Source organism: Phascolarctos cinereus, unplaced genomic scaffold (genome assembly GCF_003287225.1).
Source record: "Phascolarctos cinereus isolate Bilbo 61053 unplaced genomic scaffold, phaCin_HiC Scaffold_9;HRSCAF=440, whole genome shotgun sequence".
In the NCBI taxonomy this organism is placed as follows: Eukaryota; Metazoa; Chordata; class Mammalia; order Diprotodontia; family Phascolarctidae; genus Phascolarctos; species Phascolarctos cinereus.
The window spans coordinates 159895473-159967561 of NW_027556402.1; the positions used below are offsets into that span (position 1 = coordinate 159895473).

Below are 72089 nucleotides of genomic sequence, written 5' to 3' on the forward strand. Positions count from 1 at the left end.
TAGTTCTGGTTACCACTCTAGTCCGCTGGCTATTTCCAACTCAGCCCCTCCTTGTAGAACCTGGAAATGTCGACACAATTTAAGTCATATCGCAGGATTCCTTTGGGCCCAGAACAGAGTTCCAGCTTTTCATTTCTTTCAATCTTCTAGTCCATTATCATGGAAAGAACAATGGACTTGGAGTCAGAAGACCAGTATTCTAGTCCTGAATCCTCTACTTAGTAGTGGAATGAGGCTTGTAAAAATAGGGATGGTACTGTTCATGCTAACCTGACAGAGTTGTAGAACTTGAAGCAATGGTTGGAAGTTGGAGAAAGGCGAATTTTGACTCAATGTTAATTTAATCCAGTTTGATAAGCATTTACCAAAAACAACTAATATTTATGTAATGCTATAAAATTTGCATAGCACTTTATATACACTATCTCATTTGATTTTTACAAAAACCCTGTAAGGTATATGCTATTATTATCGTCATTTAACAGATGAGGAAACTGAGGCTGAGAGTTTACTGTCACACAGCTTCTAAATAACTGAAGCAGGATTTGAACTCAAATCTTCCTGACTGCAAGTCTAGAACTCTATCCACTGTGTCACATAGCCATATCTATGAAGTACCTACCTTGGGCAAGGTACTGTGATAGGCACTGAATACATAAAGACAAAACAAAACAAAACAAAAAATCCCTACTCTTAAGGAGCTTAAGCTTACACTTATATCAAAGATGTGGGGGAGGTATGTATGTGCTGACCAATGTTTAGAAAAAAAAATTCTTAATAATTATAGCTTTCTAAATGTTGTCCAAAAGCTGCAGGAGACAGAATTCCTCTCAAGAGGTTGTCAATCATGAACTAGATGACCATTCTTCAGTGATGCTTTATATTTGAATGGATTTTTTTCCTCAGTTACAGCTTGGATTAAACAGCCCTCCGAGGTTCCTTCCAGCTCTGCAATTCCATGTTTGGGGATTTTGTTAAAATCTTGTCAAATGACAACTCTGAACATGAGCCTAACCTGAGGCATCCTCTGAAACCGTTACTTCCCATATGACTCAATTTTGCTTTAACTAATTTGCCTACATAAAAATATCTAATGGATAGGGTTATATGAAGAATATCTAACAAAAATGATTTCTAAGAGACAAAAATGACTTGTACCTGGAGTATTTTAACAGTTTTTTAAAAAGATGATGGCTAAATTTGCCATTTACCTTTATTTAATTGTACAGCAAACCTGTAGCAAATGTGTGCAAATGTTAGTGTTACTCTAATTCTGTTTATTGTTACCTAAAATAGTTACAGTGGAAAGTGGAGCATCTCTCCTCATGAGAGCTCAGTGTCATACCCTGGGAGAATTTGGTTAGAAAGTAGGCTACAAAGGTTATTAGAAGGCAGTTTGCTCTCTCTCCCTCTCTTCCTGTGTTTGTAGTGTAATCAAAAACTATGATTCTGCCAGGTCTGTAACCACAGCTATTTTTACAGTTGGCCATTCGAATATATTTGGGAATACGCTGCTATGTCACATGAGGCCACATAGAAAAGACTTTGTCTTTCTATCAAGAATATTTTAATCAGTATTTAACTTTAATAATATTCTAGCTAATATATAGAATCTTCAAAAATTGCTTCCTACTTTTTATCTTGAAATAATAATAATGATAATAAAAATGGCAGAATGGCATAATGGTAGAGGACTAACCTTGGTGCTTCCAAGACCTGGGTTCTTATTTGCTTCGTATATATCCTCTATTATTTATCTGTGAACATGTTCTATTCCTCTTGTGCAGTCCTGCTGTATAGACGGGGCCACTGGCCGCTTGTGGGTCACGAAAGAACTTCGGGGCAGCCTCCAAAAAAAAGTTCCCACCACACACTCTCCTGTTTGTCACATGGCCCACGGCAGCCAACCCCTGTCTCTAGTCTAGCCCGCCACGTGACCCGCAGCAACCAAACATAGTTCGGCTGCCCCTAGTCTACTCTATCTGGGGAATCTGCTGCTCAGTTGTTCAGGTCGGCTCTTGTAGGACGGCAGTTCCGGCAGAATAGTCATGGTCTTCCTTTTTGTACGTGTATCGCCAGTGCCTTATACAGTGCCTGGCCAATAGTAGATATAAAATAAATATTTGTTGACTAATTGATTGATAATCAGACCTTCAAATATATTAACAGCATGGACATGGACTGGCCAGGTCACTCTTTAAAACTGTAAGTTACAGATGGGTTGATAATCTGTATTAGGGAGTTTCTATATAGGAGTTTCTTCACACTGAGGGACTGTGATTATAGGGCTGTATAAATAATAATGATAATAACTGACATTTTATAGTTGCTTTTGGTTTCCTCTCACCAAACTTGTGAGGTATTAGTTTTTTTTTCTCAACAGTTTCCTCTCAATAAACCTGGGAGGAATTGCAGAGTCATAGAATTTCAGACTTAGAAGGAAACTTACAGGCTTCTAATCCACATTATGCTAGGATAAAAAATTTTCCTATTGTAAAACAACCCAGAAGCAATTATTTAGTCTTTGAAGATTTGGAGTAGTAAAGGGTGGGGGTGGGGAGGGGATAGGGATGGAGCCACTACCTCCTGAAGTAACCCTCTTCACTTTCAATAACTCTAATTATTACTTTATTATTATTAAATTTATTATTTATATTATTTATTATTTTTCTTACAATGACGTGGACATCAACAATTCACTAAATGTTTGTTAAACACTTACTAAATGCAAGGCGCAGTGTAAAGTACTAGGGACATATAGATACTTTTGAAACACTTGTTGCAATCACTGAGCTTAAATTCTACTGAGGGTATAAGACACAGGTATAGACAACACCTGGGTTCTTGATTTTGCTAGTTCATACTAGTTACTGCCTTTAGGTAAGTCATTTAACCTTTCTGGGCCTTGATTTTCCTCACTATAAAAGTAAAGGAGTTGAACTATATGACCTCTAAGGTTTCTTTTTTCTTTTTTTTTTTTTTGGCTAGGCAATAGGGTTAAGTGACTTGCCCAGCGTCACACTGCTAGTAAGTGTTATGTTTCTGAAGCAGGATTTAAACTCAGTTCCTCCTGAATCCAGGGCCAGGGCCCTATCCACTGTGCCACCTAGCTGCCCCCTGCCTAAGGTTTCTTCCAGCTCTTTTTATTATCGTATAACAATAAGTATGATTCAGAGAAGGAAATGAAAGAAGCAAATGCGAAATCAGATGTGTTGTAGAAATAAGTGAGAGAGAAATACCACACTTGGAGTTAAGTGCATGGAGAAGGTGGTGCCTGAGTGTTGAAGTGAACTGAACCTTGAACAAAGATGAGGATTGTGAATGGCAGGGAGGAGAAGGGAGTGTATTCACAGTTTGGGAGATAGCTTATGCTGGTGGGTAGAGAAGTCCTGTCAAGTGGAGGAAGCTAGCAGTGCAATTTAACTCAGCTTGTGGAAGAAAGTAATGTGAAATAATACTAGAGCGGTAAATTTGAGCTAGATTGAACAAGTTTTGAATGTTAGACTTGAAAGTTAGTATTTTATCCTAAAGTCCATGGGAGGTACTGATGATTTTTTTGTGCAGGGAAGTGGCAAGGTCAGACTTAGGAACATAATTTTGCCAGCTGTGTGAAGAATGGATCAGAAAGGAGAGAGATTAGAAGCAGGCAGACCAGTTAGGAGGCTGATACACTTTAAACCAGATTGTAGTGAAGAGGGACTGAACTGGGGTGTTGCTAATGTGCATGGAAAGGAAGGGATAGATATAAAAGACATTATGGAAGCAAAATGAATTAATTAGGTAAGGGAGAAGAAAAAATCCAGGGATAATTTTTTTTAAGTTTACAAACCTGATGAATGAGAGAATGAATGATAATGATGCTCACCACCATAGGTGCTTTTAGAAGAGTAGGAGTGGTGAGGAATTAAGATTATTGGTTCTGTTTTAGATATGTTAAATTTGAAGATTTTAGGAGATTTGAAGGGGTTAATGCTTAGCAACAAATTAGAGGTGTAGAACTGAGGGATTGCTTAAGAAAGGATATCTACAGTAGTCATGGGTGTAGTGATGATAACTGTACTCTTGGAGGGAGATAAGACCACCAGTGGAGACAGTATATGTAGAGGAGAAGTTGGCCCTGGATAGAGCCTTATGGCACCCTTATGGGGTAGCATAAACTCCTTGAAGGAGTTTGTCTTTGTATCTCTAGTGCCTAGCATTGTGCCTTGTATATAGAAGTTGGTTAATAAATAATTGTTGAATTGGACTGCTGCATGGCAGGGAACCCTGAGAGAGGCATGTCATGGAAGCTGAAGAAGAAGAGAGCATTCATGAGGCGGAGTGTTCATGAGGAAGGGTATCTTAGGGTAGTTAGGAGAATAGCTATTAAAAATGGCTCTCATGGTCAAGAAAGAATTAGTTGCTGAAGTAAAAATAATGAGATCCTTGTGAGGAAGTGACTACTCCATCTTAGAATTCTGGACAAAAGTATCAGCAGTATGTAACATAGTAAGCTCTTCAGGAGGAGCTCTCAAAGTTGAGACATCTAGGTAGTACAGTGGATAGGAGGTTGAACTTGGGATGAGGAAAACCTGAGTTTGAATTCTAGTTCAGGTGCCCCTAACTGAGTGACCAGCTAGTTGTATGTCACTCTCTGTCTCAGTTTCCTCATTAATGAGAGAAATAATTATTATACTATTATATTAATAATCAATTATTAAATTGGGATCCAGGCTTTTTCTCCTTCTATTTCTTCATTAAGGCTCAGCTCCTGTTAAAGTTCTCTGAAGGACAAGACTGACTGATGAGATTACTCCTTGCTCTTGAGGAACATGCTTATCAATCTTGGGTAGACCCCACCCAACCAAGAAACCTAATTTCTGTTTAGAATGTAAACAGAATCCAGTCTGGGTGAGCCCTTGCCCTGAAGGAAGAAATCCCTGCCCTTGTTCCCCTCCATTAGAGTTTAGGGTGATCCAGTTTATGGAGGAGAAGACCAGCCAGAGATCTGGATGGAGATGGATTCCCTTGCCCAGATTGTTAGAGGCTGCTGAGTCTCATGATCAAGTCATGTTCTTAGCAGGAGGGACTAAAGACTTTTAGCCCACCTCCTCAGTAAACATCCACCAGTCAGGGTTGTTTTGAATTGTCAAGGGGATTCTCTTTCAGAAGTGTTATTTAAGGCTTTCAGGGTCTCCATGTGGGGTCTTTGGTCACCAAGAGAAACTACTGAACATCAATTTATTGATTATTAGCTAGCCTAATTAATAAGTTGTTAATTACCCAGAAACTTTCTCTCTCAAGGTTTTCTCATTAGTTACATCTATGAAGTGGGAATGATAATAGAACTTGCCTCACAGAATTTTTGTGAGCAACAAAGAAGTTAACCTATATAAAATACTTTCCAAACCTTGAAGTGCTATGTAAATGCTAGCTATTATCACTGCTATTTAAGGTATCATCTTCCTCTCATCTCCTTATATGTAGTTTGGCAGTATGGTAGCTATGGCACGGGTAACTAGGTAGTGCAGTGGATAGAGTGCTGGGCCTGAAGACAGAAGAATAAGTCTTCTTGAGATTAAATCTGGTCTCAGACACTTACTAGCTATGTAACCCTGGGCGAGTCACTTAACCCTGTTTGCCTCAGTTTCCTCATCTGTAAAAATGAGTTAGAGAAGGAAATGGCAAATCACTCCAGTATCTTTGCCAAGAAAATGACCCTAAATGTGGTCATGAAGAGTCAAGCATGACTGAAACAATTGTACAATAACAACAGCTGTAGCATAGGGTAGCTGTAGAATTGTCCATCGTTGGGATCATGGCTAGGATAAAAAAAAACTCCAGAAATAATATAAATTGTGGGAAAGTGAGATTTTCTTGCCCCTAAAATTACCTGCATTTTGATAAACATCACATTGTTAAATAGTATGGTTGATCTGAATAATTAACTGTAAGAAAATACAAGTATGACATAAATTGCCTACAGAATGGACCATTTCTCTCCTTTATATGTAATAACTTCCTCCTTTAAAATCCGTTCCAGTGCTTCATCATGGTACGGATGTAACCCTGGGTTCTTGAAGGTTGTGCCAGTTGAGTTTTCTGACAGGCTCTACCAAGGTAGATAGGTTTTGATTATGGTCCTGAAGACCCACAGTGCCTAATGAAGACCACTGACTGAGGTGTGAAAGTTTATGACCTGTATGGGTGAAAAGTGTGCCCACAGTGAAATCTTGCAGTGTAAATTGCCTTTAGAGACAAACAGAAAAACATCCATATATGATTCTTGGTTCAGAGAAATTGTAGATTTCTAACCTGTATTTCAACTAATATTGATACTTCTCCACTAAGAGAGAGAAATTAAGTCATTCAATAGATTATTTTCTGTAGTTTATCTTGTCCTTCCAAGATGAATATCATTAGCATTAATGGCTTATGTAATGTGAAGCAGTAGATTGCTCTCAAAATGGAATACAAGGGGTCATTTTTAGCGGTCTGCTGCAGTAGGATGGCCACATATCTGAAGCAGAGCCTAAAAGATAAAGTTCAAAGGAATGGGAGAAATCCATGCAGATATAATTCAAACGTTTACATGCAGATATAATTCAAACGTTTATAACTTTTACTGGATGAAGTTCTTTAAACAAAATGAAAGATTTGCTTGACCATTCTTTCAGGATTCAGCAGGATCCCCAGTATTGGGTAATTGTGTACTGGTGGTTCAAGTTAGACTGAACTTTTTTTTTTTTAGTGCTTGAGTTGAAAGAAAAATCACATAAATATCAATGATAATAGACTGTACTGAGAAAATGGAACTGTTAGAGTGTAAAATAATATTTTTCCACCTTAATTGCTATAATAAATGTAATTAATCTTCTATACCATTGGTTCAATGAATCATTTCTTTTCCTGACCCAGTGTTTCAATTTAATAATATGATTAGTGGTAAATAGGATTAATAGTGTAAATAGGATTAATAGGCACAGTAAATCCAAATATTTAGATTCAGTACTGTGGCCTTTAGCTATGATTTTTTGGAAACATTGTTTTTTTCAGACAAGTCCTCCATATTACTCTATTTCTATGGCTGATAGGTTTTTAATTTTTGTACAAGTTTTTATCTGTTTCTGAGAATTGTGCATGGTTCTACTGCCAAATGGTGTCTGAATTTTTTCCTTGTGAGTGATTCAAATAGAGGTCAATATTATACTATTCATTTAGAAACCATTTTATGAATTTCAGTTGGAAATTTCATGCTTTTGGAGATAATTCATAAGCTACTGGTGAAGGGTTTGATGATGGCAGTAGTGAATCAGGCCATCAAATGTGCCCACCTGGCACCAATGCCAGCACAAAATTGACCATGCTTCATTCTTCACAAAATGAAATAGCCTAAGAATTCACGGAAAGGTGAAAGAAGACAAAGAAATAGCAATAGAAATACTCCAGCTAGCTTTGAGTGTCTCTGAATTGGCTCACCCAGAAAAGGACAGCTATGTTTTTTTAATTACTGTTGAAAAAAAATTTGAAATGTCCCCACAGGCTTTTAAAGGAGATTGCTATAGATGGTGGAATTCCCATTTCTTAATTTGTTAATATTTGTGTTACCCAACCTGTGCTTGAAGAGGAATCTCTTCTACATCATCTCCAAGCAGGTGGGCATCCAGCCTCTGTGTGGTGGTGGGGACTCACTATCTCTGGGACAGCTCATTTTGTATTTTTGAATAGCTCTAAGAACAGGAAGTTTTTCTGGATATCAAGCTAGAATTTCCTTCTCCTTAACTTCTTTGCCAGCAGTTCTGCCCTTTGGAGAATCCTCAATTTGCAGTCCCATGTTATAGATTTTTCCTTGCCGCTATCTTGCAGTCAAAGCAAATTTAATCCTACTTCCTAAAGATTCTAAGACAATATTTGTTGTATATATTACAAAGTCAGTGCCCTGTTGGTAAAATTCAGTAAGACAGCCTTATCTAGGAAGGGCATAAATAATACTGAAACTTTGGGAAACAGGACCTATGAGGAAAGAGAAAATAATGAACATGGTCACTGTGAGGCACAATTATAAATATGAAACTTTGGCTTTAGTTCTTCTTTACCTTCTCTTACAATGCTAGATATCCTTGTGCTTTCCTGTGCCTAAAGCACCCAGTATTATAGAATTATCTCAGACATGTTGCTTCATCGATGCTTACCTATTCTGTGTCCAGTCCTCTCAGGAGACTGCTCTTCCCTTAAAAAAACAAAACAAAAGGAAAACAAAAAACAAACAAAAAAATAGAAAAATTAATTTGTGCTAATATGTTCCTTTTGTGTCTTTTAGCTAAAAATTTTAATACCATCTTTTTGTTTATAAATACATAAATCAGTAAGTAAATAAATGAACCTTAGTCCAGAGGGCTAAGGATTTTTCTTTTTTTGATGGAAGGGAGTAGTGAGAGATCTGTGCTCAGGTTGTCACTATAGCACCCTTCAAATTACGTCAATCAATCAAGCATTTATAGTAAGTGCTTCTTATGTGTCTGACATTGTGCTGGGCACTGGGACAAAATCAAAGATGAAACAATGCCTGCCTGTATGGAACTTATCTTCGATGTACATGTAGGACTTGTGATGAAAATGGTTTTATTTATACTACAGAAATGGTGCTTGAAATACATATAAGAATGGATGAGCAGAAAATTTCCTTTTCAACTGACAGAGAGCAAGTCATAGTTGCAGAAATTAAAGATAGAAAGAAGAAGCACTACCTGAAAAAAAGATATGATGGAACATTGGACTGTGTTACCAAAAGAAGTTTTGAGGCTTCAGCATCTGTAGGTTAGAGGCAGAAGGTATGACTAGAGCCCGGAATAACAGGTAAGAAATTTGGTCAGTCACTCAGTCAGTAAGCAGGCACTCTGCTAAGTGAAATTCTTGTGATAGGACACAAGAAGTGTGGTATAGTTGGAGAAATGCTCAGCTTGGAGCAAGATAACCTGGTTTTGAATCTGAGCTCTTCCACTTACTGTCTGTGGGTCTTTGGACAAATCATTCAAGCTCTCCAGGACTCCATTTCCTCATCTTTGAAATGAGAGGTTTGGGCTAAATGACCTAGGTGGGCTCTTCCAACTCTACCACTATGAACCTATTATTCTATGACCAAAGTCAGGCAAGAGTTCAGGAAACTAGATGCTTAAACTGTCTTTTGAGTGTGTACAAAAAATTTGTCAACAATGTGATTTGTTCAACCCAACGAGCTAATGGCTCCTTGAGAAGAGCAAAGCAAATTGTTCCTTAATTTTTTTTTCTTTGAACTTATTTAAAAAAATATCTACATGGTTTCCTGACCCTTTCTCCTGTCCCAGTCCCTTTCTCTACAGCAGTCTCTAGGAAGATGTTATTTGGTTTATTACCTGCTGTTTGGCATTTCTGAAAACACCTTTCATAAAATCTCAGGGCTATTTGTAGTCCTAGAATATACCCAGTTTTCCTTCACACCAGGCTCAATTATGTCTCAGCTTGTGGCCCTTGTCATGTTGGAAATGATAATCCTGATCTCTTCATGTCTTGTTTACTAAGGTTTAGCCCAGTCCCTGCCATATAGTAGGCACCTAATAAATGCTTGTTTACTTGTTAACTTGATCTCTTAAGTTCTTTTTCAACTCCTTTCCAAGTTTGCCCCTTCTAATCTTTTCTTAACCAATAAGTGAGTTTGGTAAGAATGTTATGATAAATAAACAAAGATTTTCAATTACACAAACATTTCCATTTCATGTCTTGGAGGAAGCCATCAAGCAAAAATTTGACAGTAATAAATGGCTAACTGAACAAACCACTTTACACAGACCAAGGAAACAGTGGTGTGATGGAAAGAGACCTAGATTCAAATCCCAGCTCTCTGCCTTCAGACAAATCCCTCTTTATGTAGTTGAAGCCAGAGGACCTAACTTTGCTTTGCTCAGCTGACTGAGCTTGGGCAAATCACTCCCTCTCTCTGGGTCTCAGTTTCTTCACCTGTCTCATGAGGCAGCTCATTTAGATGATCTCTCAGGGCCTCTTACCTTTAATAATCAATGAATCTAATTACAGGTTTCCTTAGCAGCCCTTTGTGCACGCAGTGGAAATCTGTGCTTTGTTGAAACAGTAACACAATGGAGTAAGTATTGTTAGGCTGTACAATATAGCTTGGCAGTAGATGGCACACAGTCTGCCAACTCATTCTTTCCCTGCTCTAAAACACGTCATTTAAATTTTCTTTTCCATAGTCATGCTTCTAATTAGCTTTGGAATGATTCTGTGGTTTAGATGAAAGTCTGCCTCCTCCCTTCACTGATTCCTGTGGGACTGGTTGTTCATTTACAAAAAAACCCGACAACATTTTGCATTTTTATGGTCCTATGCAATGGACCATGGAGAGGCAGCAGATGTTGCTCTAGTTCTTCCACCCCCTCATTGCAATGTGAATAATCTTGGAACTCCTCGCAAACTTCCAGCTCATGTGGCAGTACTTTGCTAGCATTGACAAAGAATGGGCCCTTAACATGGCATGTGAAGAAATATTTTGAATGATAAAAATTTAATGGTGAAAATAGCTTAGTTATCTATATTATTGTAAGAAACACATAATGCTTGACAATATGTTGGATATACTTAACCAGCAACTCATAGAAGCTTTCTCCTGTTCCCCAAGCTGACTTCAATACTGACTTTCAGATTATTCTCTCATTGTCTCTCTGCTATTCTGATTGCTGCTCTATTGTCCCCTGGGCAGTCACTACCGATATTGGTAACAGTAGTTAATTCACACAGGTGCTCAGAAATATTTACTGAGATTTGCTCTTGGCCCTGCAGAAGCCTGCTTTCACTGTTCTGCATTCCAGGGGAGATCCTGTGTCATAGTATTGACTCCTTATAGCTTTGAAGTGACTTCCATAATTTCCTCTCCCCCTTGATTTTTCTATTCTTATCATATAGTCTGCCCTTCTATTCACTGCTCCTTGTGAATCAATATACTATCATAATAGCACTTTTGTTCCCGTTGTTCCCCTACTTGGAATGAATGCCCTTCCACCTCTTCTTTACTTATGTAAAGGCTATCCCTTATTTCAGAAACACCTGTGTTCCCCCTGAAGCCTTCATTGATTACCTCAGGCCTTTGAAAGCATCAGTCTAGTACAGAACATTGCACATAGTCAGTGCTTAACAAGTACTTGCTGAATTTAATTTAATTATAACATTTCTATTACATTACTGTTACTTAGTTGACATTTAAATGCTGGCTTTTATTGATGTTTTTCATACGTGTGCATGCACACACACACATACACACACACATATGCCTACATGTGCTAAGTAGTTTGTAAACCCTTGGAGGGCAGGATCTGGGCCTTGTACCTCTTTGTATGTCCAGTATATCATGCCCTTCATATACATTATACTCCAGAAAGAGTATTCAGTACCACTCTCTAAATTCTGCTGAGCTACTGCATATGGGGACTGATTAAAATTGAGTTGAAAGTGTTCTTTCCCTTCTTGGATTTTCTTAGTGCACTTCCTGCTTTGGGTAAGGTGTGTTACCACATGATTCATCACATATGACTGCATGTTCTCTTTAGAAAGAAAAGTCCTCAGAATTCTCTATGAGTTTCATCAGTTGATGATGTTACCTAGGAAGCTGCATGAGTCAAGTCACCAAACATTTATTAATCACACGCTATGTGCCATGTAAGATGCTAAGTGCTTAGTATACAAAGAAAAGCAAAAACATTTCCTGCTCTTAGGGAGATCATTATTTAATAGGGGAGACAACATGTAAATAATTATATATAAACAACATATATACAGCACAAATTGGAAATAACCACAGAGAGAAGGAACTGGCATTGAGGGGACCAGCAGAAAGGGCTTCTTGCAAGAGGTGGGATTTTAGCCAAGACTTAAAGGAAGCCACGGAAGCCAGTAGGGGAAGGTGAGGAGGGAATGAATTTGAGAGACAGCGGATGTTTAATAAATGCTTACTAAATTGAATCTAGAATTACAGAAACACAGAATTCAATGATAATAAAGGAACTTCAGAAATCAAAAGAGATAATATATGTAAAGTACTTTACAAACTTTAAAGCAATCAATCAATAAGTATTAAGTACCTACTGTGTGCAAGGCATTGTGTTAAGTGCTGGGGATATAAAAAGAGAAAAAAAACCCAGTACCTGTCCTAGGAGCTTATAATCTCAGCACTATAGAAATGTTAGTTATTAGCCACCATTTAGTCCAACTGTTACCTGAAGAGTAAAGGGAAAGGATCAAGCATTTATTAAGGACCTACTTTGTGCCAGGCACTGTGCTAAGTGTTTTACAAATATCTGAAGCATGACTATCATTTATAGCCTCCTTTACAAGCAGTATGGTGCAGTGGAAAGGGCCCTGACTTTGGGGTTGGAAGGCATAGATTCAGTTCCTGCTTCTGTCACTTATTACCTAGTTATTAGAAAGGTCTTTTCTATATTGAGCCAAAATTTGTCTCACTGTTACTTCCAATCCATTCATTCTCATTCTGTTATGGGACTACACAGAACACATCTAATGATTCTTCCATGGAAAACACTTTAAATATTTAAATAGAGGGATAACAGATCACTTTGATTTCCTCAGTCTTATTTACTCCATTCTAAATATTTCCACTTCCTTCCATCGTTCTTCATATAATTTCAAGGCCTCTCATCATCTAGTCCTTCCTTATTCTAATTCATCAGGGTCCCTCACATATGCATGTGTTGCCACCAGAAATTAGAGTAAACTAGCTATTAGTGATGAAATTGCTCTCTGGAAAAACGGAGTTATTTTTGGTTCCTCATTTTGCTCTCAATGTGTGTTCTGTTGTGGAGCTGGGAGCAGGGAAGGCTACCGATATTTTATCTTATTCACAGACAGAATTCAAGGCTTACTTTTTGACCCCTCATATATCTAGCTAAATTCTACGAATACTAAAGAGGAGAAATAATTCCTACTCCTTTCCCCCAACATATATGCACACCCTTCCTTTTTAGCTACTAAGGTGAAAAGACACTGGTTTACTTAAATTGAATGAGAATAATATTGTCTTTGCTAGATTTGTTCTTGTCCCTTGAGAACAGAAATAAAGGAGCTTCAGACCCCCTGCTGTTGGACAAAAGTCTTTTTAACCTAGTCTGGGACCATTTCTAATCAGTAGGCAGCATTCCTAGCTGGAGTTCTAATTAGGAATAGTTATATCTAGGGAAATTTTAGTTAGTGGAAATAGGACAGTCCACCCCAATAAGGTGCAGTTTTGCCCGGAGAAGAAACATTGTAGCTTTCATGGCACACCCCACCCTAACCATTGGAAAGGATGGGGTGGGGGAAGGAAGCAGCAGAGAGAGAGAATATATTGGTAGAGAGAAAGTGACCCTCCAAAAAGAGATGGAGATCTAGGAGGTGGTGTTGTCCAGGCACAAGATCAGTGGAGGACCATCAGTCATAGGACCAGTGGGCCAGAGGACTGTTACAAAGAGGAAGAGTACAGCTGTACAAGGGTATCCTGAAGGAAAAACCCTGTATTGCCCCACCTTAGTTATAATTCTGCATCTACGTAACCCAAAATTGCCAGTTCCTTGGTTCCTACTCAAGCACGTAGATCTGTTCTCCTGTGGATACAAAGATGGCACAAGTATTTCCTTTGCTGATCTCCAGTGAATTGGCATAGAGGGAGGGGCATGCTAACTCATAAAACAAGTCACTTTGGGGAAGGAGCTCAGATAGTGTCAGACGGCAGTTCCCCAGATCACACAGCCCTGCAGAAGCGCCCAGCTTAAGGAATCATGCAGTATTACTGCTGAGCAATAACCTCTCTGCAAGGTAGAGAACAGAAGAGCCCAGCATATCATCAGTGCCTGAATAGTTGATGAGCAGGGAGTGTTGCTGATTAGAGCCTGCTCCAGCTGTACTTCTTGTGTGGCAGCCCAGGGTAGAAGCCCTGCCTCTCCCATGCACCTGGGTCCTTCCTTACTTTCTCTCTGGATCCACCGTGATAGCCCAGCTTTGCTGCCTGTGGTTCTCTTGTGGGTGGAGATTCAAGCAAGTGCCTCGGGGTTTGTTTACTTCCTATTAGGCATCTGTGTCCTGGAGCACCCAGCTTTCTCTTGTCAGCCACAGTGATGACGAAGTGCTTACAAGCAGCGGTGTCCTCCTTCCCTGTCTCTTGCCAATTCTGGGGATCTCTAAAGCTCTACCTTAGCTGTTTCCTCTTAGGGAAATGAAGATATTAGAGGTAGCATGTGAACCTTTTGGTGCAAGAGTGATGTAGAAATTAGGAAGAGGAGCAAAAGTGAAAGAGCTAAAAGGTAGATGGAAGAAGGGCAGCATAATACTGAATTTTAGTATTAATTTTAATTTTAATATCCTCATTGGCAACATGATTTTTTTTCATTATTATTATTTGCTACACATGCCAAATATATATAGAATTCCATTTTCTTTACTGTACAACCTGGATTTTAGAAAACCAGGGGACAAACCTGAACCAGTTTAGATGTCACAGTGGGTAGCATGTTGGACCTGGAATAAGGATGACTAGCATTAAAATCAGGCACCAGATATGGTCCTGGGCAAGCCATTTAACCTCTGTATGCCTTAGTTTCATTATCTGTAAAATGGAAATAATAAAAATACCTACCTCCCCAGGTTTATTGTGAAAATAAAATTGGAAATTTATAAAACACTTTGAAAACTTTAATGTGCTGTAGAAATGCTAGCTATTGTTATTCTCCAGTATTCTGAGAGTAAGGAAGAAGGGTAGAGCAGGCAGAAGATCACTAGATGGAAGTAAGTGGACTATGGATTCTGATTCTGGTTCTGTTACTTATTTCTGTGTGATGCTGGATAAGTCACTTCTTTGGGCTTCAGTTTCATTATCTATAAAATGGAGGAGATGGACTAGATCATGGGTTCTTAATCTGGAGCAAACAGATTGGGTCTGTGGGTAATTTATAGGACATACGTGAACTTGGATGGGGAAAAAATCTTTATTTTCACTAACATCTAAATGAAATTTAGAATTTTTTTTCAATTATTTAAAAACATAATTCTAAGAAGGGTTTATAGGTTTCACCAGACTGCCAGAAGGGGTCCATGTTACACAACATAGGCGATATAACCTCTAAAGTTCCTTCCACAGAGGACTTAAACTGCTGTTTATTATTCAGTCATTTCAGTCGCCTCCAACTCTTCATGACCCCTTTTGGAGTTTTCTTGGCGAAGATGCTGGAGTGGTTTGTCACTTCCTTCTCCAGCTCATTTTACAGATGAGGAAACAGAGGCAAACACGGTTAAGTGACTTGTTCAGGATCACACAGCTAGTGTCTGAGGTCAGATTTGAACCTAGGTCTTCCTGACTCCAGGCCTTAGGTGCCCTAATCTTCTATAATTATTTATAAAGCCCTTTCATGGTTTGTTAGTCCCAAAGTATTTACTATCTCTATCCTAAAGTGGGAGTCAGGGAAGGCAGCCAGAGGATTTTAATCTTGATCAGGAAGAAAAGTTGAGTCTGGAAAGGGGACCTGTATGGAGTCATGGAGTTTGAAGAGGGTGTTTTGGTGATCATGTGAATTTCAAAGAGGAGAGGGTCCTAGATGCTAGCTTTAACATAAGTAAGCTAAAGAAAGCAGTTGCACAGATGAACACAGATCTGCTTATTACAACTGGCTAGAAAATTTCCTCCAGGCAGACCAATCAAGAAAAAGAAAACAGAACAAAAGAGAGAGGCAGCTTTTGAGGCCAGAGCACTGAAACCTTGAGGAGAGTGAAGGAATTGACTTTAAGCTCAGGAAGAAACTTGGTTCAGTGAAAGATGACTAAATTTGGAGGTAAAGAACCGAGTTTGTATACCCACATTTACTTTGTGTGACTTTGGGTAAGTCGCAACTTCTCTAGCTTCCATTACATTTCCTCATTTGTAAAATCGAGTGTGTTGAGTTGGGTGTCTCTGAGTGTGGTGGTGATAGTGTTAGGGGGTGTCCTTATTATAGGGTCCTTTGGAAGTTTATTGAAATCTGTGTACCCCTTCTCAAAATTTTTGGGTTTGTGTTTTTAATTGAAGGAACTGCTAAATTTCAGTTAGAAGTGAGTGAAAATAAAAATGCATTTTTTCCTATCCAAGTTCATAGACCCCTGAAATTTGTCAATGAGTCCTAGTTTAAGACGTTCTAATCTTAAGCTACAAATCTGTGATGCAGTGTTGCTCATGGGAAGAAATCTTTGAGAATTAGGTGAGAGGAAGGGCTTTCTTATTCATGGAACTGAGGACAAGAATAATACTTCACCAGTTTTATGGCTAGATAGTATAGGGGCAGGGGAAGCAGTCATTCTGTAGACTTGGAGGCTCACACCCAGAGATATAGTTGAGGTGACAGTGAGATACCTATATTTTTGTTAAATCAAATAGATTTGCCAGAAACTGAGGAATGACCTAAAATCCAGCCCATAAAGGACTAAGCAAGCTGTCCCTGGACAGAGAAAGGAGAGAGAGAAGAGAGAGAGAGAGAGAGAGAGAGAGAGAGAGAGAGAGAGAGAGAGAGAGAGAGAGAGAGAGAGAGAAATTTAAAGAACAGTATGGTATATCACTAATATAGACTTCTGTCCCATAAATGATTTTATGGAGAAAATAATCAACCAAGAAGCTATTGAAAATGAATCAGGTTACTAGGAAATAAAATCTCTGCCATTTCTAGGAGCTAAGTGATGTTTCCCACGTTAATTTCCCAAGTGAGTTAATAGATCAGAAATTCCCTCTACCTGATGATCACAAAATGAGTGTCCCCACTGTCATTTCTTTTTTCAAAAAATATTTTTTTTTCTAATTCATCTGAGTAAGATTGTCTAGCAGTAATGTCACCAACCTGTTGTCTCCTCTGTTCCCCAACTTTTGTTTGACCAACAAGCCCAAGACTTGGTTCGCTTGTGCCTCCCACTTCTGCCACCACCTTTTCTGGGTGACTCTGGTCGATAAGAGATCATACAGACCTTCCCTTTTTCTTCCTTGCCCTGAAAATGGGCACACTTGTATTTTTGTTAAAGGTTTTATTGCTAATTACTACAGATGGATTAGAATAACAATTGGGAGAGAATTTGCAAAGTTTTTCATGATCACACCAGTTAATTCTGGCTCTAGTAATAGCATTTTCTGCTTATAAATGAGCAGCCAGATACAGGATCAGTATGAGGCAATATTGTAAAGGAGTGAAATTTATCTTTGACATACTCTAACTTCCTCCTCCAAAGCCAGCCTTCGATCTCTATAATACTTCCATTTCATGGGCCCAGTGCCCCAAAATGGAATCTTGGATGCCGAAGATCTCTTTTTGTGGGAATGGAAGGAACAGATACTCAGATATTTCAACAGGTAGTTCTCTAGTTTATGCTATGGACTTAATTCTCCAATTTCACCCTGTTAACATTTACTTTTGGTTGCCTCATTCTTCCCACCTAAAAGCTTACTTGTCAATTGGAAAGGGATCTGGGAAATGAATTCATACTAATGTGTCAATGGAAACTTAGCTTATTGTGCTATCACATACCACAAGGCTCTTGAAGAGTATCAGTGCTTTAATTTTCTATTTTTCTAGACTTTTTTTGTCTTTGTTTCCTTTATTTTTTTTTACAACATGTACTATCCTTACTCAGAGAGCAATCCCTTACAACAACAAATGAAAAAGAAAAAAACTGTTAAGTAAAACTAACCAGTTCCAATATTATCTGCAGAGTTCTACACATCTAGTCCCATACCCTGTAAAAAAGGAGCTATGTTTAATTTATTAACTTTAAGGAGTTAATTATGTATAGAGAAACTACATGTTATAGTGGATAAAAAGTCACCAAGACCAGCACTCACATCCTGTCTCTGATGCATGTATTAGCTGTGTGACCCTTTAACCTGTCAGTAACTCACACAGTTGTCTAAGAATCTTAGACTCTAAGACTGTAAGTTAAGGAGGAGTCGTAGATTTGCATCAGTAGAGGCAGTTTCCATGTCTAGATTTCTCTAAAGTCAAGTTAATGAACATTCATTAAATGCTTATTTTGTGCCAGGCATAGTACTAAGCTCTAGGGATACAGAGAAAAGCAAAAACATAGTCCCTGCCCTCAAGGCGCTTACATTCTAATGGGAAATACAATATTTAAACAGCTACATAGCTGTAAGTTAGGTACTAGGTAGATGTAAGTCACTCTGAGAGGAGAAGGCTTGAGCAGCTAGGAGGACCAGGAAAAACCATCTGGAGTAGGTAGGTCTTGAGCTGAGTCTTATAAGAAGTAGGAAGTCAGGAAAACTAAGAAGCAGAAGTGAGGTAGTAGGATATTCTGAATGTGGAGAACAAGTAATGCAAAGACATAAAAAGGAGGTGGAATGTTGTCTTTGGTGAACTGTAAAGAGGCTATTGTTGCTGCCATATAAAATATGTGGAGGAGATTGAAGTGTAAGAAGACTGGAGAGGTATGAAAGGGGCAGGTTATGAAGAGCTTTAAATTTAAATCAAAAGAGTTTATATTTGATCTTAGAGCTAATATGGAACCATTGGAGTTCATGGTAGTGTGTGTGTGTGTGTGTGTGTGTGTGTGTGTATGTGTGAGATATGGCAATATATATGCTTTACCTTTATAGCTGAGTGGAGGAGAGTTGGAGAAGGGAGAGATTTGAAAGGACACCAGTTAGAAGGTTGCTGCAGTCATCTGGGTAGAGGTAATGAGGGTTTGATTTTTGTTGTTGTGTGAGTGGAGGGGATAGGTGTATAGGAAAGATGTTATAAAAGTAGTGCTTGGCATGGTACCTGGCACATAGTAGACAATAAATATTGATTGAGTGATAGATTATTGATCGACTGAGATCACAGAATTGGGCAACAGATTAGATATGTGGGGTCAATGAGAGTGAGAAGTCAAAAATGAAACCCAGATAGTGAGGATGATTGTGCCTTCAGTAGAAATAGGAAAACTGGAAAAATGGAAGAGGTTTTTTTTGGAAAAATAATGAGTTCTGTTTTGGACCTGTTGAGTTTGAGATGCCTGTGGGACATCCATTTTGAGATGTCTAAAAGGTAGCTGGTGACATGGGACTGGGGTTCAAGAAAGATGAAGGCTAGGTATATAGCCCTGGGGATCATTTGTAGAGAGATAATAAACCCTTGGAGAAAGATGAGATTTCCAAGCTAGATAGCGTAGACAAAGAAGAAATACCAGAAAAAAGAGATTGAGAAAGGTACTGTTGGACAGATAGAAAGAGACCCTGGAGAGAGCAGTGTCAAAAACAAAGCAAAACAAAACTAAAAATAAATAACAACCTAATGAAGAGAGAGTATTCAGGAGGAGAAAACGATGAATGTTTCAGAGACAAAATCACAGATCTAGGCAAAAATGTTTTGAGTAAGGAGGTTTCAGATACTATTATGGCAAGCTGGAGGAGGGAGTAATTTTGAGAGGGAAGTGCTTTCCATATCATTTCATTACCTATAAGATCATGGCTAGACAGATTATTCAAAAGTGTTCAAGATTATTACAAATAGAACTCCTCTGATGTGCCTCCCTGTATTACAGGAAGAATTCTGATTTTGGATGACTAAGAATTTAAAAACAAGAATTATATCTTATTTGTCTTTGATTTTTACCTAGCACGTAGTACATCACTCTACACATGATACTTAAATAAGTATTGGATAAGTCAGTAAAGGAATGAGTTTCCAGAAATGAATATTTTCTTCAGTGCTTATACAAAGATTCAATCTACCCATAGTAAGTTATGGTGAGCATTTAAGATAATCTTATTAACATAGTTCTCTCCCCTGTGACTCCAAGAAGCTGTAGTATGCACAGTGACCACGCCTCAGTAAAACCGTCTTGCAGATGGGCTAAACCAGGCTGAGGATAACCACTAGACCTCAGAACTGTTGGTGAGTTAGGGGGATATCCGACCCAAGGATGTAAAGACTTCCCTGGTTGAATGTGTGGGTGAGAACAGTTTGTTCCAACAGCTATGAAGGCAGCTGAAGCAGGTTCTATGGGGCACTTAGAGCTTGATCAGACAAAGACATGCATCCCCAGCCATCTCCAGTCATCCTGACCTTTGAATTGCCAATGGACTTTGATGGCTTTGGAAGACAGAGTGAGGCTGATGACTGTACAGCTGTGCCTCAAATCCAGTTATTCACATGCACCTCAAGACACCACCCCATGGTGTCAGTGGTCCTCTTTGAAATGAAGAACAAATAAATCAACATATTTTGATATCAGGTAGATTGTATTTTTAGGACACAAAGGTTATGATTTTTCCTTAATCCCTTTGTGCAAATTTGATATTATGGTTTCGTGATAGATTACTTATGATTTTTCCTGCTAAAGCTTTAACATCAGCTATAGAGAAGCATATGTCTATAGATTTCCAGAAGGAATATTCCATCATTGAATAGCTGAAAGCATTGATTTCAGAGGTATCTAGGCCTTTTTTTCCCTCAAAAAGAAGTCAAATAAAACAAAATAACAGTAACAACAAAACTAAAACTCCCAAGGCCCATTTTTAAAAAACAAATGCTTGAAGGACAGTAGTAGGTGCTACTCATTTGTGCTAGAAAACACTAAATTTTGGAAGCTAAATACCTTTCTTATTATACTTGCTTAATGTTTTCTCACATAATGATAATCAGGAAAGTATGAAAAAAGTGATGTAGCTTGAAAGTTGAGATTGAGAAGCAATTATAGGGAGAGGAAATATTTTTTTTCTTACCACATCAGTGAATTTAGCAAGCTATTACATTTTAGCTTGTATATGGGAACATGTGGGTATTTGTGTTGTTTATAAGTTTTACTTATTTTTTTGTTTCTGTGACTTTTAAGCAAAAAAATTGCTTATGAGTGTATCTTCCAGTGTCTAAGTTCAAATCCCGATGGCATGCCTTGTAATTGTACTATGAAGTGCTAGGATGATGACAAGAAGTGACATATCAGATGCAAATTGTTTCAATCCATCTGCATAAAACATTATTCTGTCCTGAGAATTTGAGGTTTTAATCTCCACCTTACTAAAGCATATTTCCTAGAGAATGGGTAGGCTCCGTCACTATATAGATACCAGTCACTGAATAATGTCTATTTTATTGCCAGGGGGATAACTTGCCAGCATTAACAGTGCTAAAAATGAGAATGGCATGGTTCAACTACAAGTAGAGTCTGTTAAATTGTATACATGGATATCTAATAAATGGTAAACAAAACCATGTGGTTTTAGGGAAAGCTAGAGTATACATCCAGGGAAACATAGCAGAGAAGATATCAAAGATCCTCAGAGAAAATCCAGATGCACAGGTATAGGACAGGGGAAGAGAATCACCTGTTGGCACATATGCCACATCCTACCTTCATTTTTTTCTACAGTTAGAGGAAAGTGTGGGATGGTGTCCTCTAAACATCTTTGTCCTTGATTATTACACACTTACTCCATTTCACACAGCTCCAAATCAAGGTGTTTTTTTTTTTAAGTAAATGAGTGTTCTCTGGACCTTCCCAGGATGTCTGAAATGGTAGGCAGAGACTGATTTTTGTAGATAAATTAGTTGAGGCCCTGATAGTCATTGAATCCAGTTCTTTCCTTTCAGGTTACAGAGAAACAGTGTAATCTCTACTAGCAATAGGGTTTATCAGATGAATTCCTTCTGAAGGAAAGTATTACTTCATCCATGTCTTCATCCACATAGTGGGAGGTCCCAGATATGAAATTAATCAGTTATAATTCCAGGGAATTCTCTCTGTGGGCTCTTCCTTAGACATGAACCTTCTTAGGTCTACCCCAGGTTTGATCCATGTTGTGGGTAGGGCTCAGCGTCCAGGTCTATTCACACACTTGTCCTGGGTAAGTCATTTTAACTGTTTGCCTCAGTTTCCTCAACTGTAAAACAGGGATAATAACAACACCTTCCTTTCAGAGATGTTGGAAAGAATCAAATGAAATAATATTTGTGAAGGATCTACCGTAGTGCCTGGCTCATGATGGGTATTATACAAATGCTTATTCTGTCCTCCCTTCCAAGTGAGAGATGATGAAAGCCTGATCTAGCCCAGTGACAATGTTTGTAGAAAAAGGAAGATGAATTACAAAGATGTAAATCTGGACATCAATTGAATGCACGGACAAGAGAGTTAGAGAGTATTTCCGGGGTTTCAGCCTGAGTGACAAGGAACCTGGTGGTTTCCTCAACATGACAAAGCAGAAAAGAAGAGTATTTTGTTTGGATTTTCAAAATAGGCCCTTAGGAATGAAGAGGTAGATTTTTAGAACCAGTGTTGCCTCAAAAAGCAGAGCTGGGCCTACCTTAGAAAGACCTTTACCTCATAGCTTTTACCAGAAAGCTGAGTCCTTATGGGAGCACAATACTGTGTCACCACAGTACACCAGATAGTCAGAGAAAGGACAAAGGGAAACAAATATCTCTTCCAATTGCTGTCCTTTAGGTTGCTGTACCAAGAAAGAGACATGAAGCACTACCTCAGCCAAGGATGCTGCTCAGGACTCCCAAACAATGAAGCACATTTCCCACACTGAAGAGGCTATTCTAGATTTAACTCTCATTTAGTGAATGGACCTGCCTAATTACTGGTCCTAGTAACAATCTTTATTCTTCCTTAAATATTCCTGGTCATTGGATCCCTATATTACCTTTCATGGATGGTAAGACCTTGTTCCCCTTAAAAACAGTTTGGTGTTGTCCGTTGTTTAGTGCTGAGCAAGACAGTTTCTGGACTCCTATAAAACTGATGGCCATGGTGCTGATAGGAGGGCTGGTGTAAAGTGGAGAAAATATTGAGTTCAATTTGGGGCATGCTGATTTAGAGGTGCTGGTGAAATATCTAGTCAGAACTGTTTAGCATGCAGGCAGAATTGTGAGAATGATACTTAGGTGAGATGTTGGAGCTGGATAAATAAATTTTGGAGGCAAACAAAAGTGATAGTTGAAGCCAAGGGCTTGGAAGAAATTACCAATGGAGATAGTTCAGAGAGAGAAGCGAAAGGGAGAAAGATTAGAACTCTGGAGATGTGAGATCAGAAAACTCTAGGTGTATTATATTCTAGGCCTACTATTTTGTTGTTCTTTTAGAAGCTTAGAGTTAGTGCAGAGGGCTCTGGATATGTTAGATATTTTCGCTGTATAGATTCTGAGAAAGCTCTGAAAATCTTGTGTCATTTTTGTTAAACTGTTACCCATTAATATTTTGCCTTCTTCCAAATAGTCCAGTGGCTCCAAAAGAACTTGCCTTCATGGTGAGGCCTCAGCATATCATCTTTAAATATGCCCATTAATTTCATCAATAGTTCAATAGAAAAGTCAAGGAATAAAGCTTTTGTTTTATGTCAACAAAATGAACTGATGATTTCAAGTAAAAGTTGTTTTGGATTTTTTGCAACAACTGGTAAGAGTTGCATTGGGAGATGGGTACTTTCATAATTTCCATCCAACTAAGAGCAAAAGGTATAGGGTGATACTGACCAATGTGCCACAGTCTAGGAGCTAAACATTTCATTTCTCAGGTGCAGAAACGAGAATATTTAAAGGTTATTTTTCTAAGATGGCAATACCAAGAAATAATTGGTAACAAAAGAGAGATGTTTAAAAAATATTAACCTGTTTTTATGAAGCATGGAGGATACGGTATTAAGAGGTTCTCAGACACCTGGGAAAATGGAAATGTATGTCTTTCATAACTCTTATTAACTAGAGACTGACAAAGCAAAGTAATAACTGCTCTGGTAGCCTTAATGTGATTGGGGCTTGGGCTAAATCACTTGTTTTGTTCCTTTTGTATTGAACTCCAAGCAAGATTAATATTTTAATATACTACAGTTCCAGCACACCAAGTTTTCTGATTTAAAGCTTATGAATCCTTTTCCAGTTAGATACCAAATCTCTCAGGAAATCTGGATTCCATCAAGCTCGTTTTAGGGAACAGAAGGCTTTTCAGCAGTGCAGTTGGCATAGAAATGACAGGCTGCCTGAGTTGGCGATTCGGTTTTTTCTAGAAAGTATAGTTAGGGTGGAATCTGTTCTCAGTAGATAAGATAGAAATATCATTATTCACTTTACTAAAGGACACACAGTGAAACATAGACAGCAGAGTGGCAACAGTGTAAAGAAGAGGAAGTGAATGAGACTGAGAAGAGAAAGAAGTCCTGGGAAGGATTTTTTGGGGATTAAATTGCTCTTGTATTGGTCAGGGGGCATGTCTGGGGTGGAATTTATAGTTAGGACCTCAGTCCAGTCATGCTATGAGGTAAGTTGCATTTATAAGATTATAAATTTAGAGCTGGAAGGAGCCTTGGAAGTTATTAAATTCAGCCTCTTCATTTTCCAGATGAGGAAACTGAGGCCTAGAGAGATTAAGTGATTTGTCCAGGACCACGCAGCTAGTAACTGTATGGGGAAAGGATTCAAACCCAGGTCTTATTGACTCCAAGTTCATTATTTTATGCACTACTCTAGGACCCAAGATTTGGACCTGGAAAGACCTTAGATATCATCCATTCCATTGCCCTCAATGCATATTTAGAAAGTAAGTCCCAGAGAAATAAGTTATAGACTAACTTTATTTCTTTTTTCTTACAGGGTTATTAGACTCCAAGATCTAGTTTATGTAGATGTTAGCAACATATTTGACAAAATCTCTCAAGCTATTCTTATAAACAAACTTGAGATACATGGACTAGAAAATAATATAGTTAGATTTAGAATGGATTGAGTGATCAAATCCGAAAAGTATTTATTGATGGTTCAATTTGGAAAATCTCGAATGCAATATCCCAGGGATCTGTTCTGCTTTACTTTGTATTCTTCCTATGTAGCATGTTATCATTACGGAAATATTCAAGCACCAGTACCTCCCCTTATCTTTATATGGACAGAGAATATAATAAAAGACCATGAGCATTTTAATATGAAGGAAATAATTTGTTCAATTTCCTCTGTCAGAGACTATATATTCTGAATGGGCAAGAAAACTCTTCTATTTGTCTCTCATTTTTTTCTCCTAGAGTCAAGGCAATAGGATACAATTGGCTATATATAGGATACAATTGCTAATCTAAATAATTACTTAATCTCATATGACTTAAAATACATGGGGTTGAGTGGTATTGATAAAATGTTGCTTTGCTCCCTCCTAATGTACAATACTTGGAGGAATCTAGGAAGGCTTCAACATATTTAAACTATACTTTGAAGGATAAATAAGATTTTAACAGGTAAAGATAAGGAGAAAGGTTATTATAGGCAAAGGAATATATATAACCATTTTGGAGAATAATTTGGAATTATGATCCAGCTATATCACTGTTAGGGATATACACAAAAGAAATCAAAGAAATAGGAAAAGGTCTTGTAAGTACAAAAATATTTATAGCAGTCTTTTGTGTTTGGCAAAAAGCTTGAAACTAAAAGGGTGCCTATCAACTGAGTAATGGCTGAATTGGAAAGACATATATAAACTGATGCAAAATGAAGTAAGCAGAATTGGAAGAACGATTGAAACTAAACAATTTTGAAGAGTTTTATAAGGAGATGAAGAATGAAATGTGCAGAACCAGGAGACCAAGTATATAAAAACATCAACATCGTAAGGACAAATAACTTTGAAAACTGTAAGAGCTCTGATTGATGCAATGACCGTCCACGACTCTGGAAGAATGATAATGAAACATGCTATCCGCCTCCTGACAGAGAGGTGATAGATTTAGAATTTACACACACACACACACACACACACACACACACACACACACACACACACACACACACACACACACACCCGAGAAAGAGGGAGAGCACTAATGATTGTTTTTGCTTGGCTATACATGTTTGTTACAAGAAATTAATTTTTCTTTTCTTTTTTTTCTAACGGGGTCAACAGTGAGAGGAAGAGAAAACACATTTCTGATAATTTCAATAATGAAATATTAAAAAAAGAACCCAGAGGAATCAAGATGAACAAAGCACAGAGACAGAAAGCATAAGGGTTGTTTTTGGAACTGTAAGTAGTAGAGTCATTAAGTTTTATGAACCACTCCTGCTTCACTATTAGTCGTTGCACCTGGGACTGATGTGTTAGCTAGAATTAGTGGAAAGCTATTTTAGGGCACAGTATAGTTCCAAGAGCAGTTGGAGAACTAAGAAAAGGGTAACCTGGTTCATTGATCCCACATCTAAGTAATTCAGGATCATTCAACTCTCCTTCTTATGGGTTAAGCTCTGGAACCAATGTAGCTTCTTTTTTCAGGGGAAATATACCCCCACATCCATAGTCTGGGCATTTTAGTATCAAGTCAGTCTTTTATATTCTAGTTTCCTATTAAATTGATCTTTGTCTGGTTTCCTCATACCTGATTTATTCTTTGATCCCTAGTGTGATACCTTAAGTAGTGCACCCTACCCTTAAGTTCCAGTGACTAGGTTCCATTTACCCATTGTTTCTGATGATGGCCAACAATCCTCTTATATCTTGGTCTGTCATAAGAGTTCTTAACCATTTTTTGTGCTATGGAGTTTGTCTGGTAAAGCTTATGTATGCCTTCTTAGAATAATGTTTTTAAATGCACAAAATGAAATACATAGGATTACAAAGGAAACCAATTATGTTGAAATAAATATCAAAAACATTAAAAAAAAAACAAGTTCATAGACTCCAGGTTAAAGCCCATGGATTTCTGCGCTGGCTATGCTTTCTGGAACTTTCATCCATGACCACTGTAAGACGTCTCTGGTGGTGACAACCTGTCTTCCTTGACTTCTATTCCCTATTGCTAGACTCCCTTGCCAGGACATACCACCCATCTGCCAAAACATTAACCAGTTTGCATATCAGAACTTTGTACATCCTGCTGAGACCTCCCAGTGGGTTTATGTCATCTTCAGATATTGGTTGTCCTCATCCTGCTGCTTACTATGTGCTGGTTTTGACATGCAGTCAGAATCAGTTGATAAGCTTCACTCATTTCTTTTCTATGCACCTGTTACTTACAAAACATCTTGCCTTTTTTCAAATCAGTAAGTACCTAATGAAAGTGAATTCTACCTTTAAGTTTTGCACAGATAGGTTGTCTATTCTTTATGAGGGGCATTGTAAGTTAGTGCAAAGGACTCTGAATTATGGGTTTGAATGCTAGCTCCCCCAACTGTTATCTTAGGCAATTCACTCAACTCTTTAGTTTTGAGTTTCTCATATACAAATTAAGAATATTACCTTTCTTACCTAATTCACAGAGATATTATGAGAATTAAATAAGATAATGTATCCATTATGTTATATAAGTATAAGATATTTCCATAACTTTTATTAATAATAAAATAATGCCTTAATTAAAGATTATTCTGATGCCTCATGATGGCATGAAAGTGACAATGTAATGTAAGTTCCTTGAGGCCAGGGAATATTTTGGTTTTATCTTTTGTATCACTAGCACCTAGGAGAGCATCTGGTGAATAAATAGTAGGTTCTTAATAAATGCACATTGAGTTGAAAAGAGTTTTCAAAAGTTATGCGAGTGATTTACAAGGACTGACAGGTCTTTTCAAGATGGAAGTCTGAAGTCTACCCAGTCATATATTGTATGTTTGTTGTCTGAGGCCCAGTCTAGCTAAGTGCGGAAATCATTATTCCCATTATTGACTGCAGGGGTAAAATTTTAGCCCACAGAAACTCTCAAAGACCATCTACTAATTTTCAGAAGAGTTGCAGTCTGCATTGTAGCATATGGAAGGCAGAAAAGTTCAGTGTAAAGAGCACTTAATCTAAAGTCAGAGGACGGGATTCAGAGTCTAACCCTGATATTTAATTATTACTTCTGTGACCTTGGTCAGCTCTTTTTATCTCGCTAAGACTCATTTCCTCATCTGAAAAATGGGGATTTTGGACTAAATGCCTTGTGAGATCCCTTCTAAATCTAGATCTGTGTACCCATAGTATATGTACACATACTACTGGAAATTACAGACCATTGGACTAGGGAAGCACTAAAAAGAAAAGGAAATCATAGGAAAGCTGTGTTTCAGTGTTATGCAATCCTATCTCCTTCTTCCTCAATGTCCTTGGACAAGTACAGTCTCTTCATTATGTGGGATAGTGTAGTATACTAGAAGGGATATATAATTTTAAGTTATAAGACCTGAATTTGAAACTTGGTTAAGCACAAAATTTGCCTAGAAATATAAATTCCAGCCTAGTTTATTTGCAGATATTTCTGCTTCTAAAACATCAGATGCGTGTTTCTGTGATACAGGTACCCAGAGCTCTTTCCTGGGGATTTAGATTTACTTGCCTTTTGAGTTTTCTTCTAAAATCTAGTTGATCTTACAAACTTCTACAGTGATTGGGTAAAGATGTGTTTATTTAATTGTCAGGGGATGCATAATGACTTTATTTGGGCTATTTCTTTGAATCTCATTCTAGTATTAGAGTGGCTACCAAAATAATGAGAACACAATGACTTTCTTGGTACAATTTTATTTTCAGTTCTTCACCTAATTGAGTATCAATTGACAGTAGACTGCCATGGCAGTTAGAACTGGTGACAGCAGCAGAATATCTTGCTTTTGTACAAAATTGAAACATGGATGAAAGTTACTCTTTTTGTAAAACTTTACTGCAGAGGTTGCCTATTGAATGTAATAAGATACAAGAATGTATTTTCTCTATAGTTTAGTTTATGAATCAAATTAACTCATTCTAAAAGAAAAACAGTAACTTTTAATTTATTTTTAAAATATGTATTTTTATTTCATCAAATGTTTCCCAATTCATGTAAAATTTTTAATATTCATTTTTTATGATGCCAGTTTTAAATATATTTTATTCTCCAAGACAAGAATTGCATTTCCACTTGTTTACAGTACTTATAAAGTATAATATTGTTCACTTCTCTCTCTCTGCAAATATTCAAGTATTCAGAATGCCTAGATTTATACAGTAGCTTAACTGTTACATTTAAACTGCTATTGCCTTGGTTACAGATTTTATTTGGAAAGCTGTGTGGAATGGTCTTTCTTCTGGTGTGTTTAGTCAACTTCTTCAGTGGTGGGTCCAGAAGAAGCACCTTCAAATAGGGCTGTCACACCCCTTGGGAACCTACCAGGCATGCTCCCTGGTATGCCCTGTATGCTCTGGCACAGCTTCATAATGATGGGGTTGTACACCTTCTGCAGTTCTTTCTACTGATGATCCAATTCTTCCCTTTCATAACTCTGGTTTTTATCTAGCCAGTTGATTATTTCATTACATGTGTCAAGGATTTTCTGTTGGTCTTCATCACCTGTTTTGCCTTGTAGTTTTTCATCCTCTATAATAACCTTCATGTTGAAAGCATAAGATTCAAGAGAATTCTTGGAAGACATCTTGTCTACCTGTTTCTCATCTTCAGCCTTGTATTTCTTAGCCACCTGGACCATATGCTCAATGTCTTGTTTGCTCAATGACCTTTGTCATTGGTGAGGATAATCTTGTTCTCCTTGCCTGTGCTTTTATCCACAGCAGAAACATTGAGGATGCCATTTGCATCAATGTCAAATGTTACTTCAACCTGAGGAATACCCCCGGATGCTGGAGGGATTCCTGTGAGCCCAAACTTGCCAAACAAGCTGTTATCCTTTGTCATTGCTCTCTCACCTTCATAAACCTGAATAAACACACCAGGCTTGGTGTCTGAATAGGTGACAAAGGTCTGTGTCTGCTTGGTGGGGATGGTGGTATTACATTTGATCAGAAGGGTCGTAACTCTACCAGCAGTTGCAATTCCAGTGGAGAGAGGAGTGACATCCAACAACAGTAAGTCCTGTATTTCGCAGATTTGTGTCTAGACAAAATGGCAGCCTTGACAGCTGCACCCTAGGCAACAGCCTCATCAGTATGGATAATCTCTTGAGCTCCTTGCACTGAAGAAGTCTTGCAGAAGCTTCTGCATTTGGGGGATCTGCATGGAACCACTCACCAGGATGATGTCATGAATCTGTGATTTATCTAGCTTGGCATCTTCTCCACAGGATCTATCAGCTTTTCAAAATGGGCCTGGGTGATAGAGATATAGAAGTTGATACCTTATAGAGGAAGTCAGTCTCAATCCTAGCTTGGTTACTGGAAGAGAGGGTATGCTTTGAGCAGCGCGCTGTTGGAGGACAGCCCTCTTTTTCTCACTGATGTCCTTTTTGTGCTTTCACTTGAACTCCAAATAGTTGATTATGTGGTTGTGAAAGTCTTCCTTATCTGAATGGTTGTCTTCAGCTGTGGACTTGACCTCAAAGATTCTATCTTCAGTGGTAAGAATGGAGACATTGAAAGTACCACCTCCAAGGTCAAAGATCGGCACATTTCTCTTGGCACCAACCTTTTTGTCCCAGCCATAAGCAATAGCAGTGGTGGTTGGCTCATTGATTTGGAGCACATTGAGACCAGCAATGGTTTCCAGCATCTTTGGTTTCCTGATATTGGGAATCGTTGAAATAGGCTGGTACTGTGTTGACAGCATTTGTGACAGTATTCCTAAGGTGAACTTCAGCAATTTCTTTAATTTTGATCAAAATGTTGGAAAATACTTCTCCTGGATAGAAACTTTTTTGGTCTTCCCTGTGTACTTCACTTGGACCTTAGGTCTGCCAGAATCATTCATCCCTATAAAAGGCCAATAACTCATGTCTGACTGTACAACTGTATCATCAGATCAGTGACTAATCAGACCTTTGGCATCAAAAACTGTGTTGATGGGGTTCATTGCAACTTGATTCTTTGCAGCATTACCAACTGAACATTCTATGTTGGTGAAGGTGATGTAACTTAGGGTGACCTGTTTCCTTAGTCATTAGCAGTGATCTCCATTTTCCCATGTTGGAAAGCTTACACACCGGAATAAATGATTCCAAGATCAATGCCACCTGTGGGTCCCTTCAACATGGTTGCTGGGGCATCAGGGGTCATAGCTGACTGCTGTGGAGGGCCACTGCTACCTACACTGAGTAGGTATATTCATTTTTAAAAATTTTGAGTTCCAAATTCTCTTCCTCCTTTTTTGTCCCTCCCCTACCAATTGAAAAAGCAAACAATATGATATTGATTATACATGTCATATAAAACACATTTGCATATTAGCCATGTTGCAAAAGAAGAAAAACACATAAACAAGAAAATAAAGGAAGTAAAAAAAGTATGCTTCAATCTTCATTTAGACTTCATCAGTTCTGTCTCCGGAAAAGATAGCATTTTTCATAATGGCTCCTTTGGAATTACCTTGAATCATTGTCTTGCTCAAAGTAGCTAAGTCTTTCACAGTTAATCATCCTTACAGTATTGCTGTAGCTATGTGCAGTGTCATCCTGGTTGTGCTCACTTCACTTTGTTTGAGTTCATATAGGTCTTTCCAGGTTTTTCTGAAAGGTGTCTTGCATATAATTTCTTATAGCACAATAGTGTTCCATCACAATCATATATCACAACTTGTTTGGCCATTGCCCAATCACTGGACATCCCCTTCCAATTCTTTGTCACCACAAAAAGAACTCTTGACTGAAAGTGCTTCTCTCTGCCCTTGAAGTGTGATGCAGAAGGGCTATAGGCAGTGAAGTGGTCAAATAGCATCAAGTCCTGTATCCAGTGCTAGTGTAGGGATTTGCCAGTTCCCCTTACCGTCTTTGGCTTGGGAGCTCTGGAAGCTGCTGCTGCTGCTGCTGTTGCTGTTGCCATCCCCTAGTTCCACTACTGGTATATCAGGCATGTGGGCTCCAGGTCAGCCTCTACTCCTGTGTCAAAGGTGTCTTTTTGTAATCTCCTAAGTTGTATTGCATTGGAAGAATGTCTTGCCCTGACTTTTTGTTGCCTCTGCTACTTCAGAATTCAATTTATATTATTTTAAAGTTGTTTGGAGGGGAATGTTGGAAGAGTACTTCCTGTACTCTACCATCTTGGTTCTGCCCCTGGAAGTTCCTTTTAAATTAATTTTTCAAAATAGCACCAACTATTTACAACTCAAGCTATGTGAGTCTTATATTGGAAACTTATTTTCATCTTAGTAAAATAACAATTAAAATTCAGGTCATTGGCAATCAATCATAATTTCAGCTCAGAGCTAACATACATTTGATTAAGTCACTGGCTTAATCAAGGGCATACTCCCAACTTATTGATTAGTTCATAAATGTTGGCATGCCACTTCTTCCAAATGAGAGTACTCATGTGTTTATAGCATTTGAAGAAGACACACCTCCTGGGAGAAACCGTAAACAAAATTTATTAACTATGGCTTTATGTCCTAAGCTGAAACTCATAAAAATTCAGTTCAGAATTCAACTAGGAATTTTACTTGCATGATAAGATATTAATTTATTTTGGAGAGATTTCTTACTCTGTGAGAGCACATAACCTTCCTTTCAACAATTTTCTGGGAAAAATATCAATTGACATTTTTAGCTGAGTCAGTTCATATTTTTAGTGTCAGGTAAACTGTAAGACTATACATATGTACATACATCAAATTATGCTGCTTCCCTGTCCCTTTATTGAGAGACAGAAGTACTTGGAGAGGAATAGATTCAAAATAGGGCCTACCAAGAAAACAAATGAAAGAAGCTTTTGTTAGTATTCTCAGACCCAATGATAGTACATATGTATGAAAAGAATTTATAGGGGAATAAGTGTAGCATTGTGGAAAGAGGAGTGGATGGAAATTCACAAAAGAAGAATTCTATGCCTGGTTCAGCCACTGAGTTGCTTGTAATCTTGGGTGAATGATTAAACTGAAAATATTCAATTCAATTCATTTTTTAAGTACCTATTATGTGCCAAGCACTGAGTTAAATTCTAGGAATGTAAAAAGAGGCAAAAGACAGTCCCTGCCCTCGAGGAGCCTATAATATCAATTTATATTATATGCTTCTTTGAGGTTTACAAGGCCCTTTGTATACATTATCTCATGTAATCCTTATAACAACTCTATAAGAGAGGTACTATTATTATCCTTATTTCATAGAGGAAGAAACCAAAACTCAGCAGAGTTAAGTGACTTACCCAGGGTCACATAGCTAGTAATTCAAGAATTAAACCATATTTTTCTGACTACAAGTCTCATTCTCTATCTCCAACATCACACATCAATTTCATAATCTATAAAATTGATGGTGGAGTAGTGGTAGACCAGATGATCCCTAAAGTCTTTTCTACCTCCCATGTGCTATGATTTTATAAAACATAAAACCCCTCAATCTGTGACTGAGAGTAAACAATAGCATTTTCTATGTGTGTTCATAATGTTCCCATAGGGTAGTTATGTACTGCCTTCACTGCTTTGAGGGAGTTATAAAAGACAAACAGGGATGCTTCATGGAAAACTTCCTAAATCTGATTCTTCACTGGGTTTCTTTAGGAGCAAAACTCCATTGCATAGTGAAGAGTGATTCAGGATTATATGAAAGCATGCCAAAAGGGGCAAATGCATTTGTTCCAATATGTAAGGCCAATTACAGCAGATAAACCTCCTTGTTGGACATCTCAGTACTATAAACTGGCATTTCTTTGTCTACCACTGTCTGAACAATTTAAAAAAATCATTTGAAAGAGAATTATGATTGGCTTTCTAACTATCCAATTAAGAGAAATGATGTCAGTCTGAATTCCTGGAAGGCACTGAATCCATAGAACAATGAGATATTAACGTGATGTTAGAGTCTTGCCTTCAGGACTACATTTCTTTTATCTCACAATACCTGAACCCTTCCAAATAATTGTATTTCAAAGAGGACGTATGTATTTTTAAGAGGACTTCGGAGAAAGTGCTGGAATGGGGAGATATATGCTGAGCTGAATTTAAAATGTTCTTGGGCATATTATTCATTAAGTATGGAAGATGGGTCAGTTATTCAATAAGCATTTATTCAATGCCCACTACTTCCCCACTATTATCAATAGAGGGAAGGCACTAACATTAAGGGGGATCAGGAAAGACTTCTTTTAAAAGATAAAATTTTATCTGCAACTTGCAGGAAGCCAAGAAAGCCAGGAGGTAGAGATTTGGAGAGAGAGGATTCCAGCCATGGGAAATTGCCAGTGAAAATGCTCACATTCTAGAAATGGAGTCTCCTTTGTTAGAAGCAGCAAGGAGGTCAGTGTCACTGAACTGCGGTCTATATGGGGATGGGGAGGCAATAATGTGTAAGAAGACTGGAAAGGTAAGAAGGGACAAGGTTGTGAAGGGCTTTGAATCCCAAACAAAGGATTTGACATTTGATCCTAGAGGTGATACGAAACCTCTGGAGTTTACTGAATAGGGAAATGACATGACACAAATCTGACTGCTCTGAACTGCCTTTACACATAAGCGGAGTAAGTAGCTAACTATTTAGAGAAGTAGAAAGAACACAAGACTTGGTGACAAGATATGTATAGTTTTGTGTAGATACAGTTTCAAAGGATATTAGCTCTGTCACTACTTGTGTCACTTTGACCAGATACCTTTTGGGGTTTTAGTTTACTCATCTCTAAAAGGAAGGGTGCATTAAATTGTCCATTTGATTCTTGTCCCTTAAAAGCAAGGCTTGTCTTTTGGCTTTCTTTGCATCCTGTCCCTGGTGGTTAGCACAGTGCTCAACATATAGTAGGTGTTTAATAAAATGCTTGTTGACTATTCTCCATACATCATTTAAGCCACTTTTAGCTTTGATATTCTATGTCTACGAATATATTTATTGAGTGGTGCTAGAAAGATCCCTTTGCTCCAAGTTATCTTCTACTCCAATTTTACCATTTTGTATTAGTTCTTTGAATGAAGGAATCTTCTCCCCTATTACTATGCAAACTGATCTGGAAAGTGAGAAAGAAAATCAGACAGAAGGAACAAAGTCAAATGTACTCTAGGTTCTCTGTACCTTATAGTAAAATCCACTGTTTAGTCCAAGAGTTCTTATCACTTTTTTGTAACACGGATTACATTGTCAATCTAATGAATGCTATGTACTCATTTTTTTTCAGAATAATGTTTTTAGATGCACAAAGTGGAATATGTAGGATTACAAAAGAAACCAATTATGTTGAAATTCAGTTATCAAGATGCTTTTTGAAAGTTAATGGACACCAGATTAAGAACCCGTATGTTAGTTACGACTTATATAGTCATTCAATCAATAGACGTTTATTAAGCACTTACTGTGTGCTAGGATGCTTATTAAATACTATGTGCTCACCATGGAGATACAAAGACACAAATTTAACAATCCCTCCCCTCAAGGATCTTACCTTATAATGAGGAAGACAAGATGAAAATATATAGGTATACATAATGCGCATACGCAATGAGAACAGGAGAGAGCACTAGCAGCTAGGGGTATCAGGAATGGTTCTGTGTAAAAAGTGATATTTGAGTTGAATCTTGAGTATTGCCAGGGCTTCACAAAGGCAGAGGTGTTGAAAGGATTGCCTTCTAGGCATGAGGGATAGAATAGGCATCAGATGCATTGTGATATTATTCTTAAAAGCAAGAGCTATGTCCAGCAGTGAAAGCTCTTTCTAGTTAAAATTATGAAGAAGCTGCTCACTTAGAGCTGAGTTCCCACAGCCTTATGTGCTATGAAGGTTAAGATACTCATTAAAATATTTATTCAGGATGAGAAATATACGAAACAGATGTAAGTAACTAAACTGGATAACCAAACTTTGCAGGGCACCATTCACAGCAGTGAGGCCAAGAAGGTTATTTGCTAAAGATTTATGAGAAGTTAAGAAAAGGATCCTTTATGTTGGATTGTAAGAGCTTTTAGAGACAGACCCAGAAATGTAAGATGAATGTAATGATAGCTTGTTATTGAAGAAGCTAGAAATACCAAGAATGTGTTAGTTACCAAGACCTGACAATTAAGCTTGTACAGTGTTACTGCCAAGTTTTAACTCCTTTGCAGAGAGACCTACAGCTAAATTTGTAGTAAATAACTCAGACTCCAGGACAGGACAGAAGGCTAAGCTTTCCTTCACTCCTCTTCCTGTCACACCCTCACTCTGGCTGCAGAGTTTCAGTCAAGGTTTACTTATTAAAACTTTGGTTGGGCCATCTCCAGTGGTGATGAATATCTGGCCACTGGACCCAGATGGCTCTGGAGGAGAAAGTGAGGCTGGTGACTTTGTACAGCTCTCTCATGCTCAAATCAATGTCAATTACAGTCATGTCATCTTCCTGATGTCATGGTCCTCTTCGAGAATGAAGGACAAACCACAAACTGTGAGCTGTGTGAGCTGCCTGAATGGGGAACCAGCTGGCCAGTTCCTCTTGGGCAGCTCAGCTTGTCCTCTCTTCTCCTCTCCTCTTTTCTCCTCTCCTCTCTTCTTTTCTCTCATCCTCTCCTTTCCAAATCTAAGTATTCCTTCAGATCTCTCATCCTGGAGGGCAAAGAGCTCACAAGAACTTTTTTTCCTAAAGCAACCCAAAGAGCTTTTACATTTACCTTGCTGAATCCATAGACCATGGAACTCCTCTTCTTTGCTCTTAAGGTCCAAGACTCTTAACATGATATTATCATCAAGGTATACATAAGGCCTTTTCATCACTCACGCAATAATCAGAGAATTATAAAAACCTTATGTTCTGCCCTTATTCAGTCTCACTTGGCTCCATTCCTTCTCCTCTTGTAGCTAACCCCTCCACATAACAATGGATGCCTTTAACATACCTAGATGATCATGCAAGGAGCATTATTATGTGTGATTTTAGTCACAAAAGTCTCATCATTCATAGAAGCAAGCACTATAATTGTGGCTGTGAAGAGAAAGGTATACTTTGTGGAGAGAAATTATTCTATTTCCCACACTTGATATGAATTTGGTTTAAAGCCATGGGACCATTTAGAAGTATTAGGTTTTTGATTTTAAGTGATTATGGATTAGCATGCCCTAAAACATAACAAGGCATAAGCTATCTTTTCATTTAGGGAATGGAAACCCTGTGATAAAGAACTGGGCAAACATTTTTAGCTTACCCTCTCTGAGCCTCAAGTGTATTTCTTGCCTTCCTCCTTATTTGCCTCCACCCCACTCCCAGTTTATCATTTAGTTTTAATAATTCCTATTGAGGAAGCACAATTACATTAATTTGTTAGCATTAGAGTATATTATCCATGTAGTCCCAAAACTAAATCCATTCCATTTGACAAACGCTTATTAAATACCTACTGTGCCTCTGCAAGACACGGCATACTTGCCTTGAAATATATCGGTAGAATCCCTAAATGTTGGACTGAGGTTTTGGAATACCCCAAAGTAAAGGAGAATAGAAGGAGTTTTGGGAAATGGAAAAAATTATTCTATTTTCATTCCTAAAATTACTATTGATAATATTTTTGTTGTAAATATAATTTCAGATTTCATTGTTTAGATGGAAAAATATTACTTGTACCAACTTTTGTCGTATAACCCTCTACTCACACCACGTGGAACAGAAAGTTCATTAGAATCCTATTTGGAATATGCTGTCAACATCTGATTAAATTATGTAGTCTATTTTGCAGATAGTAATATAAACTTATTAGGACATGATACTTAAATAGAGTTTGGGGTTACAAATTATTCTTTTTAAAAATCATACAAGTATTCTTTTTTTAAAAAATTATTTTTGTTTCACGAAATATTTCCCAATTACATTTAAAATTTTTAAAACAATCATTTTTAAAAATCTGACTTCCAAATTCTCTACTTCCATCCAGCCACACCCCCCTCTTTGAGAAGGCAAGCAATTTGTTATCAATTATACATGTGAATTCATGAAACAAATATTTCCATATTAGTCATGTTGTAAAGGAAAACAACCAAAACAAAACAAGAAAATAAAAAAGTATGCTTCAGTTTGTATTAAAAGTTCATCAGTTCTCTCTCTAGAGGTGGATAGCATCATGGATTCTTTGGAATTTTCATTGGATCATTATCTTGATCAGAATACCTAAGTCTTTCACAGCTGATCATCCTTACAGTATTGCTGTTGCTGTGTCGAATGTTCTTCTGGTTTTCTTCACTTTGAATGAGTTCATATAAGTCTTCCTGGGTTTTCCTGAAAGCATCCTGTTCATCATTTTTTTATTGCACAATAGTATTTCATCACAATCATATACCTCTGATTTGTTCAGTCGTTCCCCAAATGATGAGAATCTCCTCAATTTCTAATTCTTTGCCATCATAAAAAGAGCTGCTATAAGTATTTTTGGTCATATAGGTCCTTTTTCCTTTTCTTTGATCTCTTTGGCTATAGACCCAGTAGTGATATTGATGGGTCAAAGGATATGCACCAGTTCTGTAGCCCTTTGGGGATAATTCCAAATTGTTCTTCAGAATGATTGTACTAGTTCACAACTCTACTAATAGTGAATTAGTGTCCCAATTTTTCCACATCGCCTCCAACATTTGTCATTTTCTTTTTCTGTCATGTTAGCCAATCTGTTATGTGTGAGGTGGTATCTCAGAGTTGTTTTAATTTGCATTTCTCTAGTCAGTTGTGATTTAGAGCATTTTTTCTCTGGTTATTGATAGCTTTGATTTCTTCTTCCAAAAACTGCCTGTGCATATCCTTTGACCATTTATCAGTTGAGGAATGGCTCTTATTTGTACAAATTTGCTCAGTTCCCTATATAATAAATTATTTTTGAGTATGGTGTCCTGATAACTTTCAAAGTCAACTCTACCTTTTGCCTCCCCCGTCCTCCAGTTTGCTAGTGTGTGTAAGGAATGAGGAAGGAAACCAGATATGTTTCTTTTGTTAGGCATGAATATCTTGCTACAATTTAGAGGTAAAAAGGCTCAGTTGGTTTTGAGCAAAATTTCAGGTATCCCTTACACCTTGCTGTTGATTTAGATTTCTATCTCTCAAAGATTTATTTCCTAGTCTTTAATATCCTTTGAAATGATGAATAGTTGGTTAACCATTATTTACATCTCTTCAATGACTCTAATCTTAGACTTTAGGGACTCTGTTTAGGCATAACCAGAAAAAGAGGTAGAAATGACTCTAGGATCCATCTGTAGTGCTACACTAATGTCAATCTGAGGTCCAGTTGAAATCAAGCCAAAAGGTGTTTCATCCCTCCTCCTCCCAGAACTTTTTCATCTTTGTAGTAGATGAAGAGCATCAAGAGTATCTTCCATATAGAAATCAGGATTGCTCCTGGGAATGCTTCTTCATGTCTGCTGCGTCTCATGGAAACTCCATAATTGGCTGCCTCAGCTAAGATACTAATTTTCCAACATAAGGAATGGGCTTAGGTGATCATTTTGACCTGATAGTTCATTGCTCTGTTATGCCACCTTGGTTATCTACTTCTGACATTTATCTTGGGGTTTCAAAGGAAATTAGTTGGGGAGTCAGTTCATGTTGTACCAAAGTTAGGACAATATTTCTGCACACTTGCTATTAATAAGAATTCCATTTTGACTTAAATTAGCTAATGTTTGTCTGACCTGAAATACTTGAAGGTCAGAGATCTTGACAAATACAGTGAGCCTCAACCACTTTTTTTGGTAACCTGTCTCTATCCATCAAACATTTTGATTCCATGGGGAAGGGAATAATGAGGCCAAGAAAGGAGTTAAAAATTGAATCCTATATCTGACAGAGAAAGTTTTTTTTGGTTGAAATAAAAAAAAAGTTGAAGATCTCAAACTTCAAATATAAATCAGAAACTCTGCTGTTCTATAGAAGTGGTTAACCATAAGTCATAGCTGTAAGACCATTGTCCCTGTTTCTAAGAACAGATTTCTTGTTCTTGGACCCTTACTGTCTATTTTCAGGGTTTCAGTGTCCAATTTTGATCACATATAAACCCTGGAAACCATTGCTTTATCCATTCCATCTTCTTTCCGAGTAATAAAAAGTTTTATTAAGGTTCTTCACTGATTTCAAAATCAAAAGGTAAAACACATTCCTCAAATTTCTATAGGAGAGCTATGGCATAGAGCAAAGAATAGTGGAAAAGAGCAAAGAAGAGTGGATAATTGGCTACATGTGCTTGGTGCCTTATAAGTGGAAATAACACTGGATTTTGGATAAGAGAACCTAGTTTGAGTTTCTGATTGTATCATATGCTACATGTGTGACATTGGCTAAGTCACTTTACCTCTTTGGGTCTCAGTTTCTTTGTCTGTGAAATAATGGTGTAGGATTAAATGTCATTTTAGTTCCCTTCTATGGCTGAGTCCATGCATAGTCCCATCATCTCACAGTGAAAAAAACAAACAGTGGTATGAAGAGGGGCTATAGCAAACATCGTAAGTATGCTAATGCCATGAAGTAATAATAACTGATATCTCCATAGCGCAGTGAGGTTTTTAAAGCACTTACTATACACTATCATTTCATCTCACAATAGCACTCTGAGGCAAGTTCTATAGGTATAATTATACCCAACTTACATGAGAGACTTTAAATGTCCTCCAAGGGTGTCACAGCTGGTGCCAGTTGTATGAGGCAGGGTTTGAATCTACATTTTCCTGGTTACTGGTCCAGTACTCTTTCTATTATGCCACTTAACTCATTCAAGAATACTACCTTAGGCAAGGAAGCTGCACGCGATGAAGTTATTACCTATTGCTCCCTCAATGATAACTTTCCCAATCATACTTTATACCTGCAACCTCCGTTTTTTCTTGTTGGGTTGTGCATTTCTGGTAAAATTTGACTTGACCCAATGTGTCTACTGTCTTACTCTGTAGAATGCTAACTTAGACCATTTTCATTTCTCTTGGGCTTTGCAGATTTCTCTTCAGCCACTGCTTCCTGTGAGGGATATTGGAATCTAATAGTATTGTCTGATGCTCAAACCAATTAATCATTTCCCCCCCATCTAATGGTAGAAAAAAATGGCCAGGTCACTTGATATCTGCAAGTGTATCTGATTTAGAAGCTCTGTATACAATGGTGCTACATGAGCAATTGAACAGATTTCTGGAAAAGAAAAACATCCTTTGAGAAGCATTTGTTTCCTTGTGATAAATTGACAAGTAGTTTCATAAGCTTACTGGCTCATGATGAGTCTTCCAGGTCCTTTAATCAGGTGGAAGAAGAACTTCCAGAGTTCTTGTTCCAATGCAAGTAATTCATAGATCTTTATCACTAGCTGCCCTCCACAGCTCAGTCCAAAATGGCCTTCAGTATATTCCATATGATCGACAGGCTACCAACTGAACCACCACTTTTCCTATTAAAAAACAACTGTTGGACAATGCAGAGGCATTCCTAGAGAAATGCAGGGACATTTGTGAATCATTAACATTTACCAACCCCCTAATAGCTCTTCTGTTTTCTGTGATTCATGGATAGTGGCTCAATAATTATATCTATTGCTTCTTTCATTCCCTTAGTTCAGAACCTTAGTTGGTCAAGGCTTGATTACTTGGAACTCATTGAAGGAATCTCAGAAGACTCTTACCACATTCTCATATATCTTAGGTTTCAATTCCTAGCCATTCAACATGAGCTCCTTCTCCTAATCTCTTAATCATCCTTAAACCCCTTGAAATCTTTCACTCTCTCTTCCATTATCCTAGTTTCTGACAGAGAGGTGATACTTCTCCTTGGCAAAGCTAACTCCTCAACATGGTCATTTGATCCCACCCTTTCCGATATTTTTCAGTAGATGGCAAGATTGTATCTTTAATCATCAATCATCTCTCTGTCTGTGTCTCTCTCTGTCTTTCTGTCTGTTTCTGTCTCTCTCTCTGTCTCTCTGATCTCACCTTATCTATTGGTCCTTTCCCTGCTCCCTCAAACATGCTTAAAACTCCCCATTGCAAAAAAAAACCCTCCCTACTAGACTCTATGATCCCCTTGAGCTATTTCTCTCTACCCCCCCTTCTCAGTTTTAAAACAAACTGGGGGGTCAAGAAGCTTTAAAGAGAGCTTTAAGCTATGGAAGTGTCAGGAAGGTATTCAGTAGAAGCTACAAAGATATTTGGTTTTATTTTGACAATTTTGAAAATCAGGATAAGCCAACAGGATTTGTTCTTAGCTGTACATTTATTTAGCTTAAGTCTGAATTAATAGTTCTTGTGGTTTTGTGATCATACCACATGGTTCTCAAGAATATGGGCATTTCTATGATAAACATATGAAGATATTCAACATCCATTTGAAAAAATGGGTAGATTTTATAGTGGAATGTACATTCCTTGAGGGCAGTGGCTGCTTTTATTTTTATCTTTGTATCTTCTTTGCCTAGCATAGTGTCATTTAATAAATTCCACTGGCTTCATATCAGCTCACATATCCAATATGTTTGGCACATAACACCATTCACAACCTAGCTCCAACCCACCTTCTAACTTTATCATACACTACTCTGCTTCTCGTATTCCTTGTTTCAGCCAAACTGTCTGTCTTACTATTCCTTACCCACTATACTTTATCTCCCATCTCTATGACTTTGTACTACATATCCCCCAAACCTGGAATGCATATCCTCCTTTCACTATTTCTCAGAATCACTAGTCTCCTTCAAGACTCATCTCAAGAACTATCTTTTATATGAAACTTTCTTGACACCCTAACTACTAGTTCCAAGCCTCATATCATGTTATATCTATTTTAAACATAACTATGTGTACATATATTGTCTTCCCCATAAGCTTCTGAGGACAGGGATTGTGTCACTTATGTATTTGTATGCTTAACACCTAGCATAAAACCTGGCACAAAGTAGCACTTAACTAATGCTTGTTGATTTATTGATTGTTGGACTGAATTCTGCAAATATACTTTGCTGCTTGAAAGGAGTGTTCTGTGTTACCTTGCTAGCATTATTCATAGTGCAACAAAAATAATAATATTTTAAGTTTGTGGGTTTCAGTAGGGAAGAACATAGGAACTATATAACTAAATATCAGTAGTGATTTTGCATCCTCATAGGAAGACAGTCTAATTCTGCTTTAGAGACCCTTTCTCTTTAGTTGATAAAGGTTGGTCATGGATATTCCAATCCAATCAACACCCTGCCAAGCTTCAAATGTTACTAGATTATTCAGAGCAAGAGAGATTTGTCTTCATTTACAATCTGAGGGAGGAAAGGACTTCTGAATCTGATGTAAAATCCATTACAATGCCAATAAACTGACAAATCTTGGTGCATTCAGAAGAGGACATTTTTAAAATAAAGGAAAGTATATGTGATCTGTTAGAGACCTAAACAATTCTTGAGTCTTCTATAGGCTGGGTAAAACAGTGAGCTGGGAGAGATCTTTTCTGTAGTCCTAAGAAATTTGATCTTTCTTAGCAAGATACTAGCAACAGCCAGTAAGCATCACAGGCTTGTTAGGGTATTTTATCATCTTTATAAAGTTATCTTCATGTAATAAAAGGCCTAGAAAGTGTAAAGAATAGGAACATAAGAAGGAAAGTTCACAGGACTGATAAATAATCAAGGTATCATATATCTCTTATATGTTCCCCCCTTCCCCCTTACAATGTGGATAACTTGGTCTAGATCATTTAGACAATCATACTGGAAGTCCTACACTATTCCCAGGCTTAAACAATCAGGACAATGTCATGCACAAATCCAAGCATTTGGAGAGCTTTACCATTGATAAAGAGTCATTTTTCTCTTTGGACCTTTGTTTAGAACATCCATTATTACACTGGAAAATATCTTCGATTATCATATGATTCCTTGTGTTTTAAACTACATTTGCTGTGATTATTCAACATGTCATTGACCAAGGTAATTCTCATGACTACAAGCTATCATGAACTCCAAGGTTACCATTAGTCTCAAATCACCTGATAAGTATAGTGAGTTTATCAAGTTTTTAATATCCCTGTTTCTCAGATTCTTTATGTTATGAAACACTGAGACTAATGAATGTCCCAGGTGATTAATAGGTAAAGTAAAAAAAAAAAAGGATGCCATTGAGAGGAAGAAGAAAGCTACAAGCAAGGGAATAAAAGAGATGTGATGTGAAATAAAATTGTGGAAGAATTGAAAACTGTCAGACAAGCCATCGCAGCAACAGAATGTAGTCCAAGAATCACAGAACACATAACAATTACAGCAAGTTTGCTTCTGTTCTTCTTCAGTCATAGTTGTAAAGTAGGAAACAGCAGAACAGGAGAAGAAGGAACTAGGAGTGATAGATTTTTTTTTTTCAAAAAATGGGAAGGAAATTTCATTGGCAGAGAGGAATACTGACATACTAGAAAGATAACTCCATTTTAAGCCAAAGGACCTGAGTTCCAACCCAGACTCTGCCATTTTCTGTAACATTTTGGAGATTTATTTTACTTTTCTAGGTCTAAGTTTCTTCATTAATGAAATGAAGTTTGATCTTAATCATCTCCTTGTAGTTTTACATCCTATAAAAAGAAAGGGTAAAAATAATTTTACAAGCAAATAAAGTCTCATTTTTTTTACTAGATCATAATGATTGACAGCTGAGGCTATGCAATATCCAATAAACATCCCAAATTCCTGGTTGCTGCCAAAATGATTTGAGGCAGAGGTGCATTTATTCACACAATTACAGCAAACTGGAACAAGGAAATTTAATTATCTTCCCAGGAGATATAGGATCAGAAGGACTTTTTGCTTTGTTATCTCACTGTTCTGACTGATAAGTTGTCCACAGTCCAAAATAAGGTTTCTGGGCAGACTTCTACAAGTGGTACTATGAAGGAAATGAAATTTTCATAGCATAAAAATATGAGGATTGCTACTATTTATAATCAGAACAGACTGGCTTCTCTGGTAGTTCAGACATTATGCTCTGCAGTATAATATTAGGTGCCACTATTCAGGCTTCTGTCCCTAACATTTTTTGCTGAGATTTTTAAAATGTGAAATAATTTAACATGTCTCTTCAACTTCTAATGACAGTAAATTGTAATTAAATTTTAAATGGAATGTTTAAAGGTGAATTTCAGTACTTCCTAAAGGTAATGAAGTGAATATCTTTGCTCCTACCCTCAGTGCCTAAAATAGCACTAAGCTCATTCATAACCACCAGGTGGAGCTAATAGCTACTATACTGATTTGGTTCAAGAACACTGATCTGGTATCATGAATACAAACAACATTCTCTGTGACATCTCTACACTCTTCCTTCTGGGCATAAATGTTGAGGAGACACGGAATTCTCTATTATTCATTGTAAGTGGACAACCTTCTAACCTTTCTCTCTGCCTCTTTCTGCAGAGCAAATGATTTTCCATCTAGAGGGTAAAGATTATTGTGGATTTATCCAGTCAATTTGCTCGGAGCTTCCAACTCTGACAGACCTCATCTATTTCTTGAACTCACTAGATATCATGAGCCACTAGTCTTGTGACTTTGGCATAACAGTTTGCCTTCCAAACCAACAGACTAAACATACTTAACTATGTCTGGTATTTTAATAAGCAATACATGATAATGTTAAAACAATCCATAATAAATTATCTATTAGGTATATCCTTTTGTAGACAGCCATTCCCACAACATAAGCTGCTTTGGACCCAAAATTTCTAAGGAAGACATAGTTTGAATTTATTTAGTTCCCCATGGCTACTCCTGTGCAAGAGCAAAGAATATAAATAATACTCTCCAACTCTCAAATGTTTTTAGATGCATGAACTCAGGAATTCTGCATTAACCCTGGGCATGAGACCTTTCCCAGCATGGCATACAGATTTAGAGTTCTAGGAGATCTGAATCTCCTTAAGTCTTGAACTTCTTAAATCAGTTTCCTGTCACTAGAAGGGACCTTTAGATGCTTTTCTTGGTGGTTAGCTCATTATGGAACAAGTTGAGAACTCAGCTACAGGCCTTGGCAGGAGTTGGTCACTATCCCACCCGTAAATCTTGAACCTTTAGACCTTCCATCTCTAGACTTCTCTTTTGAAGCCATGTTGTTATAGTTCTTATTATAGCCCTTTCCCATCTCACTTCCACTTCCTTTCTGTAGCCATTTTCTTTTCATTTCCCCTCCCACTCCTCCCTTAAAGCCTCAGAGCTTTTTAGTGGAGTGGAGGTGGGGTGAAAAAAGGAGCAAGTGGGGCCCTGTTGTTACCTCACATACTGTAAGTACTTGTTTAATTTTTTATTTTATTTTATTTTATTTTTTTTTGCTTTTAGGCAATTGGGGTTAAGTGACTTGCTCAGAGTCACACAGCTAGTAAGTGTTAAGTGTTTGGTCTGAGGCTGATTTGAACTCAGGTCCTCCTGACTTCAGGGCCGGTGCTCTATCCACTGCGCCACCTAGCTGCCCCTGTAAGTACTTGTTTAAACTTTATTGTATTGGAACCACATCATTACAAATACATTTATTTCATAGGGCACTATTTGAGCTGTTTCATACTTTCCAGAAAATTGTTCCCTTTTTTTTGGGAATCTTTGCTTATAACGAATTATAAAAATGTACTTTTCTAATAAAAATAATTAAAAAATATTAAAACCATGCCAAGCAACTAATAGTTCCATTTTTTATATTGGAAATACCACATTGTATCTCTTTATACTTTTATTGTGGCAGGGAAATTTAGTTAAGTGATTACTTACTTTTTGTAGAATGTCTATGACATGGCTGTCTAATATGTGACCTCCTGAAATGTAGATTGTCTCACTAAAGACCTAGATATTTTCTTCATTTTGTTTTTCCTTTTAATTGATTTCTGAAATCATTATCTTTGGTGAAACTGAGGAAGACTATCATACTAAATTTACTTTTTCATTTTCCTGGTCAACAGTGGCATAAGCTTACAGCTGAAAGGGACTTTACTGATTATCTAATTCAGTGTCTTCATTTTGCAGATGAGAAAAGTGATGCGCATTCTTTTAGCTTAGAAATTCACTTTTAGTGGAATGCAGTGTCTATTTGTTTTACGCTTATTTGGTAACTTAGTCTTAAGTTATGATATTAGGACAATAGTCTCTTGGTCTGTTTGCAGTGTTATATAGGTCTTTTTTCACCTTCTAGGAAAAGGGTGCTTAGTATCCACTACTCCCATCAACGGGCCAGACCTCATAGTCCTAAGGAGAAAATGGGAAACATCCTTATAGGGTGAATTGAGGCCCTGCCTTTTATATCTGGCCCTGTTCTTTGAAGAATGAAAATTCAGGATTGTTATTTGATTTGCCTTTATTCCATCAATCTAAATTGATCACAGTTTCCTGCTTTTCCTACTTAATGTCCTCTTTCTTATTCATTGCCAGAATTTCCCTAGACAAAAATGTGATGCTGATGAAGTGTTTTCAGAATTGCCATTTTGTGTTCTCTTCTCAGTAGTCAGGGCATCAGAGACCAAAATGCCACCTGGCTGGCAATGTGCAGCCTAGCATGAGAAGTCCCCATGCTTCAAAAATTTTCTCTGATATAAGTTCATCTGGCCTGTGGCCCATTCTCTCAGGACCCTGCTAGGTGTCTGAAATGAAGTTGATAAGTTAATTTGCAAGAGGATATTAGTAAGTAATAAATGCTCAGTGCAGGTATAATGTTTCCCTGTAATATCTTTGAAGAAAATAAGATGAAGCAATTTCTTGCAGTGGTACTTATGTATGCCCAGTGGAAAACTGTTTGAAGCCCATAGCTATATTAGTTCCTCTAAATGATCTATCATTTAAGCTACTAAACAAAAAAGTTAACTTACAGTAATTTTTAGTTAACCTCAATCATCTCTATTCCATATTAGCCTTGAAGGAGGAAGATAGATATTACTAACTATATGTTCTTTAGGACATTTACTTCATTACTCTTCTCTAAGCCTCAGTTTTCTTCTCTGTAAAACAGGGATAAAAATATTAGAAACACATTTTCCTGAATTGTCAAGAATTAGTACCTTATCCACTTGTGTTACAAAGTTATTAAGCATATTGTCATTTAGCAAAGTGCCTGGCACGTAGTAGGCACTAGTACATATTAGTTGACTGACTAAATTAAAGAACCATAGGTGATGGAGTAGAAGAAGCATTCAGCCAAGATCTCAAACATTCCCCTCCAAACAACTTTAAAATAACACTTCAAATCTAGTTATGGAATGGCAGAGTCAATAAAAGATCAAGGTAAGTCATTCTTCCAGCCCAAGACAGTTTAGGAGGTCAGAAAGAGAGATCTGTGACACAGGGCTACAGGCTAGACCAGAGTCCACATGGATGTGATGGGACTAGGTGTTACAACAGCAATAACAGCAGCTTTGAGAGCTTTCAAGCCAGAGATGGTAAGGCTAGAAAGAGAAAATAGTGGACCCCTATATTAGCACTGTACACAGGACCACATAGTGTTTTTCAGCTCCATCATTTCCTATACCCACTTCTGGATCATAATTCAAGGTAGAGAATATCACTTCTGGTCCCAAAGGAGCAGGGGCCCTGAGGAGTAGTACTGATTGTAGTCCCAAAGGATAAGAGGCCTTTTTCTGGGTAAGGACCAGAGCACAGACCAAGAGAGCAGTGACTGTACCTCTCTCCAGATCATACCATCTTGGAAGCACTGAAAACTTCCAAATCTCTAGAACTAGTTCTGAAAACAGCAGGGTGAAAAAGTCTGAAGCTTGAGACAGTGCCCCTGTTCTCCTCCCCCCAACCCCACCCTATGCTGGGAATGGAGCTCAACTTTAACATAAAGTTTAAAATCAGAATATAGGGTGGGAAAATGAGCAAACAATAAAATAAAAAATCTGACCATAAAAAGCTACTGTAGTGACAAGGAAGCTCAAGACACAAACTCAGAGGAAGACAATGAAGTCAAAACAGCTACAAGCAAAGCCTCAAAGAACAAATATGAGTTGGACACAGAACCAACAAAAATTCCTAGAAGATCTAAAAAGGATTTTCAGATCACATAAGAGTGGTAGAGGAAACAATAGGTGAAGAAATGAGAGCAAGAGAAGAAAATTATGAAAATGCAACTAACAGCTTGGTAAAAGAAACTCAAAAAGTTACTGAAGAAAAATTTTTCAAAACAGAGTCAGCTAAATGGAAAAGAGATACAAAAATTCACCAAAGAAAATAATTCCTTAAAAATTAGAATTAGACTAGTAGAAGCTAATGACTTTGTGGAATATCAAGAAATAATAAAACAAAGCCTAAAGAATAAAAAAAAATGGAAGAAAATGTGAAATATCTCATCAGGAAAGACCTGAAAAATAGATTGAGGAAAGTGATTTGAAAATTATTTGACTACCTGAAAGCTATGCTTAGTGAAAGAACCCATAGACACAAATATAGTTTTGATACCTAAACTAGAGTGATCAAAAACATAACAAAAACTATAGACCAATTTCTTTAATGAATATCAGTGCAAAAATTTTAAATAAAATACTAGCAAAGAGATTACAGCAATATATCACAAAGATCATACACTATGACCAGGTAGGATCTCTATCAGGAATGGAGTGGTTTAATATTAGGAAAACTATAAGCAAAATTAACCATATCCATAACAAAAACAACAAAAATCATATGATCTTGTCAATAGATGCAGGAAAAGCCTTTGACAAAATACAATACCTATTCCTATTAAAAACACTAGAAAGCATAGGAATCAATGGAACCTTTCTTAAAATATTAAGTAGTGTCTGTCTAAAACCAAGAACAAGCATTATCTGTAATGGGAATAAACTTGTAGCCTTCCCCAAAAGATCAGGGGTATAGCAAAGATATCCATTATCATCACTATTATTCAGTATTGTACTAGAAATGCTAGCTATAGCAATAAGACAAGAAAAAGAAATTAAAGGAATAAAAGTAGGCAATAAGGAAACAAAACTATCATTCTTTGTAGAATATATGATGGTATATTTAGAGAGTCCTAGAGAATTAACTAAAAAACTAGTTGAAATAATTAACAACTTAAGCAAGGTTGCAGGGTATAAAATATACCCATATAAGTCATCAGCATTTCTATATACTACCAACAAAATCCAATAGCAAGAGATAGAGAAATTCCATTTAAAATATCTGCAGACAGTATTCCACTTCATTAACAATGGCCTTTCTAGATTTTTTTACTTTTTGTTCTTCCTCCTTTTCCTCCTTCCTCTTCCTTCTCTTCTTTCTTGCCAATTCTCCATGTCTAGCACCTGTTTTGATATTTTCTTTTTCCATTAGAATGTAAGCTGCTTGAGGGTGGGAACTGTCTTTCTTGCTTATTTTTCTGTCAATCACAGAGCTTAATAAATGCACCCCCCCAGCTCCTCTCTGTCTCTGTAACTACCTAGCTATATCTTGAAGAAAATAGGAATATATTTATACACTTGTCATGTACACTTGTACATAAAATTTTAGACAGTATCAGGAATATTTTTTGCAGTGTTGTTTTAGAGAATCAGGAAAAAAGCTAACAAATATTGTATATACAATCATGTAAGAAAAGATGAGGAATTAAGAATCTGGCTTAGGGAATAATTATGTATTAATAGTATGCTACTAAAATCAGAAAAAGTGTTAGACTCCTTATTAATAAGTTAATGGGAGACCCAGCCTCTGACAGCTATTAACATTTTGACCAACTTGGTTCCTAGGGCAAAAGAAAAATTAAATTTGCTTTGATCAATTTAAAATGACTAAGGCAAAAGTCATCCTTTAGGCTTGACAATGAATGCAGAATTTAAGTAATTAATGCCTTAAGATGGCCTGCTTCCAAGAAACCTTAATGGCTTGGAGTTCTTCAAAAGTTGAGTTGTCTGAATTGTGGATTAATGACAAGGATCTATAGTAAGACTACATGACAAATGAACTTAATTTAACAGTAATGATATGGAACCATGGCTTATTTTAGGTTCTAATTTCAAGGCTTTCTATCTTTACATTGGATAGCATAGAATCTAATTTGCTGAGAGGGCTCAACAGAAATTATGTAGTAGGACTCACTGTATGTACTGTTCATATTTGCTAGTCTTTTCTCCAAAATGTTGAACTCTAGGAATTTTCAAAGAATTAAAAAAAAAATTCAGATTTAATTATGACCCACTGGAACTTTGAATAAATAAATTCCCAAGCAATTAACTCCATCACAAATGAAAAGTATTGATGAAGTTACTCGAAGGCCATTTCCAGAATTAGACTGTGGTAATTAATTTCATGGTTCCTGTGTTAATAAGTTGTCATACATTGTTTGGCAGACATTGATTAAGGCCTAAATCAGCTATGTAAATGAACTCAATCCAAATGCCCCAGGGCTGGAAAGAAATCAGGCTGTCTCAAAAAAAAAAAAAGAAACAAAAGGTACTGCTTATATTACTACTGTTTTCCTTTGGGCTACAATTGTTGGCTGCTTCTAAATGCTTTATCATAGTCGGAGAGTAGGTGAACTGGGTGGGGAAACTTTATTTTTTAATATTGGGAGTCTGATAAGGTTATCTGTTAATCAGGTAGGCCTACTTTTAATCAAACATTGTATCACACTCAAATTAATTACAAGGGTAAATACAATATTAAGTAAGCAATTTAGTTGGAAATAAGCCTCAGAGAAGTGAAGTGACTTGTCAAAATCACCTAAGTAATAAATTACAGATCTACAATTTGCACTCATGTGTCCTGAATCCAATTTCAGTGCTCTTTTCTGTATAGCCTATAGCTGTTGAAGCTTTCCATGAAAAACAAGGCTTTGCTTAAAAAAAGTGTTAAGTAGATAACAAATAAGCTTGTATTTGACAAGTGTAAAGACTTAAGATTTAGTGATAAGAATTCATTATTTAGTAAAAATTGTTGGGAAAACTAGAAAACAATATAGCAGAAATTGGGCATAGACCAATATCTTACATCATTTACCAAGAAAAGGTCAAAATGGATACATGACCTAGATATAAAGAGAGATTTTACAAGATATTTAGAACATGGAACATAATACTTATTAGACATGGATCGGCAAAGAATTTATGAATAAACAAAAGATAGAAAGCAAAGTTATGTATAAAATAGATAATTTTGATTACATAAAATTAAAAAGGTTTTATACAAATAAAACAAATGTAGCCAAGATCAGAAGAAAAGCAAAAAATTGGGAAAGATTTTATAGACAGTTTATCAGATAAAGATTTCATATAAAATTATATAAAGAACTTTGTCAAATTTATAAGAGTATAAGTCATCCCCCAGTTGATAAAGGATACGAACAGGCAGTTTTCCCATAAAGAAATCAAAATAATTTATAGTAATATGAAAAAGTCTCTAAATCATTATTGATTAGAGAAATGCAAATTAAAACAACCTTGAAGTATCAGTTTAGTCATACCAGACTGGCTAAAATGATTGCAGGGAAAGTGACAAATGTTGGAAGAGATGTGGAAAAACTGGGACACTAATTCATTGTTGGTGGAAATGTGAACCGATCCAACCATTTTGGAGAGCAATCTGGGATTGTGCCTAAAGAGTTATTAAACTACCTACACCCTTTGATCCAGTGATACCAATTCTAGGTCTATTTCCAAAGATGTTAGGGGAAAAAGAAAAGACCTTATATGTTCTACGATGTTTATGGCAGCTCTTTTTGTGGTACCAAAGACGTGGAAATTGTAGGGATGCTGCCAGTTGGGGAATGGCTGAACAAGTTGTGGTATATGGAATACTATTGTGCATAAGAAATGATCTCAATGATCTTAGAAAAACATGGAAAGAATTGCATGAAATAATGAAAAGTAAAATGAACAGAATCAAAAGAATATTGTATAAAGTTAACAGCAATATTGTTTTAAGAACAACTTTGACTGAATAAGTTATTTTGACTATTATAAATACCCAAATGAACTATAAAGGACATATGAAGAAAGAAGCTATCTGCATCCAGAGAGAGAACTGATAAATGTATACATACATATGTACATACACACATACATACCTATTTATGTCTAACAGTAGCCATCACTGGGGTGGGAGAGGGGGAGGGTAGAAAAAAAAAGAGAAAACAAGAATTTTGCATGATAATTTTGTTGTGTATTTGAAAGGAATAGGAAGTTATGCATATTAGTTTTGTAGTTTCATGTACAATCATCTCTTTTATTGTACTATGTTATGGAAATGCTTGTTTTATTATATAAATATGTATTAATGTAAAAATAAAGGGAAAAATGTTAAGTAAAAGGTGGGAATATTGATATAATTAATTTTTTAATTTGCGATGAAGCAAGAAATGATTATCAAATAAAGCTTCCTTTCCATTAGAAATGGATCCTGAAGGTGGGTGTTCAAAGAATCCAAAAGGAGTCTGTGAGGGATAAGTAAGGGTAAAGTCTCCAGCATGATACTGGATTAAAAAACCTATAATTTCATTCCAATAGATTTAAGATATATATCAAGACTGTATCTGATGCTCTGAATTGTTTTCAACTCTTATCTAACCCATAAGGGAGAAATTATCAGTTTACTGACAGTTCCCATATTAAGTCACTTAATGTTTCTTTGCTATTTATTTTTAATTAGAACATTTCAATTTTATTTTTGGTGGGTAACATCTTGAATAGAAAACCGAGGCACTACCTACCTAATGTACTTTGTCCCCAGATATTCAGAATGACTCTATGTCTACATCTCTCTACTCCCTAGTGACTTGGGAAAACAGAAATCATTGTAATTATACATTCTCTTCACCACTTGGCTAATTTTCACAGTTTGATGTGCTGTCAGCTTCAAGATGTTCCTGAATTTAGGAGATCAGATTGACCATAATCAGGCACTGGAAGGATCGTTTTCCTGTGGTCCCTGGAAATGAGACTACTGAGGCATTCCATGTGCCATTCCTTTCATTTCTAAAAGGAGACAAGCAGGAGGTATGAAGTACATTGCCTGCTGTGCCTCCTTAAGATATATAATCTCTTGGGGAAGCCATTGTGCTGTGGACTAATGAGTTTGAGAAGCCTAATTTGACATTGACATTTTTACGCATCATTTAATTGTTTCATATTTAATTGCATTACAACAAAACTGACATCTGTGACAATGAAGATATGAAGGATGGTTTGTAAACTTAGGAAAGCAAAATGAAGTCACAGAGCTGACTTCTCCATGGGATAAAAAGAATGTGAAACAGACTGACCTTCTCCATTACAGTATAACCAGAGAAAGGAGAGTGAATACAAAAGCCAATGAATGGATAAATGAAGAGATCCCACAATAAAGCTTAATTGAAAATGTGAGCCATTCATTTAATTAGTCTTTAAGAAGAGCATAGGGTGTTTCATTTAGCTCAACTTTTCACATCACCAGGGTTTTCTCTTTTACCCTCTAAGTATTTTTTTAAATGAAAGTCTTTCTAAAATGTATTATAAACTTGTTTGTCTTAGTCAATATCTTATTTTCCTTGGTCTTGAGTTGTGTACAGTGTTCCAAAGTTCCACAACTATTTAGGAATGCATGAAATGTATGAACAGGTAAATGGAGGTACAGTTTCCCCATGGGGAGGCATATTCTGTGGTTTCATTCTTTTCTTTTGAACTTAAAAATATCCTTTATACCTTTAATGTCATGAATTTTGTTTTTGTTGTCAAGTAACATATTTTCACCTTTTCTTGAAATAATGGACAAGAATCACATCTGATAAGCAAAGAAATAATGGACAAGAGAGAATTCCAGGAACCAAGATGGCAGAGTAGGAAATAAGACACTCTCACCCTTCCTTATTGACCTATGAAAGCCCAGAAAATATCACCCCAGGAAAAACTCTAGAATAGTTGAGCGAGCAGAAAGACAGGTTGCAGAAGTCTTGTAGCCCAGAAGGCTTGGGGGATTAATGGGAAAGGCCCCTCTTGCTCTGGGGGATGGGGAGCAATACAGGACAGGAGTTGTCTCAGCAAGCCAGTGGCAAGCCCCACATCAGCAAACCAGGGGGAGATCCTGAGCCCCAGGGTGATGGAGAAGGCAAGTGTCAACACCAGGACTACCCTTCCTCCAGTGCCTCAGCACAGGCAGGTGGCACCAGCTCAGAAAACCACCCTGTGTGTTGGTGTTCTCCAGCAGCAAAATCTCCTTCTGCTACAGCACAAGTACCAGAAGCACAACTCCAGGAGGCACAGCTTTAGGCCGGCAGACATCCTCCAACAGCCAAACATTCAAGTGCTTTAAAGACATCTGGGTGAGCAGGCGTCCTCCAGGGGCCATACTCCACACCCCCACCCTGAGAGCTTCAGTGTTGCTGACCCTAGATCAGCACAAGGTAAGCTGCCAGGCCCCTATAGCCTCCAGCTGCCAGCGCCTGAGGCCCCAGCACACAAAGTCAGTGACCATGTTCCAGGGTCCCAGCACAAGAAGCTTGGGTCAGTGCCCCCTGCATTCCAGCAGGAGAGCTCAATTTTAAAAGCCAGGAAATAGTCAAACACCATGAGTAAAAAGTAGAAATGAACAATAACCATAGATTCTTACTATGGGAAGATCAAAACACAAATTCAGAAGAGGATAATATTGTCAACATACCCACATCTGAAACCTCAAAGGGGAATATGAATTGGTGTCAAGCCCCAAAAGCCTTCTTGGAAGAGCCCGAGAAGGATTTTAAAAGTCAAATAAGAGAAGTAGAAGAAAGATTGGGAAAAGAAATGAGAGGTATGCAAGAGAGAGTCCATAGCTTGGAAAAGGAAGGACAAAAATTGAGTGTAGAAAACAAGTTCTTAAAAAATACAATTGGCCAAATGGAAATAAAGTACACTGAAGAAAACAAGTCCTTAAAAAATAAAATTGGCTAAATGGAAAAGGAGGCACAAACTCACTGAAGAGAAAAACTCCTTAAAAAGTAAAATGCGCCAAATGGAAAAGGAGTTACAAAATCTAATAGATGAAAACAATTTGTTAAAAATTAGAATTGGGCAAATGGAAGCTAATGACTATGAGAGAGCAAGAATCAGTCAAACAAACAAAAGTGGAAAAAAAAAGAAAACATAAAATACCTCATTGGTAAAACAATTGACCCGGAAAATAGGTCCAAAGCAATTTAAAAATTATTGGTCTACCTGAAAACCATGATGAAAACAAGAGCCGGGACAGCATCTTTCAGGAAATTGTCAAGGAAAACTTCCCTGAGGTCCTGGAACGGGAAGGTAAAATAGTCATTGAAAGAATCCACAGATCACCTTCTGAAAGGGACTTCAAAATGAAAACACCAAGGAATATTATAGCCAGATTCCAAAATTACTAGGGCAAAGAGAAAATACTACAAGCAGCCAGAAAGAGTCAACTTAAATATCATGGAACCACAGTCAGGATTACACAGGACCTTGCAGCTTCTACATTAAAAGATCAGAGGGTGTAGAATATGGTATTCCATAAGGCAGAGGAGCTTAGACTACAACCAAGGACCAACTATCCATTAAAATTTAGCATAATCTTTCAGGGGAGGAGATGGACATTCAACAAAATAAGGGACTTCCAAACCTTCCTGATGAAAAATTTGTTTTTCCAATACAAGACTCAAGAGAGGCATAAAAAGGTAAACAGGAAAGAAAATAACAACAACAACAACATGTTGTTGATAAGAGCAAACAATTTACATCCCTACAAGGGAAGATGACACTTGTAACTCTTGAAAACTATATCATTATTATGACATTTAAGAGGAGTATACATAGAGGACATGAGTATAAGTTGATTTTGATGTGATGATAAAAAATATAATTAAGTGGTGAAAAGGGATTGTTCTGGGAGAAGAAGAAAGGAGGAGGCAGACAAGGGTAAATTACATCACATGAAAAGGCACAAAAACCTATTATAATAGAGGGAAGGAGGGGAGGGAGATGAGCATTGTTTGAATGTTACTCTCATCAGATTTGGCTCTAAGAGGGAATAATGTAAACAGATATAGAAACCTAACATACCCTAAAATAAGTAGGAGGGGAAGGGGGAAAGAAAAGGGAGGGGGTGGATAAAAGGGAGGGAAGAAGTAGTAAGGATAAAGGGGAAGAAAAGGGAGGGAACTGATAGAAGGGAGGGCAGACTGAGGGAGGCAGTGTTCAAAAGCAAAACTCTACTGAGAAGGGAAAGGAAGAAAGGAGAAAGAAAAGCATAAAAGTGTGTGGGGGCACTAGGATGGAGAGAAAGACATATATAGTAATCATAACTGTGAATGTGAATGGGATGAATTCTCCCATAAAATGGAAGTGGATAGCAGAGAGGATTAAGAATCAGAATCCTACAATATGTTGTTTACAACACATTTGAAGCAGAGAGATACAGAATAAAGGTGAAAAGCTGGAAGCATAATATATTATGCTTCAGCTGAAGTAAAAAAAAAAGCAGGGGTAGCAATCCTTATCTTAGACAAAGCAAAAGCAAAAAGAGATCTAATTAAAAGAGATAATGAAGGAAATTACTTAAAGGTATCATAGACAATGAAGTAATAGCATTACTAAACATATGTGCACCAAGTGGTGTAGCATTCAGATTCTTAGAGGAGAAGCTAAGAGTATTACAGGAAGAAATAGACAGCAAAACTATACTAGTAGGGGACCTCAATCTCCACCTCTCAGAACTAGAAAAATCTGACCACAAAAGAAATAAGAAACAAGCCAAGAAGATGAATTGAATTTTAGAAAAGTTAAATATGGTTGACCTGTGGAAAAAATTGAGTGGGGATAGAAGGGAATATACCTTTTTCTCAGTGGTACATGGCACCTACACAAAACCTGACTGCATACTGGGTATAAAAACCTCATAGTCCAATGAAGAAAGGCAGCAATATTAAATGCATCCTTTTCAGATTATGATGCAATAAAAATTACATGTAATAAGCCGTGGAAAGATAAACTAAAAATTAATTGGAAACTAAATAATCTAATCCTTAAGAATGAGTGGGTTAAACAACAAATCATAGAAACAATCAATAACTTCATCCCAAGAGAATGACCATAATGAGACAACATATGAAACCTCATGGGATACAGTGAAAGTGATTTTTTTTTTGGCAATTGGGGTTAAGTGACTTGCCCAGGGTCACACAGCTAGTAAGTGTCAAGCCATCAATGAACTCCCTAAAAACAAAAACAAAAAAACTCCAGGGTGGGATAGATTTACAAGTGAATTCTATCAAACACTTAAAGAACAATTAATTCCAGTACTATATAAACTATTTGGGAAAACAGGCAAAGAAGGAGTCCTACCAAATTCTTTTTTATCATACAAATATGGTGCTGATACCTCAACTGGGAAGAGCCAAAACGGAAAAACAAAATTATAGACCAATTTCCCTAATAAATATAAATGCAAAAATTTTAAATAAAATATTAGCAAAGGGATTACAGCAACTTATCTCAAGATAATACACTAGGTAAGATTTATACCAGGAATGTAGGGCTGGTTCAATAGTAGGAAAACTGTTAGCATAATTGACCATATCAACAACAAAACTAACAGAAATATGATTATCTCAATAGATGCAGAAAAAGTATTTGACAAAATACAACACCCATTCCTATTAAAAAACACTAGAGAATGTAGGAATAAATGGAGTCTTCCTTAAAATGATAGGTAGCATCTTTCTAAAACCATCAGCAAGCATTATATGTAATGGAAATAAGATAGAAGCATTTCCAATAAGATTGGGGGTGAAACAAGGATATCCATTATCACCACTGTTATTCAATATTGTACTAGAAATGTTACCTTTAGCAATAAGAGGGAGAAAAAGAAATTGAAGGGTTTAGAATAGGCAAAGAAGAAACAAAGCTCTCACTCTTTGCAGACGATATGATAGTATACTTAGAGAATCCTAGAGAATCAAGTAAAAAATTACTTGAAACAATAAACAAATTTAGCAAAGTTGCAGGATATAAAATACATCCACATAAATCATAGGCATTTCTACATATTACTAACAAAGCCCAAGAGCAAGAGAAATTCTATTTAAAGTTACTGTAGACATTATAAAACATTTGGGAGTCTACTTGCCAAAGCAAACCCAGGAGCTGTATGAACACAATTACAAAACACTTTTCAAACAAATAAAGTCAGATCTAAATGATTAGAAAATATCAATTGCTGATATAATAAGCTAATATAATGAAAATGACAATTCTACCTAAATTAAATTACTTATTCAGTGCCATACCAATGAAACTGCTAAAAATTATTTTATAGAGCTAGAAAAAATAATAACATAATTCATCTGGAAGAACAAAAGGTCCATTATACCAAGGGGATTAATGAAAACAAATGCAAGGGAAGGTGGCCTAGTTCTACCAGATCTTAAATTGTATTATAAAGCAGCAATCATCAAAACTACTTGGTACTGGCTAAGAAATAGAGTGGTGGATCAGTGGAATAGGTTAGGTATGCAAGACACAATAGTCAGTGACTATAGCAATCTAGTATTTAACAAATCCAAAGACTCCAGCTTCTAGGGTAAGAACTCACTATTTAGCAAAAACTGTGGGGAAGACTAGAAAGTAGTATGGCAGAAACTAGGCATAGACCAACATCTTACACCCTATACCAAGATAAAGTCAAAATGGGTGGATGATTTAGATATAAAGGCTGACACTATAAGCAAACTAGGAAACCAAGGAATAGTTTACCTGTCAGATCTGTGGAGAACAGAAGAATATGTGACTGTAGGAGAGATACAGAACATTATGAAATGCAAAATGGATGATTTTGATTACATTAAATTGAAAAGTTTTTACACAAACAAAGCCAATGTAGCCAAGATTAGAAGGGAAGTAGAAAGCTGGGAAACAGTTTTTACAGCCAGTGTCTCTGATAAAGGCTTCATTTGTAAATTATATTGAGAACTGAATCAAATTTATAAGAATAGAAGTCATAGGGGCAGCTTGGTGGCACAGTGGATAGAGTACCCCTGGAGTCAGAAGGACCTGAGTTCAAATTTGGCCTCAGACACAAAACACTTACTAGCTGTGTGACTCTGGGCAAGTCACTTAACACCAGCTGCCTTGCCAAAAAAAAAAAATTTGCAAGTCATTCTCCAACTGATAAATGGTCAAAGGATATGGGCAGGCAGTTTTCAGAGGAAGAAATTAAAGCTATTTATAGTCATGAAAAAAGCTCTAAGTCACTATTGATTAGAGAAATTCAAAACAGAGTTTAAAACTAAAATACTCCTACTACTGTCATGCCATAGTAAAAGCAGCTTGTGTTGGCTAGGTCCCAAATTTATTTATTCTAGGACAGTGGTTCTTAATCTATTTTTTATTATTATTATTATTTTGTATCATGGGCCTCTTTACCAGGCTTGTGAAGCCTATGAACCCTTTCTAAGAGTATTATTTTTAAATGCATAAAATATATAGATTTTTAAAGTAAACCAATTATATTGAAATATAGTCATCAAAATATTAAAAGAACAAGTTTATAGACTCCAGGTCACTCTCAACCCTTTTTCTCAGGCCCTTTTTCTAGGGTACAAAATTGAATATTGAGTCAAATATTAAAATATGAAATTTGTTATTTATATCTAGCTGACTCCCTTTCCCCACCAAAATATTTCATGTTCTCAAGTCATTTTCTAAAGCAATCATATGTTAAGAAATAGCATAAGACAATCATGTAAATTATTGTACATAGAATGAAATGCAAAAGACACTATATGAAATGGTTTGGTATGGAGAATATTCCCTCCAACCATTTTGTCCTCTTACTCCTCTTTCTCCCCTTTAATCCCATAACCAAAGGTGCAGACAGGAGAAATCCTGATGGCCATCACTGCAGCCCATAGATGGGAGAGATAGAAAGGTGTTTTCACTTTCTGTCTCTGTCTAATGATCTAGAAAGTGTCAGGGGGATTCCCTGTGTTTACCAGTCAGAAGAGATTCTATCAGTCCTCAAGAATATCACATCTCTTTTCCCTTTGAGGTCTCAGTTCCAGTATCCCCACTCATGATAGCAGCTTATTGTGCCTGAGTTGCTTCTAGAATGTGCTGGCTGTGGTGTCCAGACCCCTCCATGAAATTCCTGGTCAGGCTGTCTGCTCCCTTCTTTCTCTGTCAAAAACATGAGCGGGCAAAAGGAAAGGAAAGGAAGTTTAAAGAGACTATCAATGACTTCTGCCTGTACTAAAGACATGGACATACACACAAACCCAGCCCTTGCCACTAAACAAACAAGCGGCTCATCTTGATTCTAGGTTAATCAGTGAAGAATGATGAATTTAATGTGAGAGGAGCATTGGCGATGCATTTAGCTGCCCGACTTCTCATCTGGACTGTTGTAATAGCATCTTACTGTTAATAATTTCCTGCACCCTAGGATCTCCCTGGAGAAGAAAAGATGAGCATAAGCACTGGACTACTTCTACCTCTGGCGTTACTTTCATCAACTTTTTAAAGACCTGAAAGAGACCTTAGGGGTCATTTAATTCAAGGCCCTCATGTTACAACTGAGGAAACTGTGGACCTGGAAAGGTGAGGAGATGAGGTTGTTTGTTTCTGAGACTTAGTAACCAAAAGTTACTTTTGGAAAGTGTTGGACTTGGAGTCAGGGAGAACTGAATATGAATCCGGCCTCAGGTGCTTCCTAGCTGTGTGACCCCAAACAAGAAGTCATTAAGCCTCTATTTGCCTTGTTTTCCTTACCTGTAAAGTGGAAATAATAATAGCACTAACCATCTGTGGTTGTTGTGAGGATAAAATGAGATAACATTTGTAAAGTGCTTTGTAAGCCTGAAAGCACTATATAAATGCTAGTTATAATAATAATAATAATAATTATCTTTTATAAATGAACCAGGGAATGGTTACTCAGAAAAATGATTCTTCAAAAGCAGTGTATAAATTGGAACAGGGATAAAAATTATTCATAATGTTAATATATTCATACAAAATATATTAAACCCACTAAGATCCTAAGCAAATCCTTCATCAGAGCATGGAGGTGACCCTATATGCTTGAGAGCTAGAGCAAAAGAATAAAAACTTTGGCAGTTCCTACTAGACTGCCAAGGGTTCAGGCACAATATTTTGCAAAAATTCAAGCACTGCATGAACGTCAGCTATTATTATCGACAGATTCTTATGTCTGTTTTCAGAGGAATCATCTAGTTGAGGTCACAGATGCCCATCACCAGAAGGCATCCACCAGGGTATAAATTCTTTGGCCATAGCGATTCCTATTTACATGCAAGTATGGAGAGTTGTATTCTATCAAAATTTCTACTTTTCTTCTAAACTTTCCTTCAATATTACCACAAGTCAGCAGTGAATGTTTTGTGAACCATTCAGACAACTGGGCTCAAGTCTGGGAAACAGAACTATCATAAGCTTCAGAAGAATGTGATATACATTATTTTAAGCCTTTGAGAGATTATAAAATTTGTTATCACTCTCTAGATTTCGATCTGAAACACCTAAATTCAGAAGGATGTTTGCTTCTTCTTGGATACTTTGCTATGCTTGGGTACTATGCCAAAGTAAAGGAGCCCCATGAAGTGATTTTTGTTTAGGCCATCATGATTCATTGGTTCTTGTTTTTTAGTTATTTCTGTCATGTCCATCTCTTTGTGACCCCATTTGGGATTTTCTTGGCGAAGATACTGGAGTGGTTTGTTACTTCCTTCTCCAGCTCATTTTACAGGTGAGGAATTGAGGCAAACGGGGTTAAGTGACTTGATCAGGGTCATACAGGTAGTTATTGCCACCTAAAATGTATACTTTTAAACGTGGTCTAGAGCGAGCTGGCATGTTCCACTGCACCAATGCTGGCAGTTCAGCTGTGGTTCCCCAGAAGCATGGTCACACTTGGAATTCTCAAAGACCTATGGGTTAGCTTGCTGTGAGGGATCTCACCACTGTAGGTATATGTATCACCTGCATCTAGCACATGTGTAATAAATGCTTATTGATTGAAGACAAAAACAAGCATAATAATAAAAAAGTCCACCCCAAAATAATCTACCTATAAATCTGGATCATGTTTCCAGTAGTGCAGTCTGTGTGTGTGTGAGTGTGTGTGTGAGTGTGTGATGGAGTGGGGTGGGGTGGGTGAGAAATGAATACACACTTATAGAAATCTAGCAGTGAGGCAAATGAGTAGAGCTAGCCAAGTGTCCTGTGTAACTCATGACTGTAGATTGGAGGTATTGTGCAGAGAGCCTATAGTACTCCTGAATGGCCCAAAGCAGATTAAAATGTAATTGGGAAATATTTAACAAACTAAACAAATTACAAAAATTTAGATATTATTACATTTAAAAACTAAGTCAATATGAGGCCTATAGGAATCCTTATGTATGGATTAGTGGCCTGTTTCTATTTGTATTTGACACAGCTGGTCTAAATTACAAGCGTGGATATCAGGGGTCTCTTTTAATGAACAGTGCTCACTCTGTACCTCCTGTTCCCGGTCTCTCAATCTACTCTCTTGGTAAATAGAGCTATCTCTCTACCACTGACAGGTCACTGAAGTAGTCTTAAGTTCAGTAATACAGCAGTAGCATTCTACTGTTTCCAAGACAAGCAGCCTTAGGCCTGGGGTCTGTATCTTTCCAGGTCTCCTCCTTTGGCTGTTGCTGAAGCAATAGTAATTGAGTGGCAAGCTGTTCCCTTAAGCCAGAGAACTAAAACATTTCTCAGAATGGTTCTCTGGGCTTTAACTTTCTCCCTTTCTTGCCAGGTAGGGCAGAAGAGGGCTACTGTTGGGTTACCCTCCTTCAGTTGGTTTTCAAGGCAATAAGCCCAGAGAACTCTGCACACAATTGCTGAATTCTGTTTTCTTCTAGTACAGTCCTAAGCATTTACATTGCTTTGCTTTTCTCAGTCAGCCTCAGGCTCTAGGTGGCACTAAAGAGTAATAAGCCCAGCCAGTTCTTGCCTCAGCCAGAGATTTCTGCTTCCTCCGATGAATGAGATCTCTGTAGTTTTGGAGACCACTCTTAGCTCATTCAGCTCAAAGCAGCTGTTCTTTTATTTTGATCCTCCTCTGCTATGCTCTTTCAACCAGCAGGGGGAATCTTCACATTAGCTTATGTCTTTAGGGGGCTGTTGACTCTTACTTGAATTATGTCCTCAAGCTCCTTGTCTCCTAATATTTCACATCAGGGCCTCTCATTAGTAGTAACCCATCTCTAACCAAGATTAAAAAAAAATGTAAAGTCCAGTTCTATCATGTATGGCACAGTCCTCAGTTCTTTGATCTGTAGGTTTTTTTTAAGCTACATCCTTCAAAATCTTGAAAATAATAATATGCAAATGAGCCAGTACATAACAATGCACTGCAATCATTTCCACCTTCAGTCAATTCTTGGGTCTTGGAGCTGCTTTCAAACAGGTCCTCCAGGTACAATTCTCTCTCCAATCCTCAGAAGTATCTCAAGTTTCTTTTTCTAAAATGAATACCTTTTTTTCCTGCCTTTTTCAGCAAATAAAATGTCCCTATATGAAAGGGACAATACCTTACAGGTGAAATTCCACATTTTAAAAAATTTTAATGTAAGTTCCCTCATCCCCTACCCCTCTAACATCTGCTCCTGATCAATTTGAGGAGTACCTCAATCAGCCTCAGATTAGAGAGCTATTGTTTGGAGGCCATTGGAAACTCCTAGTGATTGGCTGATTGAAGAGCATCTCCCCTACTTTATCATCCAGCCAAGCTGAGGGCAAAATGTGTATCCAGGAATTTTCCTGGATTAATTCCAGGTAGGGACAAAAAGCACAGGGAGAAACTGTCCCTTCTGGGGGCCATCCATCACTATCAGACCTGCTATGCAGGAACCCAGAGTCCTTTGGAGGGTCCTAAATTATGAGTTACATAAAGAAGAATGTTTATATAACATAGAATTAGAGCAGGATTAAAATAATTGACACAGTTACATATTAGTACCTTTCTCGATACTTTCTTCTTATTACTATTTATAACATAATAAATCTTAGTCCTTTCATTGTTCTTCAGTGACTTTAAAGCTTTATTTCTCCTACCTATATACTTTGGTATCAAAAGCTCCTATACAGTTCCCTGAATCTTCCTCTTAGAATCAGTCTTGGGCTATAGGATTTAGAATTGTATTTTTGAGATGATCTTGTCCAACTCCTTCATTTTATTGATGAGGAAAGCAAGGTCTAAATGGCTGTGTGGTGGCCAAGTTCAAACAGGTGGTAATGTTGTGGTTGGATCACAAGTCCTCCCCCTCCAAATTCAGCTCACTTTCCACTATGCCATATTACCTGGTGAAGCCTCCTATTTCCTTGCTATTTGTCATAAACTCTTTTCTACATCCTTCCTTTCTATTAGGATTTGGTATTATTACAGAATGCTTCAACTATGGGCAGCTTTCTCTGATTACTTAAACTAAGCCTTTTCCTGGGAGGAATCTTCCCTCAGGCCTTTTTTATTTCCTGTAATCAATAGCACCTGTTTATTTCTACAAGGCCTGGGAATTGACCACAGTGTCCTTTGTCCTAGTCAAACAGACTCCTCTCCACTCCTGAAGCTCCAGCAATGCCGCTGCGTGCTGCTGAACAAGCTCTTCAGCAGAGCACCCTGGAGACCACAGTGCTGCAGCCAAGGTAGGAGCAAATCTGGAGCTGGTGGTGATCAAAGGAGATTTTATAGTCTTAATGGAGTTGAACTAATGACTATGGAAATGACTGGAATCAACTACCTTGCCTCCCATATGCAAGATGACCATACAAAATATTCATACACCTTCACCCACAGGAATATCTGGGCCTGGGTGGAAAAAAAAAAAAGGCTTCCATCTCCAGTCTCAAAGGAAATAGCATCCTATGGGACAATGTAGAGGATTTGGTCACATGAACTCATACTAAATTAGTCTGGGTAGAGGTACTGATAAAACTAGTTGACGTCATGTGGAAATGTTCCTGCATTGAATCCTTTCTTTGATTAGGTTGATAAGCATCTCTTATGTGCAAGGCACTGTCCTGAGATTCAGGACAAAAATAAAGGTTAAAAACTCCCTGCCAATAATGAATTCACAATCTAACGTGCCCCCTTCCCCACCCCGACAACTTGTGAATAACTATGTACAAACAAGATGCGTATGAGTAAATTAGAGATAATCTCAGAGGGAAGGCACCAACATTAAGAAGGACCTGGAAAGACTTCTTGAAGAAGGTAAGAATTTAGCTGAGACTAGAGGGAAGCCAGTAGGTTAGAGTGATGAGTGGGAACATTCCAGGCATGAGAGATAGCCATTGAAAATGCAGGGAGTTGGGAGATGGATCATCTTGTGTGAGGAACAAGTAAGGAGGCCCGCTGAGTTGGTCTCCCAACCATTCTCCTGGACTAGCCAGTTTAATACATGAGGAGGGCAGAGGAGAGCTCTTTATGATGTGAGGGTATTCTACCATTTAAATCTGAAGCACCAACCAGGCAAAAGGCCATCAATAGTATATCTATCACCACAGGTAGGGGGGAGAGGACACAAATTTAGTAGCACCTATTTTCTGGACTGACCAGTCATCACAGACTGCCCCAAGCCCACCTATTCCTCCCTTACCATGAAAACCAAACTTTTACATCATTAAGTAGGTTTAATCCCAGCTCTGGTGGACTTGGGGCTCTCTTGGAATTATGGTTTTGGTTCACAAGTCATGAATTTTCATACTGCTCTAGTCATAGTAATAGACATTTATATAGTATCTCAATGTCCTTAAAGTTATTTGAGTTGTCTCTTTAGAGCTTCACCGCAACTTGGTGAAATGGCTCATATGTGTTGGAGGCACTCCTTGAACACAAGTTTTCTGACTTCAAGTCCACCACTTTCTGGTCTATGTAATTATCCACTTTGGCTCAGGTTTGTGATATAGGAGGTCAAACCCCTTGGTGTCTGGTGGGCAGGATTTGAGTACTCAGGCTGATTGGAATCTACTCCCTTGTCTTCCAACAGGTCTGGGGATCATTTGGCTCATGTTAAATCAAATAATTCAGTTATTTGAAGGGAACTTGGCAGAATTAATATTCCAGCCCCAGCATTGTTGGAAACATTACCTCAAGCAGATGCATACTAGGCCTTGAACCAAAGTCAAAGTTAGGAATAAATTTTTTGCTTCCTCCTTTAACCTTCAGATTTGACATTCTGTTGAGCTCTGTTTTGACCTCAGTAGGAAAATGACAACATATTTTCTGGGAAAGGTTCTTTGCCCAGGCCCAGTTGATTGCTCTAAACCACTCGTGTTAATGACTGGGGCCAAGAATTCCACCCTTTACAAACCTACTTCAGATAGCATAAGGAATAAGCAGCCAAGGTAGTATGTAAACTTTTCCCCCCTGTTATACCTTGTCATGATCAGTTTAGCTCAGGCAACTTGTTCTTTAATTTTCAAAATAATTTTTGTTTTTCTGGTAGTCACCTTTACTGCAAAGAAAGTAAAGTGATAAAACATAAGTACAAATGTCAGTTATTATTGTTTATGGGTCTTGTAAATAAATTTCTTTCCAGTGTCCTGAAGGGAGTTGGGTTTTAATGGACCTCAAAGAAAAAGAAGTACATCTTCATCTCTTCTTAACATCAAGCTCTATTATTATAATACTTGCCTACCTTTCAGTTTCTAGCTCTTCCCACTTAGATTGTTGTATTCATTATGAATACTGTTTTCTTGGTTATGTTGACTTCACTCTGCATCAGTTCATGTATTCCTAGTCATCCCTATATTCTTCAAATTCATCATTTCAGTACTATTCCATCATATTCATGTACCATAATTTATTTAGTTCTTCCCAAATCAATGAGCCCATTTATTTCTAAAAAGATTTTTCATTGCATCCAACTCCTACTTCCCTTTCCCCCACACACATAGGGCATAAGTAGATAAAAAGACATGATTTTATTTCAACAACAACAACAAAAAAAATGAAAATATGTACTGGACTGAAATGTAACCATCAGGTATTGTGAAATTATTAATAATATCCATTATAAATTATATTCATATTATATGTAATATGTGTTCATAGATGTATGTCTGTACATATAAATGCAGACATCTTCCCCAGATTCATGCAGAGGTTCCCAAACTTATTTGGCCTACCACCCTCTTAAAAAAATTACCCAGAACCCCCCTGGAAATCTATTTTCTTTTACCCTTTAACTTTTTGTTTTAATTTGCATCATTTCAAACTACTACCACCCTCCTGGATCATTCCAGTGCTCCCCCTCCCCCCCACCAGTGAGCTGTATCACCCATTTTGGGAATCTATTAAAAGTAAGTAGCTAATATTTCTACATAATATATTTATTGAAAATAAAAATGACTTCTTTGTAGAAGGCATAACTAAGGTTATAAAGTAAATCACAGTTTTTGCTTTTGAGAAATATAAAATTTAGTACTCATAAACAATAATGAAAGATTTAGGGAGCATGAAACAGAAAGAAGGCCAGTAATCACACCAACTAGAAGGAAAACATGGAAAATAGTAGTGATTGGTGGCTTTCTTCTGATAGAGATGAATTCAGAAGGCTACCTTTGCTTTGAAAGTACCCTGAAAAACAGAGCTTGAAATTCCTGTACTTACTCTCTTGTACTTACTAAGTCAGTAAATAACCCATACCAAGCCTTATGGAATGACAGGAAAAGGGAGTGTAGTTTCTATTCCGTTGTTAAAAATTGTTAAATATTCGGGTCTCAACTATGTCTTCTGGGTTCTGGAATGGTGTTTCACAGTAGTCACTGTATCAGGAATGCAGCCTGGCTTTCTGACCTCCTCTGATAATCTGAACTCCTGAGAAAAATGCCTCTCTTTTTCTGGAAAGAATTCTAAATATTGACATAGCATATAACACCCAGGGACAGAAAAATGAAGATACAGTAAACCTGTAGCTCCCCAGAAGTCTTCCCTAAATCTCTCTCTCTCCCTCCCTCTCTCTTTCTGTCTCTCTCTCATTCACACACACACACACACACACACACACACACACACGGAAAAGTTCCTACTCAACCCCTACATAATGAAATAATGTCATTCCTGAGCCCTGGCATATTTTCTGAGTCTGATTCTCTGTCTACAACTGTCCAAGTGAATGCTACCCAATGCATTGTGGTCTTTGCCAGCCTAGTAATCTGCCAACAATGCTGCCCTTTCCTTCTCCTTATATTCTCCAGCTAAACACTGTCTGTGCACAAGCATAATGATACAGTTCACCTACTCTGCATTCTTCATTCGGTGTTTCCCCAGTTACAGGGCCAACAGTCAATATGGTTAATTTTGACAGAGAGTTATAGAGTGAAAGATGGTATTTTAAAGATGAAAGGCAGTTCAGTGATCATCCAAGTCCCCTCCCCTGCCTTTTGTTTTCATATGAAGAATGTTTTCAATGAAATAAAATTCAGCAGCTATGAATACTCAAGAGACTTGGTGGGTTTGTGCAGATAATGGAAACCACTGGCCCGACAGCTACTGCCCAGGGGTCTGTGAAACTTCCAGGCCTCATTCCAAACACTGTCTCCAGTGTGCCAACTCAAAGGAAGGAAAAACCCACAAAGCAGAGGGATGTGGGGGGAATATGGAACAGGAACATGGGAAGGCAGCATAATGAATGGCACTCAGAAATACTTGAAAGGCTTCCCATTCTGATTCTGTTGCAGGAGGGAAAGTCCACAAATTCATTTTCCTCTGAGTTCTTGGCTGGAATTACTATAGTGCACAACCTTGTGTTGCTTGTTTTTGAGCAAGGATGGAAAAAAGGATAAAAACTTTGTTTTCTTAAAGACAGCTTTTGCTACATAAATAGACAATTATGTAGGCAGATGCTAAGGTGTGAATTTCTCCCATGCATTTAAATTTCTTCAGGCTTTGAAACCCAGGATTGAGTCTTTAAACAGTCACAATGACCACTAAAAGAACAACTTTTAGATCTCCACTTTAGGTCTGGTAATATGGTGGGGGTAGGGGTTCCTTTACACAGAAGAAAAAGACCACGTTGATAACTGTCCCAGTAACTCACTTGTTTTTTAAGTATTCTGGATCTAGAAAGAGTAGTGTATCGAGAAGCAGAAGACATGGGTTTAGTACCAGTATTGACACTTAGAACCACATTGTGACCATAGGTCATTTAATTAATCTCATGAACCTTCAATTTCCTCATCTGTCATATGGAGTACCCTACCTATCCCACAAAGTTATTGTAAGGATCAAATGAAATAGTATATTAATAGTGGTTTAAAAGATGTCTCTGTTGGGGTAGCTAGATGGTGTAGTGGATAGAGCTCCAGCTTTGGAGTCAGGAGGACCTGAGTTCAAATCTTGCCTCAGATACTTGACTTACAAGCTGTGTGACCCTGGGCAAGTCACTGGACCCCTATTGCCTCACTGAAAAGCAAAAAAAAAGTCTCTGTCTATTTCTGTTTCTCTAGATATAGAAAACACACATATATCTTTATACATATATATACACATATATCTGTAACATACATATATGCACATGTGTATGTATAGACATAGATATAGATCTCTATCAATCTATTTGTATGTCAGTTATTATTTTTGTAGGTCCTGAAAGTAATTTCTGGGAGTGGACACCAATGGTCCTTAAAAGATTACCAATGCATCCTAACAAAATAGCCTGGACAGTGGTTGCAAAGTAACAAAAATAGGTACTTCCTTTCTAAGACACTTAGAATAGTATTGATGATTCTTCCTAGGATAGGAATAGTCAGGTAATGAATATTTCCCATTGTATGGGCCCTTGGCAAGGTTCTAGATCAATCAAATAATTAAAAATATTGTCTAATATGTGCATGCCACTTTGTCTCCCTGCCACTAGTCTCTCCCTTCTCATATATATGTATATGTATATATACATACATGTATATATAATATATATACACATATATACATACACACACACACACACACACACACACACACACATATCATTTCCTGAGTTGTCTACCAAATGAACACTTCTGACTTCGAGCTTCCCCTGACCCCCAACCTTCAGTGACTATCTAGGATAAGATACAAACTAATTAGCTGGCTCCTCAAGCCTACTGTGATTTCCTTCTATGTTCCATATCCTTCAAGGATACTGAACTTCAAGGACCACTGTCCGTGGCACTTGCCTTACTCTCTCTTGATTCTGTGTATTTCTTCCTCATTTCTACCTTTCAGAATGCTTCTCTCTCTCTCTCTCTCTCTCTTTCTTGCTCTCTCTCTCTCTCTCTCTCTCTCTCTCTCTTGTTCTCTCTCCAGATTCAGCATACATTCTATAAAGCCTGTCCTGATTTCTCAGTTGAAAATATTATGTTTTTCAAACTTTTCTACAGTCTTGGACTCTCCTTTTACACCATGACACTCTACCTTGCATATCTTTTACCCAAGAATTGGTAAGTTCCTCAACAGCAGGGATTATGCCATTTCTGTCTCTTTCTCTGCAGTGTTCTAGGGACTGTATTATGTATGTAGCAGATGCTTACTCATAGTTTTTATCAGAAATGATTTCTGGTTGTATTGAAAATTTCAAAGTAGGCCACATTTCTCTTTTTATTAGCCTTTCTACCTCCTTTGTGGGGAACCTTTCCTTTAGGTATTCTGTATTCTCAAGGTAACTGGTTTCCTTGGTAATGGTCTGGATTTCCAGGGCACTTAACTATGATCTCACTAGGATCTGGCCCTTTCTGAATAGTGACCCCAGGATTTCTTGGCTTAACCTTACCCTGTCCAATCTTACGTTTCCCGTTAAGGGTGATATCAATAATAGTTCATCTAATGGGCCAGTAGGTCTTACAGTGGATCAAACTGTGGACTTGGAATCAGAAAGATCTGAGTTCAAATATCCTCAGACTTACTAGCTGTCTGACCTTGGACAAGTCATTTAACCTCTCTGTGCCTCAGTTTCCCCATCTGTCAAATGAGGTCATAATAGCATCTAATTCCCAGGGTGGTTGTTGGACAAAATGAGATATTTGTAAAGTACTTTGCAAACCTTGGAGAACCATATAAATGCTAGCTATTTTGAGAAATAAATGCATACAAGTGACTCAATGGATTTATCCCTTCCAATGTATATTAGCATTTAAAAGCAATGTCTTAAACTAAAGGCATAACTAAGGGCAGAAATTTTAGTCACTGTTTAGAGTGGGAAACTGTGGTGGGTGGTAGACTTTAATCATCAGCCTTGTGTGTGCCCCACCGGCATTGAAGATGAATTAGAGGAACTTCAAAGGTCAGCTAATCTAGCCCCCATTTAAATAATGAATGGCGTCCATAACACACCAAACAAATATGTATCTAGACTATGCCTGAAGACCCTCA

At 37.4% G+C, this 72089-nt stretch overlaps 1 pseudogene; it reads right to left on the reverse strand.

Moving 5' to 3' along the window:
* Positions 1-29048: 29048 nt before the first annotated feature.
* LOC110210629 (heat shock cognate 71 kDa protein pseudogene) lies at positions 29049-30933 on the reverse strand (annotated as a pseudogene).
* Positions 30934-72089: the final 41156 nt, after the last annotated feature.